This window comes from Malus sylvestris, chromosome 6, assembly GCF_916048215.2.
Source record: "Malus sylvestris chromosome 6, drMalSylv7.2, whole genome shotgun sequence".
Classification (NCBI taxonomy): Eukaryota; Viridiplantae; Streptophyta; class Magnoliopsida; order Rosales; family Rosaceae; genus Malus; species Malus sylvestris.
Genome location: NC_062265.1, coordinates 10,819,283 through 10,891,371, shown reverse-complemented (window position 1 = coordinate 10,891,371; position 72,089 = coordinate 10,819,283). Strand labels below are relative to the sequence as shown.

Genomic DNA, 72,089 nt, shown 5'->3' with positions numbered 1-72,089 from the left:
TAAAACAAAATTCAAATAGGATACCAAACAAGCCCTAAATTTTCTGAGCTAAAAATTTTGACTTTTAGCCCAAGGGATCAGGAATGGGCTAAACCTCATAATGAACTAATAATAATGTGGTTCAAATTAGTCTTTAACGAGAATCGAGTCTAAGATTTTTTTACTTATAAATAAAGAAGAATATCACTAGACTGTAATACTAAGTAATAATAATAATAATGTTTGAGTTTTGTTATTTTGTTTCACAATGCAAAAGGCGTTTTGGTCGTTTAACAATTAGGGCTATAATAAACGTGATGTAGCAGTAATCCACGTGGTAAATCTGTTGAGGTTCAGTGCTTGTTCAATCAGAGAATTTTATGACATCCATAGGCTTCCATTCTCGTGAAAGCATGTTTTTAGGATAGAGTTTTTATTTCTCGTCAAAGCGTGTTTAGATGAGAGAATTCTCGTTACTCATTAATGTGTGTCATGAGAGTTTTAAGACTCAATTCCTCATGCAAGTATATATATATCACCTAAATCAAAGTGGAAGTTTAAACTGAATTTATATGTGTTTTGCATTACCTATAACAGCAACGAGAAATTGGTAAGTTCTTGGTAAATTCCTTTTACATTTTGCGTACTTTGTTTAAGCTATGAATCTAAGCCAAATTAGAGAAAGTAGAAGTTCAACATCCCAAACAACAAAGTGTGATGTAGTTCTAACCAAGGTATTAAATATCGGTAATATCGAAAATATCGGTAGTCCGAAAACACGGAAATATCGATGGAAATATCGGTAAAATATCGATATTGATAAAAATTACATGGAAACCACGGAAATTGTAAGAAAAACTTGGAAATTTTTATTGAAACTTTGCAGGATGTTTATTTAGTCAATTATCTATTAGTTTATCACAAAAAATTGGAAGGAAATGCATTGCATGATGGATTTAACATTATCAAGTTGATTATATAGCGAGCTGACAAACATTGTGAGTGTAGAAAATATGTAGTAATTAATGAAAGAAGTCTAAACACACCATAATCATTTATATATAATGAATTAGTACAATATTTTACACTTTAGTACCACATAGAGCTCCTATGAGGTTCAATTTGTTCACTATCTTCATCATCTCTACACATGTGTAGAGTGAGTGTCTTGTCAAAATTATTTGGAGATGCTTTTGAATTATTTATATGTTTTTTTATTTGATTTTGAATTATTTGGATTGGATCATTGCATTGGATTCTTTTTTTTCTCACACCACCACACATCACACGCAGAAGAGAGAGTCAGTGAGTCAGTGTGTCACAGACAGACCCCCCCCCAAAAGCCAAAACCACGCACGCCCACAGAGAGTCTCACTCTAGATCCTTCTCTCTCTAGAACTTCTGTCTTTCTCTTCTCTCCCTTCCTTCTCTCTAGAACTTCTGAGCTTCTCCCTTCTCCAGTTCTTCGTCTTCTCCTCCTGCTCCCTGCTCCTCTCGCCGCTGATATGCAGGACCCTCCCGTCCTCCACCTCCACTTTCACCTCTTCCTTTTTGATCCCCGGGAGGTCCGCCTTGAAGATGTGGGCCTCCGGGGTCTCCTTCCAGTCGATGCGCGTGTTGGCGATGGCGGTTGTTTCCCGGGCGGATGAGGGGAAGTTGGCCAGAGTGCCGAAGCCCTCGAACGGGTCCCAGATGTCGAGAGAGAAGGGGTCGAAGACGCTGCTTCGTCGGCCGTTGCCAAAGAGATTGAGAGCCATTGGATGCTTGGGTTTCTCCTTCATCCAGCGCTCAACCCCTGGCTCTCCAACTCGCCGTCGCCGTCGCCTTTTCATTTTCAAGAGGAAATATCGATAATATCACGATATTATCGATATTATCGATATTTCCTCGATATTTTGACGAAAACCTTATGGATCTGTGTATAAATATCGAACTCTGCAAAAAACGATAATATCGGCGATATTTCGCCGATATTATCGATATTTAAATCACTGGTTCTAACTTCAAAGGAGTTGTCACACACTTATTTTAGACTGTAAATAACAGTTGAATTATGAGAATGATCATATTATTTACTGGTTTAGAAAAGTGAATTAAAGTTAACGATTGAGACACATCTAATTTACCATTGGTTTGTAAACTCCAAAAGACGAAGGCAGATTCATGTGCCCTCCTGTTTGTGTGGTCATTGTTAAGCCACGTCAACATTTTATATTACTATTCATTTTTATCTTATTATCTTTATAAAAAAATATATATATATATAAAATATTGATGTGTTTAACCATAATCACACAAAATAGGAAGGTATGGGAATGCACGGGAAGTGGGAGTGAAGAGAATCTGCCTCCCCAAAAGACCTCCTTGAGCAGTTCCTGTTAACATGGATAGGTGTTGATGTGTTAGTCCGGCTGATTCAGATTTAGACGGTGACATGACAACTACCATATCCATTAAATTATTGGACAACATGATGACTCGGCTTCGGGTCATTGAGCCATTAAAATGTTTTGTTTCCCACAAATAATGATCATTATTGTGCATAAAACAAAACCCCTTCAAGCAAGATGATTATTCTGTTGGTTCTCCATGTTGCCACATGCCAAACCCATATGCTGAATTGCCGATATGATAGATCTTGCAGCGTCCACAATCCACATGCAGTTGACACCAAAAAAATTGAGAAACAGGAATGATAATTCATTAAATTTAATGCATTAAAAGAAAGAAATTAATGTCACTTTTACATTTTGTTCAAATTAAAAGTTGAAAAATGATTAATTATGAATAAACTTATGTCTTATGCGAAGGATAAATTTCTTCACGACTACTCGATTTTCTACTTTCAACTTGTACAATTAAAAATATGACATATATTTGTTCATTCAAGAATACCTAACGAGCTATACAATTAATTCTAAAACACCAACCTTTAACATTCTTCAATAATGCAGTCGACAAAATCACTCTGTAGGGTAGATCCCTTTGGATAATTGGAGCATTTATATAGGACCAGGTTTGACAAACTCGAGCTAGCACCTCCCACTCTTTTGCTCCTCTTTTGTTTCTTCTTACAATAAGCATCAATTATGTGTTTCTGGCATGAAGTAATAAAATATTTTTTCATGATTCATTTGTCATTTTACTAAGGATTGATTCCAAACATTTTCACTAAAAATACTTTCAGCCGTTAATAAAAAAACTATTTCAAATAAAAAAAATGTGCTCTTGAACTAAATTGAATCAAACTATAATTATTTTGGCTCGCTTTAATTGTTCTTTCACAAGGAATCTTCTTACTCAGTTATCATTATCTCTTATTATGCCGCATCCCACACATGGTACAAACTATTTAAACCAAAATATTAACAACATGCGGCATTGTCACATCCCGCCCCAAGCCACCATCATATCCCGGACTCGATTTCACCGTGCACGATATTGTCCGCTTTAGACCTCAACCACGCCCCTCACGGTTTTATTTTTAGGAACCCACACTAGTCCAAGTGGGTCACCCATCATGGAATTGCTCTCGCGCGAACTCACTTAACTTCGGAGTTCCGATGGAACCCGAAGCCAATGAGCTCCCAAAAGACCTCGTGCTAGGTAGAGATAAAAATATACATATAAGACTTAGAGGATCCACTCCCTTGAGCGATGTGGGATATTATAATCCACCCCCCTTAGGGGCCCGACATCCTCGTCGGCACACTTCCAGCCAGGGATTGGCTTTGATATCAAATTGTCATATCCTGGCCTGGGCCCCCACCACATCCCGGGCTCGACTTCATCGTAGCACGATATTGTCCGCTTTTGGCTCCAACCATGCCCTCACGGTTTTATTTTTGGGAACTCACATAAGAACTTCCCAGTGGGTTACCCATCATGGGATTGCTCTCGCGCGAACTTGTTTAACTTCGGAGTTTCAATGGAACCCAAAGACAATGAGCTCCCAAAAGGCCTTGTGTTAGGTAGAGATGAGAATATACATATAAGGCTTAGAGTATCCACTCCCCTGGGCGATGTGGGATGTTACAGGCATGTTTGGTATCATTTTTTAATTCAATTTCTTGTTAGAAAATGATGAATGTAGCTAAATTACTTAATACTTATTAGTTTTAAAAACGAAAAATTTGATCCAAAAAAAAAAATACCAAACAACTCCTAAATTCTGAACCTGTTCGAATTTGACAAATCTCACTTTCATAACGTCACTTGGTACTACTGTTTAGTAATATTCCTCTTCACTCTTAAGTGATAAGTCTTATTAAGGTCGAATCTCGTGAATGACAATTTGAAACCAGTTTATTTCCTCATCCTTTAATGTAAATATATTTGTATAAAAAAAGTAAGAGTATATAGATTTATATTTGAAAAGGACCTAAATTTCACATATCGCTTTTAACCTTTAACATAATCCTTGTTTATTTTTGGTCATTGAATTAAATAAAGGGCCTTTTTTTTTGTTAACACACGATAATATCTACACGAAAGGGGAGGGGGATGGGCTTAGCCTCACAATGGGCTAGCAATAATGTGATTTAAATTCGCCTTTGGAGAGTATTGAACCTAAGACCTTTCACTTACAAGTGAAGAAGAATACCACTAGACCGTAATACTAAGTGGCAAATAAGGGGTCATTTAGATACAAGTCCAAAAAGCTTGAGTTGTTTTCAAAATGAGTCTAGTTCCATTTGATTTCTTATTATGTCTGTTTGGCCCCTATAGTAAAAGTAAAATTATATTTAAATTCCTTAAGCTACCTACTTTCTAATAAAATAACATTTTAAAATTTTGTATATGTGGGACCGTGATTTTGTAGGGTCGGAGTAAGTTTGATCCAAATATAGTTGTCTCAAAAGTCTCGTCATGGGCTCACCAGCTCTAAGAGGAACTGTATCAAACGGAGTAGCGATGCCACCATTACTCTATTCCATGGCACTAGGTGGAGTCCTAGTGACTCTGCTGGATGACCATGCTTATTCTGCAAGACATGCAATATGATTTGGATATGGACACAATCAGATCCTATAAGTCTTTGAGTTCCTACAACCTAGGATTGGTGTGCCCCGCAAGTAATCACAACTCCTAAAAGGATGCAATATCTAGGGTTCATCTATAGTAACGCAATCTAAACACTTGAATTCTCTTGCATATTGCTTGAGTCTAAAATCATACACTAACTTGACTGTCGAAGAGCCTTTGGGTCCCCCCGCCCCTCCCTCGCGTGATTGTAAGCTTGCTCATGGTTGTTTCATTGTTTTGCAAATTGCTCATATTTACTCGGATTTGCGCTCGGCCATTACTCACAGAGGTGCACGAATTTGGTTCCAATAATATACAACAAATATGATAAGCTTAACAAATTGTGCGAACTTGTGATGTAGGCACATAATATAATCAATTTGTGGTAAAGGAAAAAAAAACATGTACAATTAACATGTATTATAGGTAGACTATGAAACAAAAACTATGGTAGGGGTAGATTAATGAAAAAAAATCAATGATACACGTAGATAACAATTAATTTGGGATAGATTATCATAAAAAGTCATATGATATGGTTATGATAAAATGCAATTAATCTGTAATACTTGTAAAATACAGAACAATATAGAATAGAATAATTAAAAAAGTATATAATACAGATCGATAATACCAAGGAATTTCACCACGCCAACATGAAGTTTGAACCCAACAAACCCGGCCCACAGGAGATTTCAAACTAGCAAGCAATAGTGTTCAAGGAAAAAGATAACACAAAGTAAAAATCAAACGAGAAAGATTAACACAAAACCATTTTTCGTTAATAAAAGTAGATATATTTCATTAAAGGCCAAAAGGCAAAATCATAGACGTTCCCCATGGAACTGGAAAATGACGCCAACCACTAACTGGTCTTTCCGAACAGCATAAAGCAACTATTATCCAACCGAGTCTCTGACCAGGGAATGGGAGAATTCCCACTACCGCTGGCGAAATTGTTGGAGCAGTTATGTTTTTTATTTAAATATTTAAATATATTTATCATTTTTTTTATTACAAACATTGAATATAAAACGTAAATTGTTATTAATCTTATAAATTGTTATTAACTTTATTATCTAATTAGGATCATTAATTCATTAGAAACGTGAGAAAGCTTCTCACCCTAAAGATGGGATTCTTTCTCTGAATAGAAAAAAAGATCAAATCTATTTTTACATAATTTTTTATTCCGTTATGATTTGGACGTTTTGATTTAGTCCGTCTTGTTTTCTTCTGCATTGATTACTTGCAGCTTTCTTTCCCTTAAATCATTTACATCCCCCAACGTCTCTTTTATAATTATTATTATTATATATAAATATATAGATATAAGTCTGGAGGATCAAAAAGGTATAATAAGAAAAAAAAGACAAGTTTTACAAATATTGAGTTAATAGCAACATATCGAAAGGGTGTGTGAGTTCGGGGGTTTTTCCGTTGTGCAAGGAAGAACCTTATCAGAAGAAGGTTCTGGACTGTTTTGTCCTAGGGACGACGTAGTGTTTGTGAACTGCTTGCACACTTTGGGCAGAGCCGCAAAACGTCTTAAAGAGAGCGACTTAGTCCGTGACTCATCCCAAGAATCATTCACCACTCAAGGCTTCTACATTTTTCAGGTAACTTCGTTCCTTTCTATTTCAGTTTACAACAATTTTAAGACGTATTCAATCTGCCATGCATTATAAGACAAACTCTGTTTCTTGATAGGGATTTTACCACCTACAAAAGTAGGGATAAAATCACACAAAATACTTGTAAGAGAACAAGGGTGTTGTAGTATAAATAGATCAAGCAAGGTCGTTTCCACATGGATTGTTTAAAACAATTTATGAGAAACCCTAATCCTAGTTAACTATTTAAAAACCAAGATGGGAAAATGGTGATTTAATAACCTAAATTAAGAGAAATGAAATTAATTAAAAAGGCTGATTAAAATCTACAATTTTTAGAGAAAGAAAAAGGAAACAATTTTTTTTTAGATTTCAAAATGAGAAAATACTAGGGTTCTGCCGTCACCCTAACAATCCTACATGGTTCTTTTAATTCCTTATGAATTGCACATGCATATTAGGTTTTCCTAAAGTATGCCCTACTTGGAACCCCCAACATAGAAAGTACATCTAAACATGCAACCCATCTATGGCGTCCAGATCAAATATGAACATGCAAGACTCATTAAGTTTTGTGAAAACCTTTTGAAAAACCATATAACTCTTAATGTCACAGCCCGTCCCAGAAGTGCTTTTGACGGGAATATGTAATGACGAGATTGCCCTTGACGTTACTAAGGTACTTGTGTGTGAGACTTTATTAGTTCAAATTTTGTGCAAGGGTATTAGAAAATATTTTGAAAGATGGATTTTTGTTATGTATGGCTAGGATGAATTGGAGGGTGTGGGTTAATCTGGAACACACAAGACCTCTCCTTCCCTCTCCTTCCCCCGTGCCTTCCCTGTCTCTCCCTCTCCCTCACGAACTCATGCACACACACCCATTATACGGCACACACCCAAAATCCTCCAAAACTCAACGGATCGAGGCAAATAAGGAGATTTCAAGCTTGTGGTGAGCTTTAGGAGGTCCTAAGGAAGCTCGGAGACGTTCGTTGGAGAGTTTTGGACGTCGGGATCGTAGGTTTCAAGTTTGGCCGAAATCCTTGGTTTTTGCAAGGTGAGACGTATCCTGAGGACGACCGCATCCAGGGACGCCACGGGGGTTACGACCCGTCGACTTATCAGTGAGTGGGCATTTTTGTTTTCGTATTACCTATATACTACTGTTTTTCCCAGAAAAAATGTTTTATATGAAAATATGTTTTGAACATGCCATGCCTAGAACTATTTGGAAATCATGAATTGGTTTATGAATTATATGATTGATATATGATGCATACATATTGCATGGTGCTGTGAAGGCAAAGGTAAGTCAGGTGAGTTCATTATGCATTGAATTGGTTGATATCGATATAATTTGAGCTCGTGATCTGCACCCTAGGTGTTAGTGCTTATATTATTCACCACACCGCACGCTCGCCTTGGATCCAAGTAGGTGGATGTCGTACAGACCATGTGAGGGTTCCGACATGCTAGTCGAATAGATCACTAGGCGTGATTCCGACTAGTGGGTGACCTTAGTTATGCGCGCTGATGATATGATGAGAGAAGCACTAGAGCGTATTTTTACACCTTTCATCGTATAGACTACCTTACGTAGTTTCGAGTGATGTGCAGAGTAGGGCCGTACAGGTCACTGGGGTGACTCCGGCTTAGTGGGATTTGAGCTATTGAATTAATCGTACAGGACCAACTGCAGGGTCTCCGATTGATTCCCTATTTTCACCTGATTATTATTTGATTGATGGCATGGCATATTTTCTTGAAAAATGTTAAAGATTTGAGATTTGAGTTTTGAGATTATATATGGTTTTATATATATACTATTTTCTGGGAAAGTATACAGGTTTTTACGGCGAGGGGATATAATTGTTTTAATGAACTGTTTTGGAAAACTAATTTGTTTTACTGACCCACTCATTTTGTTTTGCGCCCCTCCAGGTTCTAGCTTAGCGGTGGTTGGCTCACGAGGTCCTTTCCGGCTTTCTGACAGATTTTGGACATGTAGGACTCACCTGAGGGTGATGTATTCTTATTTTAGTCCTACTTGACTGCAGATAACCTATGCTCTGAACTTATGTGTTTACTTGTAAACTCGTCCGGTTATGTTCGTATGTGGTTATGTTTGAGTTTGGTTTGAATTTCTGTTGATTTATGTTGTTGTTACGCTTCCGTGTCGTGCTTATGGTTACGTCACGCCCACGTGACGGCCAGCACACCTGGATCCCCCGGATCGGGGTGTGTCAGTTTGGTATCAGAGCTTAGGTTGCAGTCCTGTAAATTTGTTAATGTCTTAACGATCTTTTGATGTTTTCTGTCAGAATCATGCCGCCTCGTAGAGAGCGTAGAGAGTCCCGCCGTACTTCTGAACCTAATTTCCCGGATATTACTCAATTAGGGGAAGCGATGGCCCAGGCTTTACAGAATGTGATTCGTCCTCCCCCTCCTCCGAGGACACCTCTGGAGACCATGTACAACTTGAAGTTAGATCGGTTTATGGGTAATGAAAGTCATGAGGGGGCAGAGAAATGGCTTGATCATATTGAGAAAACCTTCCAGGTGATGCAGAGTCAGGGGAATCTCCCTGCTAATAGGTGGGTGGAGACCACCACTTGGTTTCTGGGTCGTGAACCAGCAGCATGGTGGATAAATCAGGCTAGGTATATGTCACCTGAGACGGCAGCCGACTGGAAAGTGTTCAAAGAGCATTTTATGAAGAGATTTGTCCCTCCTGAGTATATTGATCGTAAGAAACAGGAATTCACCAGGTTGAAACAGAGAAATATGTCGGCACATGAATATTATAGAAAGTTTACTGATTTGTCTCGTTATGACACTGATACAGCTGGTAATCAGGGAGAGATGCTTCGACGTTTCAAGTTGGGATCTAAGAAGAAGTGGCGTACCTTTGCCAATGCACTTCCCTGCGCTGACTATCATGAGTATTTCGAGATTTTGGTTAGGATGGAGGACTCTGATAATCTTCCTGACAGTGAGGATGACGAGGACAAGAATGAGGGTCAGAAGAAGAATGACAAAGGTAAGGGTATTTCTATTCCTGGACCTCGACAGACTCAGAGTTTTAAGAAGAGTGGAGCGAGTTCGAGTTCTTCCAGTGGGGGATATAGTTTTACTGGCCCGAGGAGAGGTGGTGGAAGATTTTCTGGTGGACCCAGATTTCAGGGTCAGAGGGATGCTGGTGGATCTGGCGCTCCATGGTGCCGCCGTTGTAACTCCCGTCACCATGGTGAGTGTAGGAGAGGTACTGGTGCCTGCTTTACGTGTGGGCAGATGGGACATCGGGCTTCTCAGTGTCCCCAGGGTCAGCAGAGACCGCAGCAGACTAATATGCCACCTCCAGCACCAGTTCAGCAGAGTTTTGGACCGGGTGGTTATGGCCAGCCGAGTCGTGGTGGTGCTTACCACTATCAGGGGGATGCTGCTCCGTATGCTTCCGGACCTTATCAGTATTCCCAGGAACCTCATTCTCAGGCTGGATATTCTCAGGATTTTGGAGGTTATTCATCTTATTCCTCTATGCCAGCTGGTGGATCGCAGTGGCATCAGGGAGGCCAGCCCCGTCAGGGGGAAGTTTCTACGGGTGGTGCAGGATCATCCAGGCAGCTTAGTCAGCCAGGTCAGGGGCGTAATCCTCAGGGACGAGGTAATCAGGGCAATAGAGGCCGAGGTGGACGACAGCAGGCTCAGGGGCGAATTAATCATATTTCTTTGCAGGAGGCTCAGAACCATCCAGACTTGATTATGGGTACGTTGAATGTTCTTGGTCATTTTGCTAAGGTTTTGATTGATTGTGGTGCTACGCACTCTGTGATTTCTCATACGTTTGCTCAAATAACCCAACCTCACCCTTCACCTCTAGGATTTGATTTAGAGTTTGCCATGCCTAGAGGAGATAAATGTTATGTGGATAGTGTGTATCTGGGGTGTCCAGTGATGGTTGAGGGCGTGATTATGTCCGCTGATCTTATTCCATTAGATATTGTGGATTTTGATGTGATCTTAGGGGCTGATTGGTTACACCATAATCGTGCCCATATTGATTGTTATGGTAAATCAGTTACTTTTTATCGTCCTGGATTACCCAAGGTTACTTTTGTGGGCGAGAGAAGTGGGGTGAGACATGGAGTTATTTCTGCCATAAGGGCGAGAAAATTGTTATCGAAGGGTTGTCAGGGATATTTGGCACATGTGGTGTTAAATGATGCTACTCCTACTAGTATAGAAGAAGTTGGTGTGGTCAGACATTATCCGGATGTATTCCCTGATGATTTGCCGGGATTACCACCAGACAGGGAGGTGGAATTCTCTATTGATTTGTTTCCAGGTACGGACCCTATATCTCTGACTCCTTATAGAATGGCTCCTGCTGAGTTGAGGGAATTAAAAATCCAGTTGCAAGAATTACTTGATAAAGGTTTTATTCAACCTAGTTCTTCACCTTGGGGTGCCCCAGTATTATTTGTGAAGAAGAAGGATGGAACTTTTCGATTGTGTATTGATTATAGACAATTGAACCGGGTAACGATTAAAAACCGTTATCCATTGCCTCGCATTGATGATTTGTTCGATCAGCTGAAAGGTGCGTGTGTATTTTCTAAGATTGATTTGAGATCCGGATATTATCAATTGAAGATTAAAGAAGATGATGTACCTAAGACGGCTTTCCGAACTCGGTACGGACATTATGAATTTTCGGTTATGCCGTTTGGGTTGACTAATGCACCTGCAGCTTTTATGAGATTAATGAACGAGGTATTCCAGAAATATCTTGATAAATTCGTTATTGTTTTTATTGATGATATTCTGGTATACTCTAAGTCCCAAGCAGATCATATCCGACACCTTAATTTGGTGTTAAGGAAATTAAGGGAGCATCAGTTGTATGCCAAGTTCAGTAAATGTCAGTTTTGGTTGACTGAAGTGGCATTTTTGGGGCATGTGGTATCGGCTCAAGGAATTCAAGTTGATCCTCAAAAGATTGCAGCGGTGGAGAATTGGGAGCAACCTCGAACCGTCACGGAGGTACGAAGTTTTCTTGGCTTAGCAGGTTATTATCGACGGTTCGTTCAGGATTTCTCTATGATTGCTTTACCGTTGACAAAGTTGACCAGGAAGGATGTTAAATTTGAGTGGGATGAGAATTGTGATCGGAGTTTTCAGCAATTGAAGTATTGCCTCACTCATGCACCGGTGTTGGTACTTCCTGACGATAGCGGTAATTTTGAGATATATAGTGATGCTTCATTAAATGGTTTGGGATGTGTTTTGATGCAGCATAGTAAGGTGATTGCCTATGCTTCTAGGCAGTTGAAAAATCATGAAAGAAATTATCCTACTCACGATCTTGAATTGGCAGCAATTGTTTTTGCCTTAAAGATTTGGAGGCATTATTTGTATGGTGAGAAGTGTAAGATCTTCACTGATCACAAGAGTCTTCAGTATTTGTTTACTCAGCATGATCTTAATCTTCGTCAGCGAAGGTGGATGGAATTGCTAAGTGATTATGATTGTACCATTGAATACCATCCAGGTCGTGCTAATGTAGTAGCGGATGCACTGAGTAGGAAACCTCAAGGTAGACTTAATGCCCTATATGCTAGTCGTGTTCCTCTTCTTGCTGAACTGAGGGCAACTGGAGTAAGATTGGAGTGGGAGAATCAAAGTGGAGCATTTCTTGCTAGTTTTCAAGTCATGCCAGTTTTGGTGGAGCGTATACTTGCAGCTCAGATGGTGGATGAAGAAATCCAGGAGTTGGTTCAGTTAAGAAGTGAAGGGAAAAAGAAAGACCTCAGAATTCGGGAATCAGATGGTATGCTCATGCAAGAAAACAGAATGTATGTTCCGAATAATGAGGAACTGAAGAAGGAAATTCTGGATGAAGCACATTGTTCAGCTTATGCGATGCATCCGGGAGGAACAAAAATGTATCATACCATTCGACCATTTTATTATTGGCCGGGTATGAAAAGAGAAATTGCAGAATATGTGAGCAGGTGTATTATTTGCCAGCAAGTGAAAGCAGAAAGGAAGAAGCCCTTTGGGCGAATGCAACCACTTCCTGTTCCCCAGTGGAAATGGGAAAATATAACCATGGATTTCGTGTATAAACTTCCTCGTACGCGAAATGGATTTGATGGTATTTGGGTGATTGTGGATCGACTCACCAAGTCTGCGCATTTCATTCCAGTGAGGGAGAAATACCCTCTGAATAAATTGGCTAAGTTGTTTATTTCGAAGATTGTCAAGTATCATGGAGTCCCAGTAAATATTATCTCCGATCGAGACCCGAGGTTTACTTCTAAATTTTGGGTGGCTTTTCAGGAAGCTCTGGGTACTCAATTACTGTATAGCACAGCTTATCATCCTCAAACTGATGGGCAATCAGAGAGGACCATTCAGACGTTGAAGGATATGTTGAGATCTTCGGTATTACAATTTGGTGATTCTTGGCACGATCGTCTGGACTTGATGGAGTTTGCTTATAATAACAGTTTTCACTCGAGCATCGGTATGTCACCATTTGAGGCACTTTATGGTAGGGCGTGTCGAACGCCATTATGTTGGTCTGAGGTTGGTGAACGGATATTAGAAGGCCCTGAGATCGTGGATGAGACGACTCAAAATGTTCAGGTAATTAAGTCAAACCTGAAAGCAGCCCAGGATCGACATAAGAGTTTAGCGGATCGGCATACTACTGATCGAGTGTATGATGTGGGTGATTGGGTATTCTTGAAATTGTCGCCTTGGAGAGGTGTGGTACGATTTGGGAAAAGAGGAAAGCTAAGTCCGAGATACATTGGACCTTATGTGATCATTGAAAGAGTTGGTGAAGTTGCCTACCGGTTGGAACTACCTCCGGAGTTATCTAAGGTCCATAATGTGTTCCATGTCTCTATGCTTCGGCATTATATTTCTGATCCTTCTCATGTGATCCCTCCTCAACCGTTAGAGATTAATCCGGATTTGACTTATGATGAGGAACCAATCACAATATTGGATTAGAAGGACAAGGTTCTAAGGAACAAGACGGTGAGTTTGGTGAAGGCGTTGTGGAGAAATCATTCTGTGGAGGAAGCTACTTGGGAGACGGAAGACCGGATGAGAGAGATGTACCCAAGGTTATTTTACGAGTATTAATTGATTTATTTGGTTATGGGAATTTCGGGGACGAAATTCTATAAGGAGGGGAGATTGTCACAGCCCGTCCCAGAAGTGCTTTTGACGGGAATATGTAATGACGAGATTGCCCTTGACGTTACTAAGGTACTTGTGTGTGAGACTTTATTAGTTCAAATTTTGTGCAAGGGTATTAGAAAATATTTTGAAAGATGGATTTTTGTTATGTATGGCTAGGATGAATTGGAGGGTGTGGGTTAATCTGGACCACACAAGACCTCTCCTTCCCTCTCCTTCCCCCGTGCCTTCCCTGTCTCTCCCTCTCCCTCACGAACTCACGCACACACACCCATTATACGGCACACACCCAAAATCCTCCAAAACTCAACGGATCGAGGCAAATAAGGAGATTTCAAGCTTGTGGTGAGCTTTAGGAGGTCCTAAGGAAGCTCGGAGACGTTCGTTGGAGAGTTTTGGACGTCGGGATCGTAGGTTTCAAGTTTGGCCGAAATCCTTGGTTTTTGCAAGGTGAGACGTATCCCGAGGACGACCGCATCCAGGGACGCCACGGGGGTTACGACCCGTCGACTTATCAGTGAGTGGGCAGTTTTGTTTTCGTATTACCTATATACTACTGTTTTTCCCAGAAAAAATGTTTTATATGAAAATATGTTTTGAACATGCCATGCCTAGAACTATTTGGAAATCATGAATTGGTTTATGAATTATATGATTGATATATGATGCATACATATTGCATGGTGCTGTGAAGGCAAAGGTAAGTCAGGTGAGTTCATTATGCATTGAATTGGTTGATATCGATATAATTTGAGCTTGTGATCTGCACCCTAGGTGTTAGTGCTTATATTATTCACCACACCGCACGCTCGCCTTGGATCCAAGTAGGTGGATGTCGTACAGACCATGTAAGGGTTCCGACATGCTAGTCGAATAGATCACTAGGCGTGATTCCGACTAGTGGGTGACCTTAGTTATGCGCGCTGATGATATGATGAGAGAAGCACTAGAGCGTATTTTTACACCTTTCATCGTATAGACTACCTTACGTAGTTCCGAGTGATGTGCAGAGTAGGGCCGTACAGGTCACTGGGGTGACTCCGGCTTAGTGGGATTTGAGCTATTGAATTAATCGTACAGGACCAACTGCAGGGTCTCCGATTGATTCCCTATTTTCACCTGATTATTATTTGATTGATGGCATGGCATATTTTCTTGAAAAATGTTAAAGATTTGAGATTTGAGTTTTGAGATTATATATGGTTTTATATATATACTATTTTCTGGGAAAGTATACAGGTTTTTACGGCGAGGGGATATAATTGTTTTAATGAACTGTTTTGGAAAACTAATTTGTTTTACTGACCCACTCATTTTGTTTTGCGCCCCTCCAGGTTCTAGCTTAGCGGTGGTTGGCTCACGAGGTCCTTTCCGGCTTTCTGACAGATTTTGGACATGTAGGACTCACCTGAGGGTGATGTATTCTTATTTTAGTCCTACTTGACTGCAGATAACCTATGCTCTGAACTTATGTGTTTACTTGTAAACTCGTCCGGTTATGTTCGTATGTGGTTATGTTTGAGTTTGGTTTGAATTTCTGTTGATTTATGTTGTTGTTACGCTTCCGTGTCGTGCTTATGGTTACGTCACGCCCACGTGACGGCCAGCACACCTGGATCCCCCGGATCGGGGTGTGTCACTTAAGACGTGTCGTCTATCCTAAATAGTTACACATGTTAACCACAAGAAGTCGTAGTCAATTTTAGGGACAGCCCTTCGCCAAAATTGCATCAAATTACTTTTCTAATTATCCTAATGGTCGCGAATCAATAAGACAAATAGATAGTTTAAAGCACAGTGATTAACAATCCAAAACTTGCATGCATAAATTCATAAGAAAATTAAAAAGAGACTACATATTCTTGCTAAGGATCATGGTCTCACCCTAGCAAAAGGAAATTAGCTACGCATACTCATAATTAAAATCAACATAATTGTATTAAACTAGAAAAAGAATGAAAACACCTGAAAGTATAAGTCTTGAAAACTCTAAGCTCTTCCCAAAGTCTTCTCCCAAAAGTTGCAACTTTGAAGAGAAACCCTAGGTCTGCCAAAAGGCTTATTTATACTACTCTAAATAAAACCCTCCTAAATAAAAAGGTCTTAGAATAAGACTAGGAAACTAAATAAATTAAAATAAAATAGGAAACATAATCCTAAATTGACTTGATAAATTCACCTAGCAATCTGCACAGCCACGTTCTGGACCCATATAAGCTCTAAAACTGGCCCAAAATAGCTGGATTTAGAGCTTGGACTATTTTGAACACTTCTCCACAAGGCCACGAACCCATCTGAGGTCATCTTGGGCTCCAAAAATACAGTTTAAGTCCAGAAACGACATTTTTCAGCAAAGCACATTGCTCCTTCATTTAATCGCCAGAAAATAACCGCTTGGTAGGAAAATCCCAAATTTTGACATGAACAAGCCAAGAGATACACGAACATCCTCCAATTTGAATTGCTCCAAAATTCATCCGTTTGATCATATTTGGCTCCAGAGGAAGTCGAATATCCTATATTGAAAATATAAAGCAAAGTATCAAAATTCTACCAAAATAATTACCAAATTATACTAAAAATAGGGTAAAATATATAATATAATATTGACTCATCAAAATACCCCCAAACTTAGCTTTTTGCTTGTCCTCAAGCAAAACAAAACTTCAAAACAAAAATAAAAACTAACAAACTAGAAACTTAACTAAAACTAAATAACAAAAATTTTCACCTTCAAAGTTGCAATCCATAGAAAACGTTAAAAATCAAAACATCTTTTCAAAAGTTCCAGCTAATCCCACTACAAAGTCTAAGCCATTTAGAATCGATTAGAAAAGAATTCATGAACTTCCTCTGGTGTAAAGTGAACCAACATAGCTAAGGAGACTTGACTAAAACCCTTACTTCTTGTCTTTTTATTCAACACTTCACATAAACTAACTTGAAACATAACTCTTAAATTATTTTTCGAATTTTATTTTTATTTTTTCAGTAACAGTAGTGGTCGTGCAATGTCAATTCACTTAAGCTTTCGATCCAACCCATGTAGCGAGCTTTAGGTCAATGACTCCCAAACCACAAGGGCTTTAGGGCACTAGGTGTAGAACACCCCTAATGACTTATTAACCCGAGCTGAAAAGGCTACGAAACCAACTAACCACCCTACCCCATGCCAAAACTCTACCGTTTGACGTGAGAATCACTGCTGATTAGGCAGGACTGACCCGGTTACTAGGCAAAGCCTCGGGTGAGACAATTATTACTTTATTCATAACAATAATTAACTTTACTTAAAACAAAAATTAAAATCAAACTTAGACGAAAAGTAAGTGTTCCAATCTCACTCCTCACAAACCATGTTGATGTGAATGTGCAAATTTTCAAAGTATAACTCATGAATTAGTGTCTAAGCAATGATAAATAGAAAAGACTTTACTGTGGGATTAATCTTCACCATGTCCATTTGTTTTAACGTTTAAAGTAAATTATGGATATTAACTTAAAAAGAATGAAAATTTTATTGACTCAAAAATTAAAAATCTAAAAAATTCTAATTCCCACCCCAAACTTATTTCACACTTTGTCCTCAAGGTGTGGAAAAAGAAACTCATAAAGAAAGAATAAAGAAAAATGACCGACAAAAACAACTAACTAATCAAAGAAACAAACAGTAAACAGAACATAAAATAAATAACAGGAATAAATAACAAAAACAAAAAAAAAGGAACAATAATACCTGGGCTTGAAGTAGAAACTTGTTGTTTGATAATTGGATGGGCGAACAAAAAGCCATGAAAAGCCCACGTAAAAAAGAATGCACCAGCCCATTTCATTGAGAACCTCGATAATACACATGCATTTGCTAGAGAAGCAGACCACACGCCAAGGTCCATGTGCACGGCACATGTGCACCAAAACCCTTGCACCAGTATGGAGAAAAGCATTGAACACGTGGCAAGCATCAGTCCTATTGGTAACCTTGAGCCCAGAGCCAAACGGCTATCCCTTTCTTTAAGTCAAAACACTTATTTCGGAACAAACATGGGAAACACTAGCTTTGGACACGCGACAAGCATCAGTACGTTTGTGCCTTAGGATTCCAAATGAAGGGTGAGATTTCTCTCTCATGTCTGAAAACAACCCGTTACAAAACATCCCTCTCTTCTTATTGCTGAGTATATTTAGAAACCCTAGGACTACCTCTCTCTAAAAACCGAAAAAAAAAAAAAACTCTGCATTTCGCTCCCTACAATGGAACCTTAGCCGCTCATCCATTCGCAGGTACAAATTTCATCATCTCCAAACTGCAGTTTTAATTTAGTGGTTGAGTTCTATTTTCTTGTATTTGCATGACCACATGGCGAAGAAACATAATACTTTATTTTTTGATTGATGCACAGGAACTAACTCCGAGGGCTTGAAGAGCAGTAGAACATGAGAGAGAAGGGACACTGATCGAAAACCAAAGGTAAATATTGATGCCCTTAGTCGACAACGCTAGTCTTGCATGTGTAAAATATGTTGAGTTGCATGAAGAATAACAGTTAAATCTAACATGTGTGTAAGATGTGCATGGTACTTACATCTCCAAGGTAGAGAATAAACGAATCACCGCAAACCACACAAATCTGAACATGAAAAAGGTACAACTCATGTCTAAAAAAAATGTAAAACGCCAAATGATCAAAGAATGGTTAAATGTCACTGCATATCTTAAATGTATGTCTCTGTGTGTACGCAGCTCGAATGGAGTTGCTAACTGAGAGAAATAAACACTCAAGCTGCAGATCCAACGAGTCACAAAGGAAAAATCAACAGTCAAGCTCCTATGATTGCAATAGGTAAAAAACTCATCCCTCTGTTCTTAGGTTACTCAGCATGTACGGCTTCAACGCATCTATCTTGTGATATGCCGAAACTGATAACTGGGACTTGTCAATGCTAAAAGAAATCAAATGTAGATCTGGATGTGAATGATGATGTTGTACTTTGAACACCCTCTCCCCATAATAGAACTGAATGAAAATCAGAGCACCCTAGAACATATGTATGGACCCGTTGGATATGAATTGTATTGAGGACAGAGAACGAACTACCCCCAAACTTAAAGAATGGCACCCTTGAATGTAAAAGAGATAGATCCCCAAGAATAAGTGTTGATATATGGACTATTTCCACTGTAACTCATACGCTTGATTGTTCTAGTGCAAGAAAATACCCCAGATCGGCAAAGGCAGCTTGACGACAAGACTATTGGCATGCACTGAAGAATGGCCGCTTAGCAAAATAAAGAGGTATAACATCCTATCTTTTGGTGGCTGGATCTGTGATTTTGCAAGATCTTTTAGATTTCAGCGTAGTTTAGAAATGTGGTTGATGGTAGTGTAGACTTGCTGCTTAGTGCATGATTCCAACCTAAAATAATCTCTCTGAATAAATTCTTGGTTGTTGTCTACAAAAACCCACGTTATGAAATCAGAGATCAAATATATAAAATAGTAACTTAAAATTAAAAAAAAAAAAAAAATTATTTTTATTTATATATTTTTTAATTTTGTTGTTGTTGTTTTTTTATTGTTTTTTGTTGTTTTGTTTCGATGATTGTTGACACTAAATAACATCTTAGGAATTAAATGCATCTAGATTGAAAATAATGAAATAAAAGAGATAGAAAGTAAATAAGAAGATAGAAAATTGGGTTGCCTCCTAATAAGCGCTTTATTTAATGTTTGTAGCTAGACAGAATAGAAGCTTAGTGATTAAGTTGCTGGATCCTTCAGAGTCATTGACTTGCTTGCACTGAACTTCCTTAGGAATGGCTTTAGTAAATACTTCTTGACCTTGAGCACACAACCCCTGCCCTCAGTTTCAATGTCCACATTGTCGTTTTGAAAAACTTACTTAACCATATAAGAGCCTTTCCACCGAGACTGTTGTCTCCCTGGAATCAATAACCACGCCTTTTCACCAGGTTGTATTTTCTCAAAACTTTGGCTACCTTGCAAAGTTTTACCTTTTTTCTTAATGTCAATCAGTTGGACATAATGCAACACTCTTTGCTGCTTTGTTTTTGGACCGATGCAATCTTGAGTGAAATTTGGAGGCTTTATGGACAGATGGTCAGTTGATCTGGTCATAAATTTGTCACTAAAGAAACCATCTAGTGTATCAATACGCATGCATTCTTGCTTTTTTGCTAGTTGTTTGGTTGCTTCAAACAAATTAAAAACCACTAATTGATCTTGGACCCTTAGTGTTAAAGTTCCAGCTTCAACGTCGATAAGAGTACGAGCTGTTGCCATGAAAGGGCGGCCTAAAATGATGGGTGTTTTCAAATCCTCATCCATGTCTAGAACCATAAAATCTGATGGCAAAAATAAGTTGTCCACCTTTACAATAACATCCTCAATGACCCCTTTAGGATAGGTAATTGAACGATCAGCCAATTGAATAATGCTGGAAGTTGGCTTCAGCTCATCGTCACCTAAATGTTTAAAAATAGAATAGGGCATTAAATTAATATTAGAACCTAAATCAATTAGAGCACTACTAAAATCACAATTTCCAATAGTGCAAGAGATAGTAAAACTCCCTGGATCTTTCTTCATTGGAGGTAATTTGTGCAATAAGACAACACTGCATTGTTCTGTTAGCACAATCTTTTCTGACTCCACAAGCTTTCTTTTCTTACTGCACACATCTTTCAAAAAATTGGCTTAGGAAGGGATCTTTCGAATGGCTTCTAATAATGGAAAATTAATATTAACTGTAGCCAATGTTTGCATGAAATCTCTTAATTGCTAATCTTTGAGCCTTGGTTGTAACCTCTCAAGATAGGGAAGATAAGGGTCGCACTCTAATTTCTAGGCAGGGGCAGATTCTGAGTTATTTGAAATCTGTCCAGAAACAGTTTCTGCATCTTTTTCTATAGTTTCAGTAACTATATTGTTAATTTCTGCAGCCTTGTCCCTGTTGTCATTTTTTTCTTTGTCGCGATTGTCATAACTTTTTTCGGATCTCAGCGTCCTTATTGCACAACAATTTTCTGTACCTCTTGGATTTGGAACTGTTTGGCTGGGAAATTTTCCTTGTTCTCTTTCTGTGATATTACTTGCTAGCTGCCCAAATTGCCTCTCCAAATTAGTTATGGAAGCTTGCATGTTCTGCATGTTTTGATTCATTGTCTGCTGTATCTTTTGCAGGTTCTAATTGCTTTGTTCAAAACTGATGCGAGTAGCCTCTGCCAACTTATCAATTGCAATTTCCCAATGAGCTCTAGCTGGTGCAGCAGGTTGCTAGACTGGTGGTGAGAATGGTGGTTTAACTTACTGCTCACCACCCCATTTTAAATTTGGGTGATCTCTCCAACCCGGGTTATAAAATTTTGAATAAACATCATTTCTTTGCCTTGGATAATTGTTAACTGCATTAACTTGCTCTGCCACAAAATCTAGATATGCATCTCTCTGTGGACAACCCATAAAATCATGTGTAGGCTGGCTGCAAATTGCACAACAAGCTGCTGCAGGTTGCTGGACAACAACTTGCTGAATTGGAGCTGCCATTTTCTGCAAGATCATGTCGAATTTTGCATCAAAATTTTCTATTTTTCGCTCAATCTTTTCAATTTGAGCAGATACATGTGGAGACCCCATGGACATTTCAAAAATGCCCCCATTTTGTGTTTGATCCCCTGCCCATTGTTGAGATTCAGGTGCCATATTGTCAAAAAATTGATAGGCTTCATGTGCATTTTTAGTTGAATATGAACCTCTTGATGAAGCATGAACATGATTTTTAGTGTTTGAGTTTAATCCTCTGAAAAATATGCCCATCTGTTTGTCTCCATCAATGCCTACGTGAGGACACTTTCTGAATAACTCCTTAAAATGCTCCCATGCCTCGTGAAACTCTTCATTAGGCTTTTGGGCAAATGATAAAATTTGAGTTCTCATATCAAGAGTTTTAGAGGCGGGATAATATTTGTTAAGAAATTTGTCACTCATCTATGCCTAAGAAGTGATACTGGCAGATGGTAGCGTAAGAAGCCATGTTCTTGCCTTGTCTTTCAATGAATAAGGAAACAAACGAAGTTTGATTGATTCTGTAGTAAACCCCCTCACTACAATATTTCTGCACCCCATTAAAAACTCTGTGACATGCATATTAGGATCCTCATGAGCTAATCTATGAAAAGTAGGCAAACTCTCCAACATATGATGTCTAATTTCGAACGTATCGCCTTCCTTGTCTGGATATACAATGCAACTTGGTAACTCATTAGCACGGGCTATTAATGTATCCCTCAATGGATGCCCAGCAGCTGGTATGGCGAAAGCCATGATATCCTCGTTGTCCAAAAACCCAGAAAACAGATTTTTCAGAAAAGTGCCCTCCAACGATGGTTCCCACGCTAAAATCTGCTCCATGCGCCTTTGTCGTAATATTCGTTCCGACTCTGGGTTGAATTCTAATAGCTGCTGATTTTGAGATCTAGTGCAGACCATGAACTAGAATTACCCAGATTGTGCGATCTGTATAAGAAAAAAAAAACGAAAATTAACCTTTTAAAAAAGAATATTTACAGCAATAATTAACAAAGAATTATGATTAACACAAATTGTTAACACAATCCCCGACGACGGCGCCAATTTCTTGATAGGGATTAACCTACAAAAGTAGGGATAAAATCACACAAAATACTTGCAAGAGAACAAGGGTGTTGTAGTATAAATGGCTCAAGCAAGGTCGTTTCCGCAAGGATTATTTAAAACAATTTATGAGAAACCCAAATCCTAGTTAACTATTTAAAAACAAAGATGGGAAAATGGTGATTTAATAACCTAAATTAAGAGAAACAAAATTAATTAAAAAGGCTAAATAAAATTTGCAATTTTTAGAGAAAGAAAAAGGAAACCATTTTTTTTTTACATTTCAAAATAAGAAAATACTAGGGTTCCGCCGTCATCCTAACAATCCTACATAGTTCTTCTAATTCCTTATGAATTACACATGCATATTTTGAAGGTTAGGTTTTTCTAAAATATGCCCTACTTGGAACCCCCAACATAAAACGTATATCTAATCATGCAACCCGTCGGTGGCGTCCAGATCGAATATGAACATGCAAGACTCATTAAGTTTTGTGAAAACCTTTTGAAAAACCATATAACTCCTAAGACCTGTCGTCCATCCTAAATAGTTACACATGTTAACCACAAGAAGCCGTAGTCAACTTTAGGGACATCCCTCCACCAAAATTGCATCAAATTACTTTTCTAATTATCCTAATGGTCGCGAATCAATAAGACAAATAGATAGTTTAAAACACAGTGATTAACAATCCAAAACTTGCATGCATAAATTCATAAGAAAATTAAAAAGAGACTACATATTCTTGCTAAGGATCATGGCCTCACCCTAGCAAAAGGAAATTAGCTACGCATACTCATAATTAAAATCGACATAATTGTATTAAACTAGAAAAAGAATGAAAACACCTGAAAGTATAAGTCTTGAAAACTCTAAGCTCTTCCCAAAGTCTTCTCCCAAAAGTTGCATACTTTGAAGAGAAACCCTAGGTCTGCCAAAAGGCTTATTTATACTACTCTAAATAAAACCCTCCTAAATAAAAAGGTCTTAGAATAAGACTAGGAAACTAAATAAATTAAAATAAAATAGGAAACATAATCATAAATTGACTTGATAAATTCACCTAGCAATCTGCACAGCCACGTTCTGGACCCATATCAGCTCTAAAACTGGCCCAAAATAGCTGGATTTAGAGCTTGGACTATTTTGAACACTTCTCCACAAGGCCACGAACCCATCTGAGGTCATATTGGGCTCTAAAAACGCAATTTAAGTCCAGAAACCACACTTTTCAGCAACGCGCATTGCTCCTTCATTTAATCGCCAGAAAATAACCGCTTGGTAGGAAAATCCCAAATTTTGACATGAACAAGCCAAGAGACACACGAACGTCCTCCAATTAGAATTGCTCCAAAATTCATCCGTTTGATCATATTTTGCTCCAGATGAAGTCGAATATCCTATATTGAAAATATAAAGGAAAGTATCAAAATTATTTCAAAATAATTACCAAATTATACTAAAAATAGGGTAAAATTTATAATATAATATTGACTCATCATTTCTCAGGCAATTCTTGTTGAAAAGCAACTTATTGCAATGATATCAGAAATCAACGTAGTTGATGGATCTGAGGGATGGTGGGTGGACATTGGCGCTTCTCGCCATGTTTGCTATGATCGTTCCGTTTTCAAGACCTATTATGGGGTTGAGGGAAGGAAGGTGTTGTTGGGTGATTTACACTTAACTGATGTTGCAGGTACTGGAGAGGTGGAGCTGAGGTTCACCTTTGGAAAAATCATGATACTAAAAGATGTGATGCACGCTCCAACGATAAGGAGCTTTCTTCTCAACAAGGCTGGATTCACTCAAACCATTGGAGCATATACGTATACTCTCACTAAAAATGGGATTTTTGTGGGAAAGGGATATGCTACTGATGGGATGTTTAAATTGAATGTTGATGAAATGTGTACTTCTATTTACATATTGTCTTCTTTTAATACTTGGCATGCTAGACTTTTTCATGTTAACAAACGCTTGGTTAAGAACATGAGTAACTTAGGTTTTTTACCTAACTTATCATTGAATGATTTTGAAAAATGTGAATATTGTAGTCAAGCTAAAATCACTAGAACTTCACATAAATCTATCAATAAAGAATTTGAACCACTTGATTTAGGGGGGTGTATTCAATTGGGATTCTAAGGGATTTTAATTCTTTTAATGAATCTAGGGATATTCAATCAGGATTTTAAGTGATTCTCTGAAATTCTAGGTATATTCAATTAGAATTTTAAAATAGTTTATTAAAATCCTTAGAAATCCAGGTGTATTCAATTAAGATTTTAAAGAAGTTTATAACATTCCAGGTGTATTCAACTAGAAATTTATTTTAAAGAATTTGAGAAAGTTGAGGAATTAGAGGGAATTGGAGAGATTTCGTAGTGTATTTTAAACATCCACAAATCTCACCTCTTCCCATGAGATTTCGAGGGAATTGAATCAAAATTTTATATGGAATCTCTACAAATCAATTAAACTCCATAAAAATCTATGGATTTATAAATCCATTAAAATCTCTCACATTCTCAATTGAATACACCCCCCTTAATTCATTCTGATATATGCAAATTTGATAGAATGCTAACTAGAAATGGAAAACGTTATTTTATTACCTTTATTGATGATTGTTCGAATTACTATTTTGTCTATCTTATGAAAAATAAAAGTGAAGCTATTTAACAAGTATGTATAAGGAAAAAGGTAGGGAATTATCGTTAACATCAAACACGAATCTTTTGCTCCTTCCATTGGTATCAAATTAAATGGTAGAAACTACTATTTAATGTCACCAAAACGAGAGTATAGGTGACCACTTGAGCAACTATTGTTTTCAGTTTTATCTACACCATTGGTCCTACGGAGATATTGCAATGTTGGCAAAATGTATCGAAACATTGAAGTTCGACAACTAAACAACCTGCAAAATGTACTAAATCCATCCATCCCCTCCCCTCGCGTCGCGGAGGCTAGGTTCATTCACGTGTATAACAATATTTACCGGCATTTATGAAAAGGGAACGGGGGTGTAACTTATGATCAAATAAGTCTTTTTTGGTGAGATCAAGTGTTTTCGGGATAAAAGTAAAACAGTACAAGAGAGGAAAAGAGAAAGGGAAAGGAGAAACGAAAGCCAAACCGGCATTTCCCTCTTATTCCACGAAAGGCAAGATCCCCTTACCAACAGAAGAAAGCACTTGTCTTCATACATTTGGAGGTGGCCAAATCTTCTCAAATAACTCCTCAACTCGATTTGCTTGATTAGCATAACCATCCAGACCGCTGGCAAGAAGTTCCACGGCTGCAGGTCCCACAGCTGATGCAAAGCTTAATTGATCCCACTTGATAAGCTGGACACATGGAAAAGATTAGTTATTAAACGTAAAAATGAAACACACTTTGATAGTCTGTTCAAATTTTATTTTCCACCGGAGAGGTCTATCAGGTTGAACCAGTAACAATTAGACAGACATCTAACTGATATAGATTAAGTCTAAACCCTTTCCAGAACTTAAATTCTAAAAACAGAATCACTATTTGGTTGAGCCTTGAGGAATTATTCCTGAAACCATGAGAAACTTCTTATTCACGCTATAACAAAAACACGTTCATGTGACCTGGTTTAAGCCTAAGCAATCCAATCGAAGAGAATAACCTCCTACGTGAAAGCAGAAAGCATGCGGCACACACACCAAGAGGAAGGGAACCAAGAAGTAGAAGCCAAAAACGTGAAGAGAATCACCAAACATATCACACACGTGATAATTCCTTCAACACCAGAGCAAAAGATTACTCACCACTTGGCACTTCTTGGGGTCCTGACATGTTCTAGGTCAAGTCTTGCCACCCATGAATCAATTACGGGAGTATTCTTGTTAAAGAATAAACCGTAGAGGTTGTAGCTCAAAAATTATTTTTAGGAACATGTTCCTGTTTGATTTGAAGCAAGAAAATCATTTTGGCACGCCTGGTGGGACATCTCTATCTCTCATCTTTTCCTCCATTTAAAAGAGCTAAACAATCCGCTAAAATCAATGGCTTCCCAAAAAAGTCGAGCCATTCCCGCAACCAAGGACAGGAACATGAGTGCTTCCACCACAAGCATAGACTCTACCGGTGTTATCCTCAACTCAACATACTCCTCACCACTTCCACCTTAAGTCACAAAGCATGCACCAAAAGAATGGACTAGTCATCGATCTAGCTTTCTTGGGGGCAGATAAGCATGCCCTTGGAAAGAATTGGATGAGTTCCCATGAAAATAAGAAGGGTTTAAAGAACTAAAGGGAGCAATCACTCTCACCACTTCCAGACAATGAATTAAGCATAGGGTCGTACCATGGATCACTTACTGATGATCAAATTAGTGAGTTTCCCATGATACCCTCGGTATCAATGGGAGGTTCAGATTCTATGGCTATGCAGTGTATGTTAACAGGAGTCATTTCTGTTGAAGAATAACTGGCCAAGAAGAAGTAGGTGATTGCTAAATTAGCAAATATGCTCAAGGAAAAAGGCATACAGATCACCTCACTTAGGAAAAAGCTAGAATTGCAAAAAACTGGAGAATATAGTCAAGAACCAGAGAAGTGTGTCATGACTCTGAATCCAGTGCTACATGACTCTGAAAAAGACATACAGATCACATCAAGAAACTAAACCTAGCAAGAAATTAAAGTTAAAGTTCGAGCCTGCCTCAACGGGTTCCTTATATGTCCCAACAACTTCTAGAAATGAATACAAACACCATTAGGGCTCTGTACGGGGCTCCCTCTCAGGATACTCTGATGTATACCATGCATTACACGAGGAGGATAGATAGCTTTTGGTTTCCGATAGGACACCAGCCTCCAAAGTTCATGCAATTTTCAAGACATGAATACAAACACCATTAGGGCTCAGTATGGGGCTCCCTCTCAGGATACTCAGATGTATACGATGCATTACACGAGGAGGATGGATAGCTTGTGGATTCCAATAGGACACCAGCCTCCAAAGTTCATGCAATTCGACGGAAATGGCAACCCAAAACAACATATTGCTCATTTCATCAAAACTAGTAACAATGCTAGGACAGAAGGTGACCTTCTTGTAAAACAATTTACCTGTTCCTTGGAAAGGAATGCATTCAACTGGTTGGGGCCCAAATCTAAATCCTGCTTCTATAGCACTAGCCGTACCATGATGGTGCTTGCGAATATGAAACAGTGGGAGGATGAACTGGTCATGGATTACATCAAACGATGGTATTCGTTGCATTGGGGATTACTCTACATCCTCCAAGGGAATAAGCCACAGACCTTTGAAGAGCTAGCCACTCGTGCTCATGACAAGTAGTTGAGCATTGCCATCCATGGCGGGAAGAAATATTGTATCACCAACTTTTGAAAAGACAAGGTTTTCGGACATAAAATGGACAAATACACAAAGAAGCACTGACTATCACATCAATAGAGTTGTGGACACAATTGTCCTTCAAATCAAAACAAGAACGCGTGATCAAAAATAATTTGTGAAATCCAACCTTTGTGGTTATTCTTTTGCAAGAAAACCAAGAGGAAGGGTAACAAGAAGTAGAAGCCAAAGAGAGAAAGAAAGGGGGGGGGGGGGGGGGAATAAGAGAGAGAAGAACTTCATGACGGAAAGAAGGAAAACTTAAAGCCAGAAAAGCCCTCTACCCAAACCAAACACAAAACACCCAAAAAGAAACCCCTTGTATTGTGTTCTTTATCAAGCTCACAGAGAATCACCAAGGACAACACACATGTGCTGATTCCTCTCACCAAAGCCAAAGATTACTACACTTTACACTTCTCATGGTCCTGACGGGTTCAAAATCAAGCCTCAAATTGAAGTAGGAAAATTGTGTCCATAATAGTGATATTCCAATATATGGGAAAGATGATGATGGTGGGTGTGCAGCCATACATTGGTGATTCTAGAGGTTCAGAGGAATTCCATGTCGGAGTTCATTGTATTTCTAGTAGTTATAATAACGTCCGAGCTGTAGAGCTTTGTTTCCAAAATGAAAGACTTTAAAACATTAAGATACTGTCATGGGTAACTATGCATTCTCATCACCAATTGGCAAGGTTTATTAAAACTAACCGCTCAAGAAGAAAAGAGGTTCAAACAAAATATTTAATAGTTTTGCACACAGCATCCACTTCTCAAGGAAATAGAGTCGCTCATAAGTTTACCACTACTTTAACGGCATCATTTTGCCTTTGTCACATGAAACAAGAGACTGATATTGAAATACCAACAGGCAGCAGCACTACACACAACACGCAGGTGAACCTATTAACCTGATTCACCTTCGCTTCACGTATATTATAGAGGAACCTTGTAAAATTCATTTCATTTCTTCGTGTACTACCCCCAACCAACAATTTAGAATGAGAAACTCCTGATGCTGAATAAATAAACCGAGCACATGAAGAAAGTTACCTCTTCTTCATTGAACTTGTAGGTGGCAGCAGTTTGTGGAGATAGCCTCCTGATGAAAGAGTACTTATCTTCAGGGGTAGTGACGGATTCTTTGAGTGATTGCAATACCTTCAGCGGTGCAATGATGTAGTCAACCCTGAACACATAACAGACAACATGAGAAGGAAGTTCATACCTTAATTTTTGTAAGAATTCGTAGCTATATAAAAAATACAAAATTAAAAGATGACTGATATAAATTACCCCAAGAGACTGAATAGATCCTGCTTATTACGAACTGCTGCTGCCATCAACTTTGATTTATGTCCATTTTTGTGAATGTAGTTATATGCCTTTGTGACCTGCAAAACCAGAAAACATCTTATTATTATATAGGAACAGTTTATGCTCAATATCTTCCTATATCAAAGCTCCACTGTCACATGAGTAATTCACAGCATAGCCAGAAATTAAAGCATCTAGAAGACTTCAATCAGTGATGGGGAAAGTGAGTCTGGGAACTAAGCTTCAGTGACTCAATATCTTGTGATTGAGCTACCATCAACCTGTTTCAATCAGTGATGGGCCGAAGACCTGCTAGCAAAGGAATGCATCCAACAGTGTTCTGTCTCATTGGTCTTTGAACAAATTCTTTAAGCTCATTACCAACTGGTTGTCAGATTTTGGGATATGAAACTTTAAATTGAAAAACAAAAACTGCCAGTTTATATTTGGTAATCATATAGAGGTCAAAAATCAAAATTCATACTATAGTTTTTTTTTAAAATAAAATAAAAATAAACCACAACATGAGAACTTTCTAACTTACCAAGGCTAACCCAGGATCCTCCCCTCTTTTGAGAGCAGCTTCTATCTCAGGGTCACCAGAATGGTTGCGAGACCAATCCTGAAGGATAAATTTGACCTTTAGAAACTTGGATAAACTGAAGTTGAACTTAAAAAAAAAAAACATTCCATTATACAATGTGGCAGAACATTACCCTAAGACGACCAACAAAAATCTGGATAACAGAAGCGCCAGCTTGGGCTGCAGCTGCAGCTTGAGCAAAGCTGAAGAAAAATGACCAAACTGTCAACAAACACAAGAATTAAAATTGAATTCATCTTAGAAGGCCATGGTGTGGTGTGTCTTCTACGAGCAAGGGTAATGGCAAAGTCGCAAAGCAGCATTCTGATTTTTTTTTCACCATCAAAACCTAATAGCTTCTGCTACAGGATTATAGATTGACATTCATGCATTTTTTATTGCCACAACAAGAAAACATGTAATCCACATAATACCAATAATGGCTCCTCTAGATATCACCCAGATCATGGTTCTGGAACCATTTTCAACACATAAGCAAGCTATCTTGTCTCCCGACCAAAGAGGAAGAGGGAGAGGGAGAAAGGGAAGGAGGGGTAGCATGAATAATTATCTCCACTAAAACGTAAAACTCGGGCCCTTATAGAAGTTGGGGCAACATCAAACATCATATTTCAAACTGGTTTTTCAAGCATATATGAAGAATAGTAAGATCATGTATTCCTTTGCATTATACAATCAATTGTTTCAAACAGGTTTATCAAACTTACACCAATTAATTGTAAGAAGCTTACCTGTACACAAATGTCAAATGTGTCTGTATGCCCTCAGATTCCAGTAATCTTGAAGCCTCTATTCCCTGTACATAAACCCAACAACCAATGAAACAAAATGAAGCAAAACAATCATTGCCTTATTGTATCAAGTCAACACAGAATATTCACTGCACTTGTAATTTTATCTGACACTCACTTGCCAAGTTGAAGGAATTTTGAACAGCAAACGCTCAGGAGGAACATTAACTTGATTGTACAACTTCAGCAAGTCATGCACCTGCATATATACATACCAATTGTAACAGACTGCAATGAAAAGATAGAAAATAGCATAATGATGTCATAGTAGAAGCCTTTGGATAATAAGCAAAAAAAAACATTGGCACTTAAATTAACAAAGTGCACAACCATAAGAAAATGCAACAAAATTTCAGTATCGCTTTCTTCTCACACATTTTATCCTCTAATCACTAGAAAAGTTTGTTTTCAGGAGAACAGTGGTTTGCAACGAAAAAGTCACCAATTGTAACAGACTGCAACAAAAAGATAGAAAATAGCATAATGATGTCATAGTAGAAGCCTTTGGATAATAAGCAAAAAAAAAACATTGGCACTTAAAGTAACAAAGTGCACAACCATAAGAAAATGCAACAAAATTTCAGTATCGCATTCCTCTCACACATTTTATCCTCTAATCACTAGAAAAGTTTGTTTTCAGGAGAACAGTGGTTTGCAATGAAAAAGTCATCTCGTTACAAACTATCAAATCTATACATTTTATATAAGGTCTGAAACTTCAATGCAAAACATTGCACCAACCATTATCATTAACAAGTCATATAGCTGCTCTAAAAACAACTAAGAATGAGCTGAATGCATACACAGTTAAGATAGAAACCAAAAAATTAAAATTGAACATCCGCAATTAATTAAGCAATATGATTAATTTCCCAATAATGTGTTAGTCGAAAATAATAGATTGAACCACCAGAAAGAAAGGATTACCTTTCTGATAATTCCATGCGTGTCATAAGCAAGACGAGCATCCACCTCAGTAGACACTCGGCCAGGAACTAGTTTTGCCAAATCACCACCAACATTCACTAAAGCCTACACACCCAGAACTAAATTTAAAATCCTATGTTCAATCTAACAAGGCATATGCATACAAATGAATAAGATGGAGAAAACCAACCTTGTTGAAGAAACATGACAATCTCACGTCGGAGTTTTCATGCAGATTACACTCCGAATCTGCCAGCGCCATATCCACGGCATTCTACACCAAAGAAAAATAAATCAGAATATACGACACATCTTCCCATATTAGCATTAAAAAGTAACTTGAAGTTCTCTAATTTTCCAGTTAAATGCTTACTCTAAAGATTGTATCTGGGAGGCTACATATACCCAAGAGTAGAGAAGAGCTCACGGTTGCAGCAGTTGGAGGAAACCTATTGACAAACAATCAGCAAAAAGCCAAAATATTAAAAAACATAAAAATCAAAAGAAGAAAATCATTCATGTAATTTATCTTGCGAAAGATAATGGTTATGTATGATCAATTCGAAACGACATTATCATGAATTCAACAAAGTATCCAATTCATAATTTATACACCATGATCATCAAATTTTCAAATTCCACTTCGTTTTTATTTAAGCTTAGAAGAAAACCTAAAATTAATTATAGATCTCTCAAAGCCACTTAGTATGTGGTCTAGTGGTATTCCTCTTCACTTGATGTCTTAGGTTCGATTCTCGTCAAAGACGAAACCAGATTATTAGGTTCAATTCACGCCAAAGTCGAATTTGAACCATATCATTGCTAGCCCATTGTGAGGCTTAACCCACTCTCTCACCCCTTTAATATAGATAATATCGCTCGTTTAAAAATAATAATAACAATTATTACAGACCTCTCGAAGTCATCGAAAATCACGGTGTCAGGAACGATCTCGCTGTAGCTAGAAACGGAATCCAATTCAGTGGTTGAACCTGAAAATCCAATTAATTCAACAACAAAAGAAAATGGAAAGCTGAGGAGTGAGAGCAGTGAGCGAGACTAACCGGTGTCGAGAGTGGAAGCGCGAATGAGAGGAAAGGATCGCTGCAAGGTGAAGTGTAAATTGGAAGGTGGGGATCCATTGGAGAACCTCAGCCTCGTCCCCTGCCGTGATTTAATTTTACAGTTCGTACAGTAGTTAGTCAGCTAGCAGTAAGAAAATCTGAGAGTCTAGAGAGAGAGAGAGCAGAGAGAGAAAGTGCGGAGTTGGTGGAGTTTACCTGGAACGAGGAGGAGACGGCTGAGAAGGGCGGAGATTGCAAAGAGATTGTCATTTTTTTTGGTTTTGGTTTTGCAGAAATCGGTTGGAGTTGGAAGTCACTTGGGCGGAGGATCAACGGTTCTTCCTCTTATATGGACAGAAAATTTGATGTAGGTGAGAATAACGAGGAAGGATAATACACTCTAGACGCTGAGCAGATGGAGACGTGTTCTTGTATTGTAATCTCCGCTACACAAATATTAATATGGGATTTTTATATAGGCGCGTTTTGAATTTTTTAGTTCAAACATTTATGTTTTTTTAGTGGTTTGATTAAACTTTTATTGTCATAATTTTGGTGTTATATGCATATTATATTGTAACAAATTTCCTATAATCTAGCCTTTTAATTGCATTCTAATTAGAGGTAATTGTGTAAAAAAAAAAAAGGGTTACATTCAATTTATTTTCACAATACTTCTACAATTTAACAATAATTATCTACTATTAAGATATTTTCTTTTCAAAATAGTTTAAAATATTTTTAAATTCCCCAAAATCAAATGTACCGAAATAAGTTTTTCTTTTAGTATGTTAAGTAAAAATAGCATTGAGAATAATATAAACGTACCAATACACAATATGTACAAAATAAAACGTACCAAAATAAAAATAATGTATCAATATTAACAATATGTATCAAATCAAACGTACTAAAATTGCAAATAAATATACCAGTTAATGATTTTTGTAAATTCAAACATACCCACACATAATATATATGTAATGTATGGTACCTAATAATAATTCGTCAACAACTATACTTAAAAAAATAGCAAAAAAAACATAATTTCACAAAAAAAATTGAAAAAAAAAATACACAGAGCTTTTATGTTGATCACCAACTATTTGAAAAAAAAAATCCATTTGGAAAAAGAAATAATATTAAATGTTTGCATAACAAAAAAAAAACTATGATCGAAAAAACATATTTAGAAGAAGAGAAAATATAATTTAATTACTAATATCCACTAAACAAGGAAAAGTGCATTATGATGATAAAATGATAAATTCAAATATTATTTTATTTTAAAAAATAGAGATGACTATTGGTCAAAACACTTTAATCAAATTTTAAGAAGGCACATGTTTAATTTAAATAATATAGAAAAACTATAAGGGATTCCAATTTTTCCTATTAATTTTTTTATATTTATTTTATAAATATTACATTTATCATCTATTTGTACCATTATTTATATATTTCTCTAATAAAAGTGGACCCGCCACCATGCTATCATCACCAACCTCCAAAACAAGCACTGAGGTACCATTACCACCCGTAGACTCACGCACGCCAAGTTCTACGGAGAAAGGATTGAATTGGTGAATTGTCTGGCCCTCTTGACCCAGTATGGCGACGAGGACGACGGATTTGAGTGATCGTGGTGGAGAATTTTACATCATCTCATCCAACCCCACCACCTGTTTAAAAATCTGGCCGTTTTGCTCCGTCTTGCTCAAAATTTACCAACTCCGCAACCATTTTTGTACATAAAACATCCAACTTTGCCTCAAAATCATCCAACTTTGTGATTTCCCAATGTATAGTCTATAGCAGGTCATCCGGAGACACTTTCTCAACCGTTCGATGATATTTGACGGTCACATTTCGTTGGGCACAAAAGCCCAATGATAGGAGCATATTTATATTTTATTTCTTTGCATTTATTTAGTTAATTTTCATTTGTTATAGTAATTTTAATTATTTTCGTTTTATTGTAAATCTAATTGGTAAAGTTGATAATTAGAGATCAAATGAAACAACTAGAAGCAATTTTGGACTTTGGATTGGACAACATATGGCTCGATGATTTTGGAGTTTAAAAGGTGTTAAACATGTGTTAAGATTTGGAGGAATTAAAGTTGATGCTTGGAAGACAAGATATTGTACAAGTAAGAAGAGTCATAGTTGGAGTGAAACATTATCATATCATATCTTATCTTATCTTCAGCTGCAAGAATGAGTCCCAATCACATTCCAACACTTTCCAACTTATAGTTGCAATGAGAACAAGAACAAACAGATTGCAATGAGAGAGAGGGGATGATAAAAATGAACAATCTGAGATGTGGATAAGGTATAAAAATGAAACAATATTAAAGAGATAAAGCAACAAAAAATGGCCAAGTTGCATATATATAGGTTTCGTTTGGTTGTCAAATTCCAAAGAGCATGACTTACTGATTCTGCAGCAGATCAACGTTGAGACAATTTGCATGTCTGCATATATTTCTTTGTCCTAATGAGTTGGAATTCAATGACAACATGCAATCAAATTTTTCTAGTTTTATGATCCAGCTGTTGTATGCAGAACGGAAGGAGTTTTTGTTTTCATGTCCCTCAGAAAACATTTTCTTTATTTTTTTTATTTTTTTAAATTTTTTTTATGAACAAACGATATTATCTACACTAAAAGAGTGGCAGGTAAGCTAAGCCTTACAATGGGCTAGCAATAATATGATTCAAATTTGTTTTTGGTGAGAATCGAACTTAACCTCTCACTTACCAGTGAAGAGGAATACCATTAAATCGTAGTACTAAATGGTCTCAAAAAACCCTTTTAAAATTAAGAGTTAAAGTTAATTGAAGCGATGATCTACGACATAAAAATTTGTGGTTATTGGTCCTTCAACTTATTACAATATGCTGTTAGAATTTCCATACGTTATTTTTTCCTATAAATCCTTTATGGATTAAATTTTTAATGATGTCAGTCAAAAAGATCATTGCACTACATTGTGACAAGTTACTAATACTCATGACTTTTTAATTTAGAGACTAAAACTCCAATTAAACTAAAGTTCAAGAATCAATGCTCCAATTATAATGTGACAAACTAATCTAGTAGGAACCTCCAACCAAGTAGAATTGGCTAAAATTCCTCCCAACAAGCAGATGTAAGAGTGGGCACTTGGAACCAAAACACGAATTAAATGGAACTGCACCGAACAGTTTGGTTTTTGCTGTTTTAAAATGTTTTTTTTAAACATCTAAAACCACACTGTGACGGCCCATCCCAATTTATTATATAATTTACTCCCTGAGTATGTAAAGTGACGAATATACCATCGTTGGCTTAGTGCCGTAGATGTACATAAGCAGTTTTAAATTATTATTTCTGCCGTCGTAATTAAATCATACTCGATGTCACGAATGCGTTGACGCGAGTTAGGCTCGAATCGGAGTCGTAACGAAAACTTACGATTATTTGAATACGTAAATGGGTAAATAGCATTGTATTTTTCCTTGGATGTTTACCTTTATGTGCATCCTTTACCCAATTATTTTAGTTCCCGTGTTCTTGAGCCCAATCAAATATGTGGCCCTATTGTTTTTGGACCAATTAAAACTGGCCTTCTCTTTCTCTTCTGCTTAATCACGTACGCGCACACACACATACACTCTCATTCTCTCTCCTTCTCGACTCTTCTCCCTTCTTATTCCTTTGCACCGTGACACACCCACACCCAAACCCATCAAAACCTCACAGATCGACCGTGAGCTTTACATCATCGTGTTCCCCATGGCCTCACAATCCTAGTGATACCATTTGATCAACGAATGGACGATGGGAACTCGAAAACCAGAAGTTTTGGCGAGGAGCCAAGTTTACTCTGACGGGATCCCAGCGAGGTTAAGAAGTTTTAGGACTTGGAAAGGTATCCACTCAACTTCCTTAACACTATGGAGTAGTTTTGGAGTGGAGTTGACGTCAGAATAAGCAAGTTCGAGAGGGTGCAGAGTTGGCTGGATTTTCCAAGGAATTTTTCGATCATTTTTCGTTGGATTTTGGACTTCTAATAGGTACGAATGTGTTCTACTCTTCAAGACCTTCAAATCCATATAAATTTCATGGAATTTGGTTAAGAATTGAAGTAGATATAAGCTTTTGAAAATTTTCCAAAAATCGGCGAGAGCAGGCGACAGCCGGCAGCGGAGACCGGCAAGTGACCATAGAAGAAGAAGGTATATTCCGTTAACTTTAACAGAATATTTTAACGGCGTTAGATAACGCCGTTACTATTTAACGAAATATTTCGCCTATTTTGACGAAATATTCCCAACACCGTTAGGGTTTCCGTCGGTGTGCCGTGCATGTGCCTGAAAGTGGCAAGCACGTGTGGCCATGCCTTGACCGGCGCATGAGGGCTCGTCCATTGTCCAAAAATCTTTCTGAAAATTTTTGTGGGTTCGTATCGTCGAGTAGTTCACGTTCATATATTCAAACCTTTCATTTAAGCAAGTTATGAGAAGTTAATCCTAGATTTTGTATATGTGCTAATTAATTAACGTAAAAATAGTTGTATCGCATATAGGTGAGATGTACCCGAAGGACGAGCGTGGACAAGCCAGATTAGGGGGCTACGATCATGCTACTTATCAATGAGTGGGCATTTGCTTTATACATACACACACACACACACATACGTATATGCTTTACAGTTTCCAGAAAACGTTTTAAAATGAATTATGCCTTGAATGCCATGTCAAGTATGCATTATATTTATACACATTGCATTGTTATGAATTCAATTACATTGAATGATGCTACGGAGGCCCAGGTAAGCTCCAGGTGAGTTAGTATAGGGTTGAGATGGTTGCCTTACATTGGTATGCATAAATGCCTTTAGAGCTCATCATTCCTGCACCCTGATGTTAGTGCTCCCGCCCCGGGCCAAGGCACAGTCTTTCACATGATTGTTCACCTCCCGCATCGCATGCTCACCTTGGATCCAAGTCTGGTGTCAGCTTGTCGTACATACCACAATAGGTATTTCTGACCAGTAGGTGACCACCGATTTATCGTACAGCCTTCACGTGACCGTAGCACTTGAGCATACATATTTACACCCAGCCTTGTCGTATAGGTCACATTATGTGACTCCGACTCGTGTGCTAGCTTAGCTTGATGAGATATAGGTCCAATCGTACAGGTCACGTTATGTGACTTCGACTGGCATGTTATATTATATTGATTCTACTCCTGGCTTAAATGTTTAGTGCTGAAACGTTATGACATGGCATATTTTGGTTTTCACTGCCGCCCTTGTGCATTGTTTTTACATATATACGTAGTATTATTTTCTGGGAACTATACAAGTTTTACAGTGAGGGGTTATTATGTTCAGAAAGATAACTATGTTTTCAAAAGCTTTGTTTGTGCCCACTCACCCTTCTGTTTTGCGCCCCTCCAGGTCCTAGGTAGCTGTTTGTATCTGTGGCACTATCTGGCAATTCTGATGTTTCCATAAATAAATGTAGGGATCTTCTCCCTGTTTGTATAATTAGTACTTGTTCAGTTTGACTGCACTGTTGGATTGCCTATGCTCTAAATACTTGTATTTGGTTTTTGGTCACTTCTGCAGACTTATATATATTATCTCTAGTTTAAATAAGTTTAGGTTTGGTTTTTTTTTATTCACATATTCTTGTTACTATCACTTCTGTTGCGCACTAGGCTACGTCACCCTTACATGACGGCCAGCATGCCTCAACTTAGGTCGGGGTATGTCACACACCGAAATCGAACCACACGGCAAAAAATAAATAATATTTAATTTAATATTAATATTATGTAGTTTATATTGTATGCTTTCTTTGTTTTATATTTTCAATGTAGTTTGTTACTTTTATAAGCTTCCTAAAGTTTATCTCTATTAATTAATAAAACCTTCTTTGTCAACCAAAAGAGGGTGAAAAGACTACTTAGTCTTCTATTACACAAAAAAAAGGGTAATAATGTAATTTCACAGGTCCAAATTTTACTGTTTTTTTATTGAAACCTCACTAACAGATTATGTTAAAATACCTCCAATATTTATAAAAAATAAAAAAAACCTCCCACTCCCCCCACGTCCTCTCTCTCCATCCCTCTCTCCTTCTCATTTTCTAAAAAAATGTGTTCATACACACGAAGTGTGTAGGCAAATGCTAGTAACAACTAATGTAATTTATATTGTTTATATATTTGTATTATGTAGAGTGGCCAATTTGAATTCAAGCATCACCCATCTTACTCTTCAACCTTAATCCAAAACCACAACAAGAAGCTCCAACGCTATCTCAATCTTCTAGTTTACAAGCTTTAGTGGCTTTTATCCATCGATTTCACTTTCACAAGGTCCAAGGTATTCCCGAGTATCGCCTTTTCAAGCCCGTTCACAAGCTGAAATTCCTTCTCAACCTTTGAAGAGTAAGTGTCCAAAAGGAAAGTGAAAGAAAAAGAGTTGAACAATACAAAGTAGTAACTTGAAAGTTGAAAGCACCAAAACTCTTTTGTTGGGTTGTACTACTATTGCTATAAGGCATTTTAATGTTGAAGCTTGTTTGAACTTTAGTTTCAGTATGACAAACTTAACCTTTTCAATTGGGTTGTGTTAAAGTAATGTCATAAGACCTTTTGATCTTGATTTTTTTTTTTTTTTCAATTGGGTTGTAATAAAGCATTTAGTTTGCATATAGTTTGAAGCAGAAACCAAAACTGTGTAAAATCGAACTAAACCACAACCAAAGGTTTGGTTTCATTTCGGTTCAAGCTTCAAAATTGCATCACACTGAACCACAAAAAAATTGATTTTAGTTTCGGTTTCACCCAAAACTGCACTGAACCAAATTGTGTCCATCCCTAAGGAGATGAGCCTTCTTAAAGTGGAACAAAAAAGATTGAGTTGGTAAAGAACAAGGATCTAAAAAACGCTAGGCGCTAGTTGAGCGGCAGGCTGGCGCCTAGCGCCTAGGCGGCTAGGTGGGGTCTAGGCGGCCTAGGTGGATTTAGGTAATTTTCTTGTATATCTTGTAAATGAGTGCATATTGACACTTACAAAAAATTATACTTGTATGAAATCCATGGATAAGATAATAAAAAAATGATAAAATGCAAAAAGAGTATCCAACAAGTCCAAAATTTAAAAACACATTAAGTATATATACCATATAACCATAGTGAGGAGTATTGTAGGATGACAAATGTACAACAAGTTCACAATTTTAAACCACTTAGACTTAGATAGGATTATTTTATTTTATTTTTTAATTTCATTAAAAAAAAAACGCCTAGCCCCGCCTACCCCGCCTAGAGCCAATCCGATGTTTCCAACAGATTTGCAAGAAAACGCCTCGGCTCACCACCGCCTAGTGCCTAGACATCGCCTAGACCGTTTTTTAGAACAGTGGTAATGAAAGACCTTCCCCACCTAATCTAGTAGGAATCTCATACATAACTATATAATAAAATATGGTTTTTACTCTTTAGTTTTGTGTTATGAACCAGGTGATTTATTTTTAATTGATATTTTTCTGATAATTGAAGGTAGAAAATCATGCACTTGACTCTGTTGTTGCAAGAGAATCCACATTCTTCAATTGTTTCTCCATATTTTTGTAAGTAAAATAAGTGAATATGACATCTGGATTGCAGTTTTGCACGTTACACCATGGATATATTTTGCATCGCTAACTGCACTGATTGCGGTTAGAGAAGTTTAAAATTTGAAATTTGTATAGTAGATATATTAAACAACACTTATCTAACAGTACATATGTTTTGGTGATCATTAGAGTGGTGTGCAAAAACGCCCCCAGATTTTGGTTAGCGTCTAGTGATAATTCTTGCCATGCTTATTGCTTAGTTGTATAATCAAGCAGGGCATGGAATCAGACTAAACCCAGATTTTGTTATTTTTACAAATTCCTTTTGGAGGAGAGTTGAGAAAGAACACAGCTATAGTTGCATATGAGCCAATTTGGGGACGTAAATATTTCCACAAACTCCTTTCTTCATGCACATTCTTGTTTAATTTTATGTTTTGATTCTCTTTAATTTATTTAATCCAAAAATCATAAATAAATAAGGGCATGCTTAGATAGAAAATGAGCATATAGAAATCATTTCCGATAAATGTTTTTTTGCTCTACACTAACAAATTTTGAAGACTAACTAGCTGAATATGTCAAAGGATTTTGCTTCCATTAATTTTTTAAATCAAATATAACGTTAAAACACTCATACCATTGAAGCCAAACCCCTAATCTCCAATAATAAGTTTAAAACTTAAAACTAATGCTATTTGAATTAGGGTGAGTGGAAGGAGATGGAATTATGTGGGAATTGAGATGGGTTTGGGCCTTGTATTTTCTTGAAGTGAGCCTAAAACTGACATAGTAGCAATTTAATTTGGATGACACAATCATTCAAGACACACTCCTGTTAAACGAGAAATTTGGAAAAATAGACAAATTGTCCTTAATAGAATATTAGCCAACCATTATATCTTTTTATAATTCTAATCAAAATTTGATGTGAAAATACTTAAAACACCATGTTGTTTGAAAATTGGCTTAAATGTCAAAATGGTCCTTGAGTTATAGCCATATAGCCAATTTAGTCCTCATTTTTTGATTTGGTTAATTTAGTCCTCGTGTTTGATCTATTAGCCAATTAAAGACATTTCATTCAATCTCTTTTAAAAAATTCATCAGAAAAACCATATGAGAAATAATTACCCCTTCTCTTTACAGAAAAATGCAAATCAATGAGAAATAACACATATAAGAAATAAAACTTCCAATCTACAAATGATTAAGGTTGTGACATAAAAAAGAGCGGGGTAATGTTAGGGAGGAGGTTGGAGAGTTGAGAGGAGAATAATTTTTCTTTTAATTTTTAATTTTATTTCATTTTAAATATTTTAAATCAAATAAATTATAATTTTATAAATAAGTTTATAATAATTAATAGTGTTGCAGTCATACTTAGAATAGAAATGTGATTTTGTAAATCCGAGTAGATATGTGAATGTATCTTATATTCCTATTAGGAGTTAATTTCCTATTAAATGTTGTAATCCTAAAGCGAAAGGTTTTTATATATCCTACTACTATAAATAAAGGCACAATGGGGTGAATCAAACACACCTCACAATTAAATCACCCTCTCTTCTCTCTAATTGTGGCCGGCCCCCCTCTCTCTAAACCCTAGATCGTTCAATCAAATAGGCCTACAACATGTTATCAGCACGTTATTGCCAGAAGCTGAGGAATTGACAGATCGTATGAGTCTGCTATCATCCAAATTCAAAGGCTTATATTCGTTTTCTGCTAATCAGGTATGCTTAAAATAAAAGAAGATATATATATATATATATATATATATGTTTCAAAGGCTTATATTTTTCAATATATATATTTGACATCCAAATTCAAAGGCTTATATTTGTTTTCTGCTATCATCCAAATTCAAAGGCTTATATTTGTTTCATGTATTGCACAATTAAATTGTTATGTTGAATATGTGAGTCAATGTATAAACTTAAATTAGAAGCATATTTAGGGTTTCCTAAACCCTAGGTTCGAAAAAAATTTGGGTAATCTTTGGCATCACCGTGGCAAAACCACGGCATCACCGTGGATGGCGTAGACAAGTTGGACCATTTGCGCAACCCTTTTTGGGCCTGCTGCTCCCTCTCGGACATAACCAAGCCTCGGCTTGGGTTCCATGTCGCACGGGCCTGTAACCCTACCCTTTGTCTTGGCTCACGACCCATACATTGCAAACTTTATGGTTGCTAGGCTTTGCAACAAACTTGGCTCGCACACATACAGCCAACCCATTGCGGTTGGGCTTCCCGCGCCAAACCTACAGGCCAGCTTTCGCCGTGCCTTGTCCTGTGCCCCCCTCAGCCCAAAATTGAAACCCAGTTACGGTTGGGGTTTCTCCCTCACCCCCATGCCCTGCAACCCACTCCCGAGGCTTTTATAGGGCCTTGCCTTTTACTCAAGGCACCCAACTCGAGCCCAATTATTTTTGGGGCTATGTTTTCAACCCGCTAATATTATTTTAATATTATTTAGCTTCTACAATTGACCCTATATGGCCCGATTGATTGAATTAATTAAAAGTGACATGCAATCCATTAATCTAATAATGAATCCAAAATTATTGACCTGAAGATCACTTTTGGACATTAATGATTCAATAATTTATTCTTTATACTTTGAACCGTAACATACTTTTGTAGTAACGAAGCTCTCACACTTGAGTTCCCGAAAAACCTTAAATCCACTATGTTTAAATTAGTATATTGTATTATGTGTTTCTCGCATGAACCTCTCATTATGAACTAATTGTTCATAAAACTAAATTGAACATGTAGTTTCAAATTTAGTGCCTTTGGAACCCGAAGTTTTCATTCAAAACATACCATATCAAACCTGTAGATTTCATGCATAAATTAAACCAATGCATGTCTATAGAACCTGTATGTTTTACGATATATGTCTATGGTTTACCATATGACTAATCACGTTTTTTTTTCTCTTTGTTTTAGGGACATGTCAAACTTGAACAAGGCCGATTTCTCCGCTCTAAAAGTCTTTGGAAGAAACTATCTAAAGTGGGTTCAAGACGTGAAGCTCCATCTAAAGCCACCATCGAGGCACCTATCGCCGACAAACCTGTTGACGAAGCTCAGAAGTCTACTACAATGATCTTCATTCGAAGACACATCCATGATGCACTGCAGACTGAGTACCTCGTTGAGGAGGACCCACACACCCTCTGGCTTGCTTTGGTCGACCGTTTCGATCACCAGAAAGACATATACTTGCCTGAAGCAAGACACGACTGGCAGTATCTTCACTTCCAGGCTTTAAGTCCATGGATGAATACAACTCTGAAGTTTGTAGAATCCGTTCACTGTTGAAATTCTGCAAAGTGGAACTAACTGAATCAGATCTCCTGGAGAAGACTTATTTGACATTCCATGCCACCAATATTGTCCTGCAGCAACAATATAGGGCACATAAATTCACCAAGTTTTCGGATTTGATCTCTATTTTACTTCTCGCTGAAAAGTAGAACCAGCTTTTGGTGAAAAATCATCAAGCTCAACCCACTGGCTCGAACGCCGCACCTGAAGTTCATGCGACCCATTCTAGCAACCATAAACGACGAAAGCATTGTCGTGGCCGTGGCAATGGGCGGCAAGCCCAACCAGGGGCCCAAGGTCAACAGAGTGCCACACCTCAGGGAGGAAATGCGACCTAGCAGTGTCCACCACTCGCCCCTAAGGCCCCAAACTTTAAGAACAAGGGCAAAGTTCTCGTCCAACCCTCTTCTATTGAAGTGGACATGTGTTATCGTTGTGGATTAAGGGATCATTGGTCGCGTGTATGCCGAGCTTCCCCTGAGGTTATTGCCAAGTATCATTCCCGTGGTGAGTCTAACTTTGCACATGTTAATCATCTGGAAGATGCAACTACATCAATCGAGATATCGGATTTTCAAGAGGTGTCAGCTCCTATGGATGAATAAATTAGACATGTTTTTAGGGTGTTTACCCCTAGTGGCCGAACCCACTAGGAGTAGCCGGCCCTACCCCCCTTATTTTTCTAGGTTTATGGTTTAATTTTGAACAATTTTTCTAAGTATTTGGAATAATTGGTTTGGTTTTGGTTTGTTTTGAATTATGGATTGTTATTTGAATGGATATTATTTTCTCAAATTGCTTAATTGAATGAATGGACTTATATTTATGCATGTTACCAATTCAATCAATTTTTTCTAGGTATGTCTAGTGGGAAAGTTAGTTGTCTGGCAGATAGTGCAACCACGTACACCATCTTAAGTGAACGACACTATTTTACCAACTTAATACCTAAGAAAGCTCATTTGACAACTCTCGCAGGCCCATTTAACCTAATTGAAGGATATTAAAAGACACGTACCATGTTGTCTAATGGTACAATTTTGACCATTAAGGAAGCACTCTATTCTTCACGTTTCGGAAGAACATTGTTGAGTTTTAGAGATATTCAAGATAATCAATATCATCTTGAAAATAATGAAGATAATCATTCTGAATTTCTTTGTATCACTTCGTACAAATACGGTCAGAAGCATATTCATGAGAAGTTGGAACGTCTGCCAAGTGGGTTGTACATCATAACCATTCGTGGCATAGAAACCCATAGTGTGGCTGGCCCTATGCTTGAGTTCCATGACACTTTGTTGCTTTGGCATGACCGTTTAGGACATCCTGGACACGACATGATGTGCTGATCCTCAAATCTTCACATGGGCATAAATTACATCCCTATGTCGAAGTTCCGCCATGCAAAGTGTGTTCTTTAAGGAAGTTGAATACTCAACCCTCACATACAAAGATCATTCACGACCCCTCTAAGTTTCTTCAGAGGATTCAATAGGACATTTATGGACCTATCCAACCAACCTGCGGACCATTTAGATACTTTATGGTGTTGGTTGATGCATCGACACGATGGTCACATGTTTGCCTGTTGTCCACACGCAATGCCACGTTTGCTAAACTCCTAGCTCAAATCATTAAGCTAAGGGCTCACCACCCTGATTATCTGATTAAGTCGATTCGACTGGATAATGTTGGAGAGTTTACGTTATAGACTTTTGACGATTATTGAATATCAGTAAGGATTGATGTGGAACATCCTGTACCCTATGTTCACAACCAAAACGGCATGGCAGAAGCTTTCATAAAGCGCCTTCAATTAACAGGAGATCTTTTTACCGCACGTTTTAAGGATTATCACTTTGATGAGACAATCTTCCTGTCGTTAGGAGGAGATAAGCATGCTAATGTTTGTCGTGGTATGCTCCCACTATGTCTCATTTAGATCCCCTCACTGCCCAGTCTGAAACTGACGTACGACAAATCATAGATCTTCAGAGCATTGCTCAAAGCATGCTAGATGCTTTTAATGATCTAGCAAAGGTGACAAGATCACATATACCCTCTGCAAACACACCTACAAGGATATATGTACCTCGCGTACGTCAACAACCTCCCTGGGAAGGTCGGACCATCCCTGAAGGTGGGAAGGCCGCACCTTCCATGTGGCAAGATACATTGGCTGTTATCCAATCATCTGCTCCGACCCTGAAGTGTGGCAGACGCCTTGGTTCAAAGGATTCACAAACCAAGAAGAGGAAAATGGCACCAACTAGTGACCCTAGTTTGAATCCGACCATTGCTCACTCATCCGTTCCAACGCATGAGGTTATTCTAGATTACGGTGATGCTTTAGACGAAACATGTCGGCCTCCCGAGAATCGTGAGATTTCAGTCCACTACGCAGTATTGGATGAGGTTTAGAATAGGAATGAGATAATCGTCGACAATGCATTTGCGTACTTAGTAGCTACTGACATCATGCTTAGCGATGACATTGAACCATATTCCGTCGATGAATGCCGACACATAACCGATTGGTCAAACTGGAAACAAGCAATCCAGGTCAAACTCGATTCGCTCGTGAAACGTAAAGTGTTTGGACCCATCGTTCTTACACCACCACGCGTGAAGCTTGTTGGCTACAAGTGGGTTTTCGTGAGGAAGTGTAATGAGAATAATGAAATAGTGATATACAAAGCACGTCTTTTAGCGCAAGGCTTATCTCAGCGTCCTAGGATTAATTACGAGGAGACGTATTCCCCCGTAATGGACGTTATAACGTTCCCCTACCTAATCAGTTTGGTAGTTTCTGAAAAACTGAATATGCAGCTTATGGATGTGGTAACCGCGTATCTTTATGAGGATATAGATACGAAAATTTACATGAAACTTCCAGAATAACGTCCATTGACTGGTTTAAATAGTTCTAGACCACGGAACACTCTCTCAATTAGGTTGAGGAGGTCACTCTACGAATTGAAACAATCCGAACGGATGTGGTATAACCGTCTAAGTGAATATTTGACAAGTCAGGGTTATGTGAATAACGAATTATGCCCATGCGTGTTCATAAAGAAGTCACATTTTGGATTTACAATTGTTGCAGTTTATGTCGATGACATGAACCTCATTGGGATTCCTGCAAAGCTTGAGGAAATTGCTGCACACTTGAAATCAGAATTTGAGATGAAGGATCTTGGGAAAACTAGATACTGTCTCAACCTGGACATCGAGCATTGTTTGGATGGAATCTTAGTACATCAATTGAACTACACCCAAAAGGTGTTGTGTCGTTTTTTAGGATAAAGTGAAGCCTTCGAGTACTCATATGGTTGTTCGAACCCTAAATGCTAAACAAGATCCTTTCCGTCCAAAGGAGGATGAGGAAGAGATTTTGGAACCCGAAGTTCCTTATCTAAGTGCAATTGGGGCTTTATTGTACTTGGCTCAATGCACTATACCCAACATCTCATTCGCTGTTAATTTTTTGGTAAGATACAGCCATGCGCCCACACGCGGGCACTAGAATGGTGGTAAAGACATTTTCCGCTACCATAAGGGTACAACAGATTTAGGCTTGTTCTATACCCGCGAATCTCCGAGTGTTGCCGTCCCCTATGGTTCTCGGATTGATTCTCGCCTTGTTGGTTACACAGATGCTGGATATCTGTCTGACCCACATAGGGCACATTCTTAAACGGGCTATCTTTACTGTTAGAGACATCGCTATATCTTGGAGGTTTACCAAACAAACCCTAATTGCAACTTCGTTGAACCATGCTGAGATTCTTGCCTTGCATGAAGCATCACGTGAGTGCTTTTGGCTGAGAGAAGTTATGGAACATATCTGAAGCACTAATGGTCTTACATCAGTCGTTGACCTTCCTACGACGATCTTTGAAGACAATGCAGCATGTATCGAGCAATTAAATAAGGGATACATTAAGGGAGATAACACCAAGCACATAGCGCCGAAGTTCTTTTACTCACACCAACAACAGCAACATTAGAACATTGAAGTCAAGCAAATCCGTTCCTAGGACAACCTGGCAAATCTCTTCACCAAGTCATTGCCCAAGTCTACATTTCAGAAGCTCGTCCAAAGAATCGGTATGCGTAAATTATCTGAGTTGAATAGCTTGTAATTCTCTTATTTAGAAGTTATATCTAACTTAGGGGGAGTATCTAGAAGCATACTCACATGATCTTAATGTACTTTTTTTCCTACGATTATGAGCATTTTTCCTATTGGGTTTTTGCTACCTAACGAGGTTTTAATGAGGCACCCATCTTGGGATGATCATACTCCGTTGATTCACTACCTTCGTCTTGTTTGACGTTTGTTTAAAGACATTATGCATATTTCTCACTTTTCTCCTTAGTCTATGGGTTTTCCCCATGCCTTGGGTTTTACCATAGCGAGGTTTTGTAAGTTTTAATACAAATGCATACTTCAATTAAATTTGAGACTCACGATTACCCGTTGTGCCAATGACTGCAACAACTACTCTACCTTATTTGTTGAAGATCTGATGTGATGGTTTGTTGAGTATTTACACACTCAAGGGGGAGTGTTGCAGTCATATTTAGAATATGAATGTGATTGTGTAAATCCTAGTAGATATGAGAATGTATCTTATATTCCTAATAGGAGTTGATTACCTATTAAATGTTGTAATCCTAAAAGGAAAGGTTTTTCCTATCCTACTACTATAAGTAAAGGCACAACGGGGTGAATCAAACACACCTCACAATTAAATCACTCTCTCTTCTCTCCAATTGTGGCCGGCCCCCTCTTTCTCTCTAAACCCTAGATCATTCAATCAAATAGGCCTACAACATATAGAACTTTTTTTACAAAAATTAGATAGAAATGTTCTTAATTAGCCAAGGGAGATAAACACAAGAATCAAATCGGCCAAGTTTAAAACAAGGGACCATTTTAACATTTAAGCCTTGGAAATTGCTAAAACTATGTTCTGCAACTTCTATTCTTTCGTCCCTACCGGCATCAAACCAAAACGTCTGATTGATTGCACGATCATATGGCTAGCTTTTTAATGCTTTTGCTACAGATCTTCCAACGATCATCGAGGTTAGTGAAGCTTCGAAGCTCCATAACCTCCAAATTGGACAAACTAAATATTAAATCCTCCATTGTCTGATTGAGTCCTAATTTCTCCACACACTCGTTCTAAACTGAAAATCAAAATACCTGACTATCTTGTCAGGAGAATCAAAGAATTCAAACTCGATTTCTCAACCTTTTCTGCAATTGCCTACCACTGCAGCCATTTCTTCTTAGCTTCCCTGAATTCACACTTCCCAAATTTGTTGCGATGGCAAGGAGTTAATTGCAAACATTGAAAGCGAAGAACATAAAAGGATGGTACGGTGGAAGAAGATGAGGCAAAGCTTCACCTTCTTCTTCTTCATCTCCCCTTGAGATTCTTGGCCGCTTCTTAGCACCACTGTGTTTTGGAACTCTTTCTCATTCATTCATCCTTTTGTTTGTTTCCCAAGAAAATTTGTTAGAAAATTATATGAAATCTTGCAGCTTCGAATTTTGATTCGAAATTGATTGCAATGAGTTCAATTGAGTCTGAATATCAATTCTTAAGAGTTTTGCAGAAATTGGGTTGAAATTTTATGTTGGTAATTTTCAATCAACAAGGACATTTTAAATATTTGTAAGTCAAGTTTTGGTTAGAATTATAAATAAATTAAGGTAAAACACAAAATTACCTCAACTATAAATCGAACAACAATCTCCCCCCCCCCCAACTCTTCTCTTCCCTCCCCACTCTTCATTTAAATTTTGTTTAGATAAAAAATTATTAGTTTATTTTTATTTAATTAATTTTTTTAATTCAATTAGGCAAGGAGTGGGCTTCTTGTCTGCCACATTAGCATTTGATAAAAAAATAACAGAAAAGTTAACGGAGATCTGACATTGCAATGAATTCATAAGACGATGTATGATATTATAATGTTTAAAAAATGAGGTATGAGATTGTGGTGTAACACATAGTTGAGGTAGTTTTGTGCAATTTAACCAATTAAGGTACATTATAATGATTGACCAAAATTCTATTCATGGATCAAGGTTTGGCTATTTTTCCAAATTTTCCATGTTAAACCCATAACCCTATTCTGCATAAATGGACAAATCAGTTCACAACCAACATCCATTTTTGAGCACAAAATTTTCTGATCAATAATCTCTGGCCGGTGTTGCAAGGATATCAAAAGACAACAACAACATTGATTCACCAAGCTTCTATCTTTACATCTTCAATGCCAAATCAGATCACTTGAAAAATTGTACCTTAACAAATGCAAAAGAGCAAACATTGCAACCTTTACATCTTCAATGCCAAACTTAACAACTTTACATGAAAAATTTCTCAACTCCCCTTTGAAAAAAGGGTGTAATATCCACACATTTCATTTTACTTCTCACACACCTCTTTAATTTTCAACCGTCGGATCGGATGAATTGAAGAAAATCAACGGACAGAAATTATCAAGAGTTGTATGAGAAATAAAATGAGATGTGTGGATAGCATCCCTTGAAAAATTGCAAATTAAGTTCGTACCAGCACACAGTAAGCATGAAATTAATCTGAAATGTCAACTTCATTGCCAAATTAACAAATTTAAGATGATCATAACCTTGAAAAAGATGAATCCATATCAAATCGCCAAGCGATTCTGCTTCCCGAGAGGCGTTTTGCAGAGATCAAACTGAGCAAGTAACTCAGGGTCTCTGAACCCAACAAGAAATTGGGCCAACCCTTCAAGAAACAGAGCCGCCTGGAACACGCTGGTGGTGCCAAGGATCTCCACAAGAACACTCCTTCTCAGCCGATTCGCATCCACAAAAACCCCCACCATCTCCTCATTCTGCTCCGCCATAGCTTCCGCCACCGCCGGCTTCTGCAGACCGCTACCATAATCCCAATTCCTCCCCACGTGCTCCAAGAACGCGGCCTGAGCGTCCCTCGCGCGCGCCACCAGCGCCGGCACCATAAGCCTCAGCCCGCGCTCGACCTGCTCGAGCTTGCCCATCAGATCGTACGACTGACTCCTCCACGCCGTCGCGATGTGCCAAGGGCGGTCGAAGAGGACTTCGAGTTGGTCCCTGTCTCTGTCCTGGGCGTCGGCGAATTGAACGGTTAGGCTGTCGTTGTCGTAGTCTTCATCGTCGTCGGAGTCGTTTTGGTTGAGGAAAGAGCGGAGGAGGTTGGTGAAGAGGTAGGGGTGGAGGTCGCCGAGGAAGAGGAAGGGCTTCTCGAGAGGGTTTCGCCAGTCGGGGTCAAGGAGCTGAGCGACGTCGTTTGCGGCGGCGAGGTCGAGGGCGTCGTAGTAGGATTGGAAGTGGCGATGGAGGGTTTCGACCTGAGTGGAGAGGTGAGTCAGGGACGAGTCGGACTCGGACATCGAGTTCTGAAGCGAAGGGAGGAGCGTGGTATTGAGTGTGTTGAACCAGTCGGCGTAGAAGTCTTTGAAATGGCGGTTGCCGCCGCTGCTGCCGCTTTTCTTCCGGCCGAAGAGACCTGCAATAAAGATTTGATTAATCGATTGGGGTTATGACAGAGAAATGAACTTAGGAGATGAATTGATGTGGGTTTTCTGAGCGGGATAGGAAATTGGATTCAGAAATTACCTACGGCTTTGAGCATCTTGTGAGAAATTATTGGGTTTTCTGTGCTTTGTGTAGGTGTGGTTAAGAAGAAGAAGAAGAAGAAGAAGAAGAGGAAGGTTTCGGAGTTTGAGGAGGGAAATGTGAATTTTAGGAATATACGGGGGGGTTTCGCTATTGGCCTTTACAAAATTTAAAGATGATTTGGGTTCCAAATATGAAATCAGTAAAACTTTCGTATATGAGTAAAGAGGGAAGTGTGACGGTTTCTAAGTGGTTAGTTTGGACCCCACGCAATCTGACCCATTTAGGCAACAACAGTTGATTATGAGAGAATGATGATGGAAATTAATCTAGAGTCCTGTTTAGGGATGTATTTTGATCGCATCAATGATCATTGCCAATGTGTGGGGCATGATTATAAGGATCATTATCTCTTGAAGATTTTGTTGGATCTTACCATAGCAGCAGTGGCGGATCCAGGAAATAATGTTTGGGGGGTCAATAAGGATAGCGCGTAGCGCGCAAATTTTTTTTAACAGAAACGGCATGCATATCGTCTGGTATCGAAGGCCATTCGATCCCAATACAACTTTGATTGGAGAAGGCTCATGGGATGCAGAGACAAATCAGCTGTCTTGTGTTGCATTCTGCTTGCTTTACTACTTGAACATGTTCTCATTTTCTTGTGTCACCGAAGACATGGTAATGGAGATTTCTCCCTTGTTTTTCTCGGGCAGGGTGAAAAGTCATCCAAGATTTCGACCGACTCATCATCTTCATAATCTGTTTCTTCCTCCTCAGGTATTGTTGGATCGTCTTGTACTTCATCAGAATCTCTACTAATATCATCATTAGAATCATCATCATGTTTATCAGTTTCTTCCAACTTGGGCATTACTAGTGATTTATCCCTTGATTTTCTCGGGCACAGATCATCCAAGATTTCGACAGATTTATCATCATGGTCTTCATAACCAGTTTCCAAATTCAAACCTCCACTGCATTCTTTTCCAGCATAAGGATCGTGAGAGCTAGACGTGCCAATTTCCCACTTTTCCTGATCCATAGCTCTAGCTCCTTTGGCATGGCCGCCTTCCCAACAATAAAAATGAAAATAACAAATCATGAAAAACACAATACTCGTGTTGGTGATTGTTCAACAAGAATTACCTTGAGGTTTCCTGCAGTATGGACAATCGGGAAGACAAGTAGCATGGCAGGGGTTCTTTCAGACCTTTCGTCGAACACTTGGTGTGCAGCCAAGGGGTCTCACCAACAGCTCCAAGAGGTCGCACCAGCAGCTCCAAGGGGTCTCTAAGGTTGTTTCCATGGCTTCCAAGGGGTCGTGCGACCCCATTGACCCCACTGTGGATCCGCCTCTGCATAGCAGACTCTTCTAGGCTAACCTTATACTTAGCTTGTTGAGCCCATCTACTCTAGGCCTGACAATTTTTGACACAACCGATTAACCCAACATGGTAGGATACAAAATAAACAGGTTTTCGGGTTGATATAATAACAAATCGGGTCGTTATCGAGTAATCCGATAAGCATATGTTAAGATAACAGGACGGTCCAAGTATACACATGGGTAATCCAATACATGATAAGAAAAATATTAATTTAATAATTTTATACCACTAAAAAGAAATATTATAATGGACAATAGTTGGATTTAATCCCGAACTGAACTAAAAGTTAATATATACATATATATATAAATTAAATTTAGAAAATTTATGACTGTTGGATCGGCTGAGATTTAATCTCGATCGTCCAAAGTTTTTCTTGCCCTATATCAGAATCTCTCTCATTCTTGAAGCGAAATAGCCGCACTCTTTATGTGGCAATGTGGTATGTACAAATTTAGAAAGAAAAAAAAAAAAAAAAAGACATCCGATCTTGCATTTAATGTCTAACTCATGCAAAGGTTTAGTGCTGGTTAACCACTAAGGATAATTTCGTCTATTAGGTCTACTTAACAGACGTGGCATATGTTGCTTACCACACAAGTTTTGTTGTTGTAAAAAAAATTGATGGTTTAATCTTAGTTTACTACCCTGAAGTTTTGTGGTTTTCAACATTTGGTACATGAAGTTTTTTTCACCCCAGAGTCGTACCTCAAGTCTTAATTTTGGGACAGTTTCATACATCCGTTAAGTTTTTCGTAAGAACTTCTGTTAACTGATAATGTGGCGCCCACGTGGACAGTAATTGAGCACCATGTGTCAATATGGGTCTACTTCGATATTAAAAAAAAAAAACCTAATTTCCATTGGCGAAGGGACGAGAAGAATCGGGGTTGCGTAGGAATCGAAGATCGAAGCTAGGGAGGCGTAGATGCATGTCGCAGGAGTTAGCTTGGATCTGAATTGGTTCCTGCACTTCATATTGCAGGTTGCTCAGAGAGAGAAGAGAGAGAGGGTGGTGAAGGAAGGTGGTGGGGGGGGGGGGACTTCACGACGGGGGTTTTGGTCTTCTGCTTCTTGTTGCGGGGGTTGCCGTGGACCGAAACGACGACGTAGAAGACTGAATGGAGGGGGTTGGGTGCAGGTTGGGGGAGGTAGAAGACGGGTGGGTTTTTTTTTAATTTTTTGTTTTGTTTTTGTTTTTTGTTTTTTGTTTTTGTTTTTTTTTTGTATTTTTAAAATTTTTTAATATTGAAGTGGGCCATATTGGCATGTGGTGCTCAATTATTGTCCACGTGGGCGCCACGTCATCAGTTAACAGAAGTTTTAATGGAAAACTTAACGGATGTATGAAACTATCCCAAAATTAAGACTTGAGGTATGACTCTGGGATGAAAAAAACTTCATATACCAAATGTTGAAAACCACGAAACTTCAAGGTAGTAAATTGAGATTAACCCAAAATTGATTGAATAAAAGGAGTCAATTTCCATCTCATTAAGCATATCAGTTTGAAGAAAGTTTGTTGCCTTTTACCCATATTTGGCATTCCACGTGTCTTATGACATTATCGGTTGGAGATTGACACATCCTGACTCGAATAAATTCAAGTAGATACCTAAAATGATCCGAATATATAAGTGGATACCTGAACCGAAGCCTTTTGGCCGACACTCGAAATGTGATGAAATCATAAAGTGAAAGTGAAGAGTAAGATGAAAAGAAAATTAAAGAAAGTGTAGAGTATAAAATAAATTTGTGATAGAGATAGTAGAGTGCGCTGAGTGTGAGTTGAACTAAAGCATCTAATTAAATACGTAGTGGAAGTAAACTAATGCAGCACACCTGAAGGCAATTATTACAAACTTACTAAGAAATCCCTACACTGATGAGGGAAGAATATGCCACCACGCCACGGCGTCAAGATCTTTGAAGCCTACTAAATTTTAGAGGGTGCAAAACAAAGGATGTAAGTGGGCAAAATAAAGATTTAGTAAAACCTTTGCTTTTCGTAAAGTACTAACCTCTCGATATAAAAACCCGTACAGCTTTCGAAATCATAGTTGTAAATATGAAAAACCGAGGCAATAGAGAACAAGCATTAAATCCGAGAGGACATGGAAAACAAGTAATTCTCATTATAAAATCATTTTGAAGAATCCAACAAGTAGAATTCACAATTTCAAAGTATCTAATTGTGAAACCGTAATATGCTAATAAAATAATACCTTGGCATTAGTGAAAAGTTGAAAATCAAAATAAGCAGATAAATCATCGATCATCAAATAAACAGATAGGGTATGCTCATCAGACAATGCAGACACACAAGTTCATGTAGAGATATTCAGTTATGAAACAAGCTAAGTGTATAAGATTTACGCTCTAGTACTACATACACGTGAAGTTGGCACAAAATGCTCACCTGAGTCGTAGTTGCCTATGCAATCTAGGGATTGACACCTACATTGAATCCAATGCGAACATAATGTTGGATGTGAACATATAGTGAAGCTGGTCCTTGGCTGGGACAGTACAATATACACATTGTAATCATACATGATAAGCAAGATAAATCATATAAAAATATGTTATGGTTAATATCTCTATCAAAGTATCAAAAACCCTAATATCGCATAAGTACTACAATGGTAAAACTTTCCAAAGAAAGATTCACGAAGTATATAAATCACAACCATCAAGATCACACAAAACAATTTCAGAAGCTAAGTAAAAGCAAAGCAAAACATGATATGAAAGCACATCATGAAACCATTTTCGAAAACATATAATAAAATATAGTTTTAGGAAGACACACCTTAGAGCGTAGTCGTCACGCCTCTTACGCTCTTTGTAATCCTCGGAAAGCAATCCTAAAGTAGAAATACCCCAAACTTAGTGAACTAATTGAATAGTACAAAGAATATTGAAATGCGGTGCTTAAACACCAAAATCGGAGTCCAAAAACCATGATTGCCAACCGTGCGCCGCCCTAGTCCGCCGTGCGCCCACGCACACACCCCCATGTGCTAAGACTCACCACCACATACTGGTGATGGTGGTGGTTGCCAACAATAGAATATTCCATCACCATTCCATCATCAAAAGAGAAAATTCCGTCACTAGATAAAATATTATGTTAGTATCTAAGAAGATGCTATTGAAAATATTCCATCCCAGATTAAAAAATGTGTCGCTTGTTGGGTCGGTCGGGTCAGGCCGATTTGAATCGGAAAAGAAGAAGGAAAGAGAAAAAGAGAGAGAAATTGAGAGCAATGAGAGAGAGTGTTCAGGGTGAGGAAGATGGACCCGTCTTCTCTGCCCTCCCAATTCCCATACACTCTCATCTCTTCTATTTTGTGAGGTCACGGTTAAACCACGTTAACATTTTATATTGATTTTTTTATAGAGATAATAAGACAAAAAACAATAGTGATATAAAATGTTGACGTGGCTTAACCATGACCGTACAAATAGGAGGAGATGAGAGTGTATGAGAACTGGGAGGGCAGAGAAGCCAGGTTCGAGGAAGATAGAGAGACAGGAAGGGAGTGGGTCCCACTGGACCTAAAATTCAAATAGAATAAAATAATGTTTAAGAAATATCTAGAAGATAGTAGATTATGAAAATGCTCTCGAAGTTAATAGTTACGTAGAATTTTCATTGTAACTTGGAATCCTATTGCGCTTGTTCGTGTCATCGAGTTTTAAGAGAATATGCAAATTTGATGGGTCACAAGAGTCACGACCCAAAAGGTTAGCCGAAGTCAACGTTTTTCCCTTCCAGGGACACTTTGTCATTTCAAGCCTCTGAGAATTAAAATACTCTAATTTCCAGGACAAATTGTAACAGAGATGCTCTCACTACTTAAAATTAAATGTCTCAATCATATTTAGTTGCCGTTTGTGATTTCGTATATTTCATTTTTTTTTCTTTTGATTTTTGGGAGTTTCACCCTTTTTTTTTGGTAGAAAGTTGCTTCACCGTGATAAAGTTGAATCTTATGTAAGCTCTCACTATAACAATAATTGTATAGCGAACAAATAAAATTTTCTTCGTATCTAGTATTTTAACTTGTTATGACCAAATTTACAGTGCTCTCATTACCGTAGGCAAAATACAAATTGCAAACAACTCCAACAAAAAACTTGGATATTTTTGGACTTACACCTCCAAGGGTGTTTCGAATTTTTCAAACATGTTCCTTCACCAAACTCTAATAATTATTGGACATTCAATCCATTTATGTACGCTCCAATTAAACCCAAGCTTCAACTTGTTTTTTTGTTCAAGTAACATTTCCTTATCCAAACAAAAACATTACAAACTGAGATTTTTGTTTGGTTAACCGTTAAAATGTGACTTAATGCGCCGGAAATACTTAAGGCTAGTTTAGAATTGTTGTGCTTTTTTTTTTTTAAACTGTGTTGCTGTTTGTTTTTAAAGGATAATAAGCTATAAAATAAGCATTTGAGTATTTAACAAATAGTATTTTTAAATTTACTGTAAGTATGAAAAGTAATATGAAAGTATTTAGTAAATTTTAGTGTAAAAATAAGATAATTGTATATAATAACAAAAATGAAGTGGTAATGGTGTGGTAGCAATGATAATGATGGTGGGGTGTGGTGGTTGGGATGTAGAGGTAACAATGGTGGTAGGGGCGGCCATAGTGACAGTAGTGGCGGTTGTGCCTATGTTGGTGGTCATCGTGGCGATGGTGGCGTCAACAATAGTCGTGGCATTAGTGATGGTGACGGTGATTGCGGTAGTGGTGGCAATGGGGGAGATTATGATTGCGGTAGTGGTGACAATAATTGTGGTAGTAATAGCACTGGTGGTGTAAGGTTAGTATTTGTGGTGATAAGTGGTGACGGTCACTTTATTCTCTAAATATAAAATCATAACATCTATAATGTGTACCATTATAGAATATAGATCCTATCATTGTTAAAAATAACTCCACTTTTAATAAAAAGGGATAACTATTTTTAAAATAAGCACAATATTTTGTTTGTACTTACCATTTTTTAATTAACTATAAAGTTAAACAGGTTTGAAAAAAAATTAAACGGGGCTTTAAATTCCCACGATGCACAGAACGCCGCCATACTAGCTGAGCTGTTATCCCCCAACGCCCCACCGACATAGACGGGTCAAACCCCACAATGCAGTTTTAACAAACAAAACAAAAAACAATAAACAAAAATAATGGAAAGATAAAACAACCAGCGTCAAAACAAAACAAATCAGAAAATTACCAAAAACTTCAACACCATTTCAAAACTTAAAAAAAATCTAACCGCAAAATCCATTCTCATAAATAACCCCATTTCTCTCCATCTTCTCCATCTTTCTCTCTCCCCATCAATGGCCTCCAAGTCCACTTTACTAATCTCCATATTTTCCCTCCTCTTCTTCTTCTCCACCGTCCGACTATGCTCCGCCTAAATCCCCATAAACAATCTCGACTGTCCTCAATCCGACTCCGACTACACCGGCCGTTGGATCCACATCCGACGGCTCCCCCCGTCCTTCAACCTGGATGTCCTCTCCAAATGCTCCAGTTACCCTCTGTTCGACGACTTCTGCCCTTACTTGGCCAACAATGGTCTCGGCTAGAAAACCCATAATTTTTCCCACAGCTGGTACCGAACCGACCCGTTAATGCTGGAGCTTATTTTCCACTGTCGGATGCTTGAATACCCATGTCTCGCCTCAGATCCCCAATCTGTCGACGCCATCTACCTCCCCTACTACGCCGACATCGACGCCCTCCGCTATCTCTACGGCCTCGATTACAATTCCAGCTTCGAGCATGGCCTCTTTTGTTTGATTTTTTTACTCGGGATGACCCAGTTTCCTGGTATAGGCACATGGGTCAAGACCATTTCTTGGTTTTGGCCCGACCCGTTATGGATTTCTCCCAGCCGTTGGGGAACGATCCACTGCTGTGGGAGACTTCGCTACTCGAATTGTAGCAGTTTTTTAATGTCATCGCTCTGATGGTGGAGGTGCATGCCTGGCCATGGCAAGAGCACGTTGTGCCTTATCTGATGTCATTTCATCTGCCCAATTTGTCCTTATTGGAGACGTGGTTGCAGCGGGCGAGGCGGTCCTGCCGTACCACGCTTATGATGTTCACCGGAGGCGGCGGTGTCTAAAATAATCTGAACATTAGGAGGAGTATCAGAAACGAGTGCGAAAACAACACCAAAGCAAATAATGTGACGTCAAACAACAATTTGGGGAGGTTTGGAAGTGAGGGTGCCGGGTGCATAAAGCTGTGTGACATTGTGGATTGCTCCTATGAGATATGTAAGCATGATCCAATTAGGTTCATGAGGCCAATGTTGCAGGCTAGTTTCTGCCTGCAGCCTCCGAGTGACACCCCGACGAGGCGGTCTACATTCGATAGCATTATGGTCGGCTGCATCCCCGTATTCTTTGAGGATTCGTCTGCCAAAGCGCAGTACGAGTGGCACTTGCCGGAGGATCAGTACAAGGAGTTCTCGGTGTTTATACCGAATGAGGATGTGGTGTTCAAGGAAACTAGGGTTTTGGATGTGTTTAGGAGCATTCCTAGGGTTAGAGTGAGGATGATGAGGGAGAAGGTGTTGGAGATGATACCAAGAGTTATGTATAGAAGGCATGGGAGCTCAATGGGATTGAGAGCTAAGAAGGATGCTTTTTATCTTGCAATTGATGGTGTTTTGAAGAAGATTAAATCTAGGGTTCCAGTTCAACCTAGGGTTTTCGCTCATTGACCCACTTGAATTTTACTTTTTTCTTTAAATTTTTTTTTTTTTGCTTTCTTGGCATTGAAGTTATTGTAATTATTGATTATGTTGTACATATATTTAGTTATTTATGCAAGTATACTGCCACTTGATTAAAGTTAAAACACTGCGTTTGGATGAAGGAAATAAACTTAGAATTTTGACAAAAGTCAGAATTTATAAATTGACATGCATCAAGATTATGTTGTACATATATTTAGTTATTTATGCAAGTATACTGCCACTTGATTAAAGTTAAAACACTGCGTTTGGATGAAGGAAATAAACTTAGAATTTTGACAAAAGTCAGAATTTATAAATTGACATGCATCAATTCCTTTATTTGGATTCATAAACATAGAAATTTAGAATAAAAAAAATATCAGATTTTGGGATCTCAAATTCCTAAGTTTAAATTCCATATAAATACGTGTCATTTTTAAATTTCTATGAGTGAGAGTTTAAAAATAAAAGATTCCATATTCAAATTCTATTATTTTTTTAGGCTAATTGAACAAGAAAATTCTAAAATTCTAAAAAATAGAATTTTGTCATTTCAAAATTTCTTCATCAAAACAAAATCTTAAGGAAAATGTTCGTAGACTTGGATTTAGCCAAATCAACTAGAGCAGTGTGCTCTGCTGTCTCCGCCAAGTTCAAATCCCTTGGATGATTAAACTTCAAATTACGCTATTATCGTATTGTTTGTCACAAACAGAAGTTTTGAAAAATGCTCAATTCAAACAAGAGATGTAAAGTAGTTGTCTTCGTTGCAGTATTAGAATTGTTATTTTAGCCTTGGCTTGTGACTCAAGAAAAAGAAAACAAATAAATTATGGCTTTTTTTATTAGCACGCCACAAAATGTTGAATGCACCCCACATTAAAATTTAATATTAAATGACTTATTTACCCCACTATGCAATGACAATTTTGACCTTATTAGGTTTTAAAAAAATGAAATAAAAATCTCTAAATACACCCCAAATCACTAAACCCTATTATTTATCTTCTCAACTATCAAAACCCTCCCACCCTCCATTGTTGAACAAAACCCTAACCAATGAAACTACAAACATGTTGATTGAGAAAAATTGCTTTTGATGAATGGAACACAAAATCAATGTTTCGGAACCTTCACATGAGGTAAGACTTCATATGCCTTTTTCATATCCCTTATGGCCTCAACTATGTTTCATCGGTGGTTTGGTTAATTTCATATTCCTTTTTTTTTTCTTCCATTGGTTATTCATTTTCTTCTTTGCAGGTTACAAATCCAGCCCGTGATCCTCTTAGAGAATGTTTGGTTATGTCCCTTGAAATGAACATTGGAAAGTGACAAAATATTTTGGAGGTTGGACCTGAAAATGCATCACAGGTTTGTTGGCATGTACCACTCTGCCTATTGATATTGAGTTGTATGGTTCTTAACAAATAATTGAGGTGTATGATTCTTAGTAAATAAATGAGGATTTGATAATAATTTTTGGTGTATTTAAATAGGATAGCATACAAGGCAATACCTCTATAGGGGACAGTGAGGTTGCAACAACGATCGTCGTTAATTACACAAACGCATTTAAAACTGACAAGGTAACTATTTTTAGTATATTGAATGTGCATCTGTGAATTTCATGGAAACTCTTGCATTCTTTTATGCAACATAGTGCATTAGGTTCATAATAGGGAATAACATATGGGTTGGAATCTTAGCATGTCTACAAACATTTTGTTAGTGGCAAATGGCAATGATCTTGTATGTACAAGTGTTCAAAAGTAAAAATGATTTGCTTGATTGGACTCACGCACAAGGAAAAATGAATAATATGGTTATTGTCATTAAGAGGTCTGATGCGGGAGGGGTTGACTGAAGGAGGAAGAGAGCTCGAATAACATTTGCTTGTGAGAGACATGGTGAGTATCGATCCATATTGAGGAAGTATGATATTAATGACCAAAATTCTAATGCAAATAATAAGAAGAAGAAAGAACCCAGGAATACTGGTACTAAAAAATGCGGATGTCCATTTATGTTGAAAGGAGCAACGTTGGAGAAGGAGATGAATGGAAATTGGAGGTTGAGTGTGGGGTGTATAGAAGATATGAGGTGTATGTACAAAATATAAGGTGTATATTAAGAATGTGGGGGTGTGGGGGTATTATGGAAAATTATGTGGGGTGCATTAAGATAATTTTTAAGTGAAAAAAGTAAATGTGGGGTGTATTAAGTATGTGGGGTGTTAATATAATAAGCCTAAATTATTGGACCGACGAAAAACAACACAATCTTATTGAGGGTGCCAAAAACTAAAGAAAAAAAATGAAAGGGCGCTGATGGAGATTATGATGCAACAATACCTAATACATTTGGAACGTGATGCAAGAATTGCAAAACCGTGCTTCATACGGCTAGGATGACGTTCTTGTTCTGTATTGGCAGGAGGCGAGGTTTCGAGTTTCAACCCCATCTGAAAGTGGTAGAAGCCCAAGTCAGACCTGCTCCAAAACCGGCAGCTGCAATAGTTTGGCCTAGTTTCACCATCCCGCTTCTCACAGCTTCGTCCAATGCCAACGATATGGAACTAGCGCTCATGTTGCCATAGTTTGCCAAGTTTGAAATCACCTGTTTTGATGGGATTTGCATGCGAGTAGAAACCGCATCAAGGATCCTCTGGTTTGCCTGCATTATTGATTTGTCTTATCAGAACAAAATGTACCACATCGCTTGTTTGCTAGGAAAACCTTAGTTCATTAAGAAGCTACCTTGAAGTACTATATTCGTTCAAACTTCCCATTACGAAGAAAATGAAAATGTAAACATTATTTCTCAATAGTGTACCAGTTTAGTTAACTCCGCCTGTGTAAGTTTATCTTACATTGCCGGTCCCAAGCCTGGATAAAGGAGGAAGCGGAGGGCGTTAGGTAGTCAACAGCCGGCACTCCTATTTTACGTCGAATCCTTATGAAAATGAATCCAGAACGAAATCGTGCTAAAGCTAGGGCGTCACCCGTAAGTGGCGCGTTGTGTGGCCCGAGCACAGTGATAAGTGAGCAAGGGTCGCTGTATCTCCATCGGCACTCGGATGCAGTGTTAAATGAGCAAAAGGGCCATAGAAACTTCTTTTCGAACAACTCCACTCAAAGTTGTTTGGGAGCATATGCTCCTATCAACTTTACACAGGACACACAAAAGAAGTACTTTGATCCTATTAGACGGGGGAGGTTGAAGAAGCTAGGACAGAGGGGTAGAGTTCAAGAGAGTAGAATGCGTTTAGGAACGTGGAATATAGGAACCCTAATGGGAAAATCTATGGAAGTAGTGGAAGTTATGGTGAGGAGAAGGATAAATATTATGTGCCTACAAGAAACTAAGTGGGTTGGTCTTTAGGCAAAGGATCTAGAAAACTCAGGGTTTAAACTCTGGTATTCGGGCACAAATAGAACGAGAAACGGTGTTGGCATCATCGTGGACAAGACCTTAACACAAGATGTTGTAGATGTCAAGAGGGTAGGAGATAGAATCATGGCAATCAAGATTGTAATAGGACAAGAACTCATCAATGTGATTAGTGCGTACGCACCTCAAGTAGGGTTAGATACGAGTTCGAAGGAGAAATTTTGGGAAGACCTTGGAGACTTGGGGCAAGGAATTGCTCAGACGGAGAACTTATTTATAGGAGGAGATTTAAATGGACACGTGGGCAAGGAGATAGGCAACTATGGAGGTTTTCATGGTGGCCATGGTTTTGGGGAGAGAAACGAGGATAGGGAAGCTATCTTGGATTTTGCAATGGCATATGATCTCTTCTTAGCCAACACCTTCTTTAAGAAGAGAGAAGAACATGTGATCACCTACAAGAGTGGGTTGTTAAAAACACAAATAGATTTTCTTCTAATGACGAAAGGGGATCGTATAACTTGTAAGGATTGCAAAGTTATACCGGGAGAGAGCTTAGCTAATCAACATCGCTTGTTGGTGATGGATGTACATATCAAAAGAGTGAGAAAAAAGAACAAGACTTGGAAGTGCCCAAGGACTAGATGGTGGAATCTAAAAGGAGAAAAACAAGCCATTTTCAAAGAGAAAGTAATTACCCAGTGTGTGTGGGATAGAGAGGGGGAAGCTAGCCAAAGGTGGGATTCCATGGCTAGTTGTATTCGAAAAGTAGCAAAAGAGGTATTAGGAGAGTCCAAAGGCTTTGTTCCACACCAAAAGGAATCTTGGTGGTGGAATGAGGAGGTACAAACAAATGTGAAGGCTAAGAAGGAATGTTGTAAAGCCTTATACAAGGATAGGACCGATGAAAATGGTGAAAGGTATAGAAGAGCGAAGCAAGAGGTGAAGAAAGCTGTGAGAGAAGCTAAGTTAGTGGCTTATGACGATATGTATCAGCGACTAGATACCAAAGAAGGAGAGTTGGATATCTATAAACTAGCTAGAGCAAGGGAAAAGAAGACAAGGGACTTAAACCAAGTGAGGTGCATCAAGGATGAGGATGGAAAAGTTCTTGCTACAGAAAACGCGGTCAAAGACAGATTGAGAGGTTATTTTCATAATCTTTTCAATGAAGGACATGAAATGAGTACTTCTTTAGGGGAGTTGAGTAACTCAGAAGAGTGTAGAAACTACTCATTTTATCGTCGAATCAGGAAGGAAGAAGTGGTTGTAGCTTTGAAGAAGATGAAGCATAGAAAAGCAGTGGGCCCAGACGATATACCGATCGAAGTGTGGAAAGTCTTGGGAGAGACAGGTATAACATGGCTCACTGACCTTTTCAATAGGATTTTGAAAACGAAGAAGATGCCAAATGAGTGGCGAAAGAGCACTTTGGTGCCTATCTACAAGAATAAGGGCGACGTATAAAATTGCATTAACTATAGGGGTATTAAGCTAATGAGTCATACAATGAAGCTCTGGGAGAGAGTCATTGAGCATAGATTGAGGCAAGAGACACGGGTTTCGGATAACCAATTCGGGTTCATGCCAGGATGCTCAACCATGGAGGCAATCTATCTCTTACGAAGATTGATGGAAAGATATAGAGAGGGGAAAAAGGATTTACACATGGTCTTTATAGATTTGGAAAAAGCGTATGATAAGGTCCCAAGAGACATTCTCTGGAGGATTTTGGAGAAGAAAGAAGTACGAGTAGCATATATCCAAGTTATAAAGGATATGTATGAAGGAGCAAAGACTGCCGTAAGAACTCATGAAGGACAAACCGAAAGCTTCCCCATAATTGTAGGATTACATTAAGGCTCATCCTTAAGTCTTTACCTTTTTGCGTTGGTAATGGATGAGTTAACAGGACATATTCAAGATGATATTCCTTGGTGTATGCTTTTCGTAAACGATATAGTGTTGATAGATGAAACTCAGGAAGGGGTAAATGTGAAGCTTGACCTTTGAAGAGAAGTGTTGGAATCTAAAGGTCTTCGCCTAAGCCGATCAAAGATAGAATATATGAAGTGCAAGTTCAGTGCAAATGAAGGTCACAATGAGTTAGGGGTGAAGATCGGAGATCAGGAAATACCAAAGAGCGACTGTTTTCGCTACCTAGGATCTATCTTGCAAAAGAACGGAGAATTAGATGGAGATCTCAACCATAGAATACAAGCTGGATGGATGAAGTGGAAGAGTGAATCTGACGTGTTGTGTGACCGCCGTATGCCACTGAAGCTTAAGGGAAAATTTTATGACGACAATAAGGCCAGCGATGCTGTATGGCACAGAATGTTGGGCGGTGAAGCATCAACATGTACACAAAATGGGTGTAGTGGAGATGAGGATGCTTTGTTGGATGTGTGGGCACACGAGAAAGGATAAGATTAGGAATGAGGATATCCGAGGTAAAGTAGGAGTATCCGAAATTGTAGGAAAGCTGAGAGAAAATCGGTTACGGTGGTTTGGACATGTGCAAAGAAGGCCTACTGACGTTCCGGTTAGAAGATGCGACTACGGGATAGAGGTTCAGGGCCGAAGGGGTAGAGGAAGACCTAGGAAAACTTTGGAAGAGACTCTAAGAAAAAACTTAGAGTATTTGGATCTAACGGAGGACATGACACAGGACCGAACACAATGGCGTTCAAAGATTCATATAGCCAACCCTACTAAGTGACTTGGATTTTTCAAGTCTCCAACAGAGAAGTTTTCCTCACTCGAGAAATTAAGGGAACACTACCTCAACCTACATGCTTCAACAAAAGAAAAATTCAAAGAACTTAGTGAAGAAGGTTTTGGTGTATTTAACACAATACGTTGAAATGAAGCAAAGCTTATTTATTGATATCTCTGATAAGTTACAAATATGTACATATACATGAGTCAAAATAAACAAACAAGAGGGGGCATTCACAAAGGTTGCTTAGGAGAAGTCTCAGCAGTCGGTAGAGCCCCAGAAAAAGAAGGCACCGAAGGGTGATCACTCGGAGCCTCAGTACTGGACAGAACCCTAGAAGGAAGAGGCATCAGAGGCCGATCATTTGGAGCTTCATTATGTGGTACAGCCCCAGAAGACGAAGGCAATAAATGCCTTTGGAACAAACCCACAAACCTCTGATGATCAAGTAAAATCTGACCATCAGATTCCTTCACCTGGTCAAGCTTCCTCTTCATGTTTGTAGCATAGTCATGTGTGAGCCTGTGCTACTGTTTATTCTCATGCTTGAGCCCTCTAATCTCCTGCTTGAGACTCATCACTTCAGCCGCCAATGATTCAACTTGACGGGTTCGAGCAAATAGGCGTTGGGGCCATATTGGACACAGAACTTGCACATTGAACACTCAGAGCCAGAGAATCCTTAACAGCCAACTCATCAGACCGTTTGGAAAGAAGTCTGTTATCTTTGGGAGTGAGAATGTTCCTGGCCACCACCGCAGTTGTCATATCATTCTTCATCACGGAATCCCCAATGGTAAGAGGACCAGTAGGGGATAAGAAGGATGGGCGCCATATGTTGTCTGGAGAAGGCGCGACTACCTCTTCACCAAGGTTCAAGTCAAAACGACGGTCGGAAGGGCCAGACATTTTCAAAGGTATTGAAGAGAAAAGAGGTCGGACAAATCAAGATCTTAGAAGTGCAAGAAGGGAGCTTCTACTGGTTGAGATTTAAGTGTGTTTTGGAACTTAATGCCAGCCTCTATAAAAATCTGCACTCGACGGAGCTTCAGAAATCGAAGAGGCGCCTGCTCAGAAATCGAAGAGGCGTTTGCTTTCTCAAAAGCTGGGCTGCTCAGAGACCACGAGGGCCGATCTCAGAGATCGAAGAGGCGTTTCCTTTCTCAAAAGATGGGCTGCTCAAAGACCACGAGGGCCGATCTTAAAAATCGAAGAGGCGCTTGCTTTCTCAAAAGCTAGGCTGCTTAAAGACCATGAGGGCCGATCTCAGAAATCGAAGAGGCACCTGTTTTCTCAGCCTTGTCAGCAGTTGTCACATGCACACTCAGCTTTGCGGAAATTACGGGCAATATGTCGAAGATTTCTGGTGAAGTAGAAAGCACGTGAATCTTACTGTTCAATCATCCACTTTCCACACGCAACATCAGCTCATGGGTACCACATATAACTTTGCCAAAGATCTCTGACAAAGTTTAGACACGTGAAGCTTGCAGCTCCCACTACATCACTATGACCAAGAAGGGTAAAAGAATAGCAAAGAAACAGCACTAACAAAGTTTAGACACATAAATTTTAAAGGTTTAGCTACCATATTATTACCCATAAGGGTAAAGGAATAGCACCATTACTGGATAATTGGAAAGTCCCTGTGTGTCAACCTCTGTGCTCCGTGGCAAGGTAGACTAGCAAAAATGCCGAACCTTTACTCACATTCGAGAAAACACTCCCAACAAGATTGCTTGCTCCAAATTCGAAGAGGTATCGCCCTCCGAATCTTGAGAGCCAGACTCCCAACAAGATTACTTTCTCAAAAATTGAAGAGACACCGCTCTCCGAATTTCAAGAGCTAGACTCCCAGCAGGATTGCTTTCTCAAAAATCGAAGAGGCACCGTTCTTCGAATCTCGAGAGCCAGATCCCCGACAGGATCGCTTGTTCAAAAACCGAAGAGGCATCACTTTCTCAACTTCGAGAGCCAGATCTCCTTGGATAAAGCTTGTCTGTAATCTTCACACGCAACATCAGCTTTCCAGATACCACAGACCACTTTTTTAAACAAGTGAAGCAAGCAGCTCCCACTACAGTGCTATGACCAAGAAGGGTAAAGGAATATCTGTTGGAAATGTGCCCTAAAGCCAATCATGTGATGATACTTTACGGACATTTCACATGTTAAACTAATCTAGTTTTACATATAAAGGGCATACATTATTGTTTGAGCCGTCTCATATAAATGTTATATGCTTAAACAATAAAGTCCAAGGAATTTGTGATTGGGAGAATGTAATCTAATGAAGTTAGATTCTTGAGACCATTCTTTCGTAGACACATCCTAAACGTTCCTGATCATAGGATTGCCAATTGGGCATTGACAGTCCGTCAAGATCGGTACGTACTATGTCTTCTCTCAGGGAGAGTGATTAGTCTCGAATCATTGGTGTGTGTGACATCAAGACAAGTGCGGTAGGTGCTCAATAGAGAATGAGTTCACTGAACGCGATCAACGAAGAGTTCTCATATTCCATGTCACATGAGAACTCATGGTTGGGATAATGCAAAGTAGTCCTTTGACCTGAGGCATCATAGTTGTCTTGTGGTTAAGACCTTGATCTTTGATTATGTCAAAGTCATCCCACCAGGAGGGTGTCCACGGCATCGTTGGGGTCAAGCCGCTTAGCTATGGAGACAAGTGAATGCGCAACAAGGGATCTCTAACCTTCAAACTGTTTGAGGGAGAATACTCTCTGATATGATTTGAATCTCTGGCCAGAGTATGAATGAGATTTGGGAATGTGTTCCTAATCACATTCAAGGTAATCATATAAGCACAAGACACACATTGGATAGTAGACATGAGAAAATAAACTATCAAACCAAACAATGTGGTCAAGAGTATTAGATTAGAGAAAGACCGTATTGCATTTGTAATCCCAGACTGAATAGGTTCTCCACCTCTTCTGATTAGCTTGGGTAACCATGACATACGGCTAGGTGTCACTCATGGTTTGTGGAAGCCCTAAACGTGTGTAATCACTAAAGGGAGAATTGAAAATAGTTTCAATTCACAATCGATGTAAAATGGTTTTAATCGCCCACTACCTCGCTAAAAGGAACCTAATGGATCGTATACCGTGTAAGGTAGAGATGGACGAAATAAATGAAATGAGTAAGATTAATTGAATGGTTTAATTATTTATGGCAAGGATTAATTAATATGTTAATTAATCAAACGAATAAGTTCGTTAAAGACCACGGGATAGTTTTGGACCTTAAGGCCCAATGGGCTTCGAACGTCAAGCCCATTAACTTAAGTTGTATGACAATTTAATGAATAAAGATTCATTAAAGCCCAAAAGCCCAAAAATCCCTAAATGGCCGGCCATAAGGAATGAATTAGGGTTTTGGTTATTTAGGTCACTTAAAGAAGTGACTATATAAATGACTTTATAGCCAAATATTCATTAAGTGAAATAAGGGTTTATTTTTGGGGAAAATGGGTGAGAATTGTCTCTCCATTTTCTCTCTAAAGAGGCCAACACCTTGGAGGTGATTAGCTAGTCATCTAATCCTCCAAGGTCACTCATTCATCATCCAATCTCTCCTTGGTGTAGAGACTTAGAGGTTCTCAATTTTGGGAACTTGGAGAACCTATTCTTCCATCCAAATCCATGGATCTAAGAAGCAAGGAATGAAGGCCCTATCTCTTTGGGTGATTAGCCTTTGCTTATGCAAAGAGGAATCTACAAAGGTATTAATTTCAACTCACTTATTTTTGAGTTGATTACACTAAAGTCATTACTTTAATGTTTCCATCCAAATATCTCTTTAGTCATAATAAAGAGATATCTGTTTATCTCTTCATTCATAATGAAGAAACATCCAATGATGGATTAGATTCATAATCTAATACATTTACGCTTCCATTACGTTACTTTGATTCGAGACTAATCACTCTCCCTGAGAGAAGACATAGTACGTACCGATCTTGACGGACTGTCAATGCCCAATTGGCAATCCTATGATCAGGAACGTTTAGGATGTGTCTACGAAAGAATGGTCTCAAGAATCTAACTTCATTAGATTACATTCTCCCAATCACAAATTCCTTGGACTTTATTGTTTAAGCATATAACATTTATATGAGACGGCTCAAACAATAATGTATGCCCTTTATATGTAAAACTAGATTAGTTTAACATGTGAAATGTCCGTAAAGTATCATCACATGATTGGCTTTAGGGCACATTTCCAACAATCTCCCACTTGCACTAGAGCCAATCAGCTTGATCATCAATGATGATATCTCTTCTGTAGTCATTTCATAAATGGCTGAATAGTAGGCCTAGGCAGTGGATATCTATATGTTTTATCCACAGAAGCAACCTTGAGAATAACAACGTCACCATTATACATGATTCTCAATCATGTGGTTCAGTCTCTCATTTGTGTTCGGATCTTGATGAGACCTTGATTCCCAGGCTTGAGCTATCGCCCCATTAGTGTCATACACTTTCTGGTTGGAACCGAATAGAGAGTTCATAAATGAACTTTCCCATCCAAACAACATTGTTGTAAACTTCTATATGGCAATATATCTTGCATTCATAATGGAACACACTAAAGTCATTACTTTAATGTTTCCATCCAAATATCTCTTTAGTCATAATAAAGAGATATCTGTTTATCTCTTCATTCATAATGAAGAAACATCCAATGATGGATTAGATTCATAATCTAATACATTTACGCTTCCATTACGTTACTTTGATTCTTTCTCGATCTTTGAGGAATTTATCCTTTAGTATTTCTTAAATACTTAAGGACTCACTTGACAGTTGCCATGGTTCTGATCCTGGGCTTGCACTGATATCATCTTGTACCGTTCTAGGTACAACTCATATCAATGTTTTTCATACAATATGAAATACATAAATCACCTTTCTGCGTATGCATAAAGGATTCTATTTACGCATTATTTCTTTGGGAGTCAAAGGGGCACGTTCCCTTTGAGAAGGGCAACTTGCTAGTCTTACTAGAGTCATCCTTCTAATTGAAGTTTATCATCATATGAGAAACTTCCTAGCATCCATTGTCTATTATTAGGGATTGATATAATCCAATTATATCATGAAATATATCATTATAGATTTCCATCCCATGTATATAGACTATATCTCCCATATACATTCTATCTTCATATAATGTATTAAAGTCATAACTTTAACGAAGAAGTATTCTTTTCATTTCCAAAATTAATATATCATATATATTTAAATTTTTAGGAACATGATTAACTCCCACTAATCTTTTGTAAAACTAGTAAACAAAAGATTCATTTACATCTTTATGAGAAATCAAACGATTTGATCATTTTTCTCATAAAATGCAAATAGCTCCCACTAACTTGCTAAGATCCATGATGGATGGATCTCTACAACTTTCATGTCTTGTGATTCATAGTTTTAGACATATATTATCAAGACTATCTTAATAATGGTTTCGGAAACCCATATTATGTCAAAACATTGAATCACCATTTAGTTGTAGCTAACAATCTTCGAATTAATTGAAACTAAGACTACGTCAAAAATGGTTCCTTTAAAGTTAACCATTCTCTTTGATTGTAGTCACCTTAAGCTACCAATTAGCTATGAAGGTTTCATTATTTCGAGTCAAATGGTACTTTACCATTTCCTTGAGTATATATCGTATATGCACTCAATGTAGTCATAAGGATTTTCATTCTTATTTCTTTCGAATTAAGAGGTGCAACTCTATGACATAGTCATAAAGTTCAAAACCATTCAACTGAGACGGTTTTTAAATCCTTATCGACTACCTTGGAGCTTGTGGTATAGGAACTAGGTTGTTATATTTGTTGATTACTTTCTTGTCTCTCAAAGAACCCATTCTTTGAGTTCTATCTCTCGTTCATTTGCTTTTAGGCAAATCACATTGTAGAATTACAATGAACTATCCAACAAAACAACATTTGTTAGTTGGTTTATAGAAGCGATATCCAAAAGTTATTTTAAGGATATCCTACAAGATTATTATCAAACAAATATTGCTTGTTAGCACACAACCCCAAATCTTTAACATGCTTAAGATTTGTCTTTCTTTTCCAACTACATCTTATGGAGTCATGAAAATATTGGAAGATCTTCTCATTGACAATCATATTGTTTTTAGAAGTATATATCCTATATATGGGTAATAGATAACATCTAACGAACTAAATCTTATTCAAGTTCGTTCTTCTCCTAATGGAGAAATACATTATCTTATGATGCTATTTTCCTTGATATCTTTCAAGGAAACTCATCTAAAGTGTTACCTTTCCTTGGATCAAATCTAAGGAGGTAAATACTTTAGACGTCTTACTCATCAACTTACATTACTTGAATTCTTTGAAACATTTTGCAAAGTATTCGGACTTGTGTTTATTCAAAATAAACTATAGTCCAACCGAGAGTGATCTTCGGTGAATGTAATTCAACATGAGTAATATTATGTTTGTGGACAAGTGCCACTAACATTTAAGTGAATTAATCTCAACAACTTTGTGATTCTTTCTT

General features: G+C 38.2%; 4 protein-coding genes, 1 long non-coding RNA gene and 2 pseudogenes across 5 annotated transcripts; 3 read left to right on the top strand and 4 right to left on the bottom strand.

The window, feature by feature from the left end:
- Positions 1–1,436: 1,436 nt before the first annotated feature.
- On the bottom strand, positions 1,437–1,738 carry LOC126625439 (18.3 kDa class I heat shock protein-like; the record flags this gene model as incomplete). The annotated part of the gene is made up of 1 exon (XM_050294534.1): positions 1,437–1,738. A coding segment is annotated over exon 1 (300 nt), but the record flags the coding sequence as incomplete, so codon positions are not given.
- Positions 1,739–21,686: 19,948 nt separating this feature from the next.
- Positions 21,687–21,801, top strand: LOC126627563 (small nucleolar RNA R71; annotated as a pseudogene).
- A 3,695-nt stretch (positions 21,802–25,496) lies between these two features.
- On the bottom strand, positions 25,497–33,035 carry LOC126625173 (uncharacterized). Its single transcript, XM_050294254.1, has 13 exons — positions 32,807–33,035; positions 32,591–32,690; positions 32,440–32,518; positions 31,900–31,975; positions 31,717–31,800; positions 31,527–31,631; positions 30,718–30,798; positions 30,540–30,604; positions 29,921–29,990; positions 29,749–29,826; positions 29,184–29,281; positions 28,941–29,076; positions 25,497–25,840 (listed from the first exon to the last, which is right to left on the bottom strand). The coding sequence occupies exons 1-13, from the start codon at positions 32,858–32,860 to the stop codon at positions 25,694–25,696; spliced, it is 1,173 nt and encodes a 390-aa protein (XP_050150211.1). The 5' UTR covers positions 32,861–33,035; the 3' UTR covers positions 25,497–25,693.
- A 16,770-nt stretch (positions 33,036–49,805) lies between these two features.
- LOC126625174 (protein INAPERTURATE POLLEN1) lies at positions 49,806–51,488 on the bottom strand. The gene is made up of 2 exons (XM_050294255.1): positions 51,230–51,488; positions 49,806–51,119 (listed from the first exon to the last, which is right to left on the bottom strand). Exons 1-2 carry the CDS (start codon positions 51,243–51,245, stop codon positions 50,257–50,259), a joined length of 879 nt encoding a protein of 292 aa, XP_050150212.1. The 5' UTR covers positions 51,246–51,488; the 3' UTR covers positions 49,806–50,256.
- A 191-nt stretch (positions 51,489–51,679) lies between these two features.
- Positions 51,680–52,526, top strand: LOC126625176 (uncharacterized). Its single transcript, XM_050294257.1, has 2 exons — positions 51,680–52,009; positions 52,140–52,526. Exons 1-2 carry the CDS (start codon positions 51,695–51,697, stop codon positions 52,524–52,526), a joined length of 702 nt encoding a protein of 233 aa, XP_050150214.1. The 5' UTR covers positions 51,680–51,694.
- LOC126625178 (uncharacterized) lies at positions 51,904–52,463 on the bottom strand. The gene is made up of 2 exons (XR_007624352.1): positions 52,379–52,463; positions 51,904–52,300 (listed from the first exon to the last, which is right to left on the bottom strand). It is a non-coding gene; the product is annotated as an uncharacterized LOC126625178 (long non-coding RNA).
- Positions 52,527–57,753: 5,227 nt separating the features above from the next.
- On the top strand, positions 57,754–59,519 carry LOC126625172 (probable xyloglucan galactosyltransferase GT19; annotated as a pseudogene).
- Positions 59,520–72,089: the final 12,570 nt, after the last annotated feature.

What these genes read in the sequence shown, in the direction of transcription:
- LOC126625176 (XM_050294257.1), top strand. Translation starts at nt 51,695, where the DNA reads ATGTTTGGGGGGTCAATAAGGATAGCGCGTAGCGCGCAAATTTTTTTT. An exon ending in ATCTGTTTCTTCCTCCTCAG is followed by an intron (nt 52,010 to 52,139) that starts GTATTGTTGGAT and finishes TCTCGGGCACAG; the next exon opens with ATCATCCAAGATTTCGACAG.
- LOC126625173 (XM_050294254.1), bottom strand. Translation starts at nt 32,860, where the DNA reads ATGACAATCTCTTTGCAATCTCCGCCCTTCTCAGCCGTCTCCTCCTCG. An exon ending in AAATTCCTTCAACTTGGCAA is followed by an intron (nt 30,605 to 30,717) that starts GTGAGTGTCAGA and finishes GTTTATGTACAG; the next exon opens with GGAATAGAGGCTTCAAGATT. An exon ending in ACAAGTTCAATGAAGAAGAG is followed by an intron (nt 25,841 to 28,940) that starts GTAACTTTCTTC and finishes CCATGTGTCCAG; the next exon opens with CTTATCAAGTGGGATCAATT.